Source organism: Pollicipes pollicipes, unplaced genomic scaffold, assembly GCF_011947565.3.
Source record: "Pollicipes pollicipes isolate AB1234 unplaced genomic scaffold, Ppol_2.1 Scaffold_4740;HRSCAF=5597_pilon_pilon_pilon, whole genome shotgun sequence".
Taxonomy (NCBI): domain Eukaryota; kingdom Metazoa; phylum Arthropoda; class Thecostraca; order Pollicipedomorpha; family Pollicipedidae; genus Pollicipes; species Pollicipes pollicipes.
In genome coordinates this window covers 539,258-609,822 of record NW_023596545.1, presented here as the reverse complement: position 1 = coordinate 609,822, position 70,565 = coordinate 539,258, and the positions used below count along the sequence as shown (strand labels likewise).

The window sequence follows — 70,565 nt, the reverse complement described above, 5'->3', positions numbered from 1 at the left end:
CTAGGACCTTTTTCTGCTTCCGTCATACAGGCACAGGATTTGGGAATTGTTCATGGGTGGGCCGATGAAGCGAACATGGTGCATCCGGTTGATCTGTCTCGCGAAATGCGGGCGACGATCCTGCTTCAAATAAGCGGCGACCAAAAGGTCATTCAACTGTGCCATCCCTCTGCCGATACGTGAAAGCCTGTTTTCTTTTACCCCATATTCCGAATGATACCAGCATCTGACCTTTGGTTATCACCGTTCCTTACACAGCTCTGTTAACCACGTTTGCCTCGTCCGAAGCGTGAACTGATCGCAAGTGTTCCAAATTACAGGCACGTGCTGTCATGTCCACCCTGTTTAACATTTCAGCATGCACTATCTCCAGCGCTGTGTTGTGACCGTTTTCAGCACTTCACGCTACGATGTGCCATGTCTAACCACGAGACATGAGTGTGTTCGCACCTCGTGTGGCCGCACGTGTACATACGCTCACATGAGGGGTGTCAGTCGGTGGTGGTCGGGTTCTGTCGTGGCGTCGGTCAGCCGCCGCCGTTCGCTCGGCTGCACTGGCTGGACCAAGGGCGGCGCCATGGTGTTCCGGCTCTTAGCGCGCTTCGAGATATATTCCTTTGGCGTGACTTACGTCTGTCATCCATGTGACGCCTGGAATGCAACATATTAACCGTGAAAACAGATCTTTGGGCGCTCGGCCGGCGAGCCTGAACACAGTGGCGCCGCCCTGGTGCTGTAGCGTCATATTGCACGTGATGACTGACGTTGTATTCCAGGAACTACTGACCTTGTGTATATGCGCCGCTGTCTGTAGCTGTTGACGAGGAACGAACGGGTTGCTGTAACGTGCAGGGTGTAGTGGCAGAAACTACTCACTGTGTAGAGACGCCGTAACCGCTCTCAGCAGTCCATGTGTCGAGCGCTGACGCATTCGCCAGCGACGTTCTGAAGCCCGGCCAGTCAGCTTAAGGCTACCTGCCCCCCCCCCCCCCCTCGTCTCAGCCGTTCTGAACACCGGCCGTCCAATCTGTGCTCTTGCGCTGAGCCCTGGCCGGGCCGGCGCCGCCGGCGACTGCGACGGCCGGGCCCACAGACCACTAACCGGGCGGCGCGGCCGGCTGTGCCTCCCAGGCGGCGGGCGCGAGGCGCATCTGCACATGCCGGGCGTGGCCGACCTGGTGATGGCGCAGCGGCGGCGCGCGCTCGAGCGCCAGCGCCAGCGCTACGTGTCGGCGCCGTCGTCAGGCTCGCCGGCGCTGGGGGCCGACGAGGCGGCACTGGGCCCCATCTCGGAGGAGTCGCTGAGAACCGAGGATCGCGAGCTGCTGCCGCGCCTGGCGCCGCAGCCGCAGCCGCGCGCTCGGCCCCGCTCCTCCGGCGCCGACGACAACAACGAGGAAAGCCGGGTGTAGGGTCGCGCCGCCGCCGCCGACTCCCGCGGCGCCGCGTGTCGCTGCCGACGGCGTGTGGCGGCCGTCCCGTCTCTCCCGACACGCCATCCGACGCGCTCCGGTCTGGACGTGCGGTGTGGGTAAGAGGGTGGCACGCTCAGTACCGCAACGGCAGGAAGAGGTGCGCGGTCGCTGGTCAGAGCAGACGGAGGACGGGAAGCGTAGGAGGTCGGCCGACCACGTGCCCCTGGCTGGGTTACCAGTCGGAGGGGATGTCTCTGGAGGTTCGGTCGGACACGACCCGATCGCTAGTTCTGTGATGACACGTTCTGGGACTGCTTACGGAAGGGCCTCGGCTTCGCTTTTGTTACTCTCCAACCTGCGCGGCGAATGGCTGATTCTGTGTGCACTCTGCCTGGTCCGGTTTTGGAGGTGATCCTGGTTTTTCGCACGCTTGTATTCTCGTCTATTGATGAACGTCGTCCAGGATTTGTTCTCTGGTATCCCATGCGGCTGATTTCTCGCGACATAATTCGTTTCTTTGGCACATGACCTCGACTTCCGTCGTGTCCCCGTATGCCACTCATGCCGCCCGCTGTTCAGTACGCTCCGTCATGATCGAGCTTGGCCACGGTCCCGCGCTGCGCCCGGGCTCTTCGCGGTCGCCTGAAGCACCTATCACTCCGTCCCGGCGGGGGTGCCGCGGTGCCTTGTGCTGCCCGTGCGCCGCCCGCGTCGGCCAGGGCTGCTTGCCAGGTCCCGACGGCCGCGGCGGCGTGCGTGCGCGACGCGCGGGGCTCACCGCTGTGCCCGAGGCGGCGGGCCGCGGCGCCGAGCACCGGCCGGTCCGGCCGCTGCGCCCGGGGCAACCAACGGCGCCTGGTCGCCGCGCCCGCGACTTTGGGCCGTCGGTCTGGGGCTGCGCAGCGGCTGCCTCCGTTTATTCACGTCGTCCTCTGGCGGTGCACCATGGCTGCATCTCCTCCGTGGCTGGCGATGCTCTCAACAATGTACTTTTGTTACGATTTAGCTGTTAGTGGCGGACTCTGTCGGCTGAGCACGGGTCGGGTGTTGCCGTTGCCCCACGGGCCGTTGCCGTTGCCCCTCGGCTCGGGTCGTCTCGTGTTGCCGTCTGGTGGCCTGCCGCGCAGGATCGCCATTTTGTACCATCTGTTGATGCGCCGCTCACAAGGCACAAGTCGCTCGTGTGCCACAAGCGTCGCGTGTGCGTGACGTCACGTGCGGCACGTGACAGCGAGTCCGACTGTCGGTTGATGTGTAGGCTCGGCGGCCGAGGCGGCGGTGTAGCGGCCTCCGCCGGTCTGTTGGTGTCTTTGTACTGGTGTTACCGTGGTGCGCGCGCGATAGAGTCTTGCTTGCCACAGACGGGGACATTTGCATTTGGTGCATTGTGTGCTCCGTCTTGTTATCGTGTGCTGCGTGTGCGTGCTGCAGCCTTTCTTCCGAGTGGGCTGATTGGATGGGTGCTTGTTGCGACGGCAGGCGAGAAAAGTGCAACCCGATAAAAATATAGCACATGCAAATATACCATGGTGTAATCAGAATTGTCCGCTTCTAACGGATGAAGACGGTTTCTGGGCAGGCTCTGCTGTCCTTCGGATGACTCGGAGAAAGTCGGCAGAAAGTGTTGAGTGCAGGGTAGGTGGAGCCACACGGGCGCCGACTGTGTACGGCTGGGCGCCGCCGGGAGCCGCTCCCCAGGCAGCCGCCTTCCTGCTGACGTGGTGACGTTGGAGGGGTGCGGTCGGAACCGCCGCCAGACAAGCCAACCGAACATGCACGTGGCAGGGTGCACGCACATTACGGAGAAATAACGACACGCACCGTCAAAAACGTCATATTTTCACGGAGGAGCATTCCCGCCGGCTCCCCATGTTATCTGTCATATGCCTCCTCGGGGTGAGTGGGACGCCGGTGCGGCCTCCAACTGATGCACGACAGCAGTCGACTGAGCTCTGCCGCGGCCCGGTTTGCAAACCGCTGTCCTCCTCCGGATCTCGAGGGAGACAATGAGACCGTTCGTCCTGCCTGGCGCTGCAGCTGAGGATCTGGCGGGCGGCGGCCAGGCCTCAGCGGCGCGGCCGGCCCGGCCCGATTCAGCGGCCCAGCTGTCCAGCCAGCCTCAGCGGTCCAGCCGGCCCGGCCAGCCTCAGTGGCGCAGCCGACCCGGCCAGCCTCAGTGGCGCAGGCGGCCCAGCCAGCATCAGTGGCGCAGCCCGTCCGGCCAGCCTCATCAGCGCAGGTCGTGATGGCGATATCTAGCGGAACGAGATGACGCCTGGCTTAAAACTGATCTGATGCTATCACACGTAGATGATGAGAGATGGTGTCTGTCGTGAGAACGAGTCGTGTGGTGAGGTGGTGATGTATTGACGAATGACCCGCCCATCCAGAGCGTGTTTTCTTACATGCACCTGCTCTGTCGTGAAATGTGACGAAAGCTGTGACCTTGCGGCGTTTGACATATGACCGCTAATCCGAACCCCATGGTGTGGGAAGCTCGATAATTCTAAGTACCTGGAAATAACGGCGCGCGGTACATTATCTACCCGTTTTTATAGTGAGACAGTTAATCAGTCTTATCAACTCCAAATAATCAGGTTCGTTCTTTTCAATAAGTGTTTGTTCAAGTTTTGAAGTAGGTACGTGAGTCTGGGAACACCGGAGCGCAGTGGGCACCAATAGCGCACTAAAGAACCCGTTAATATCAACCAAACGTGTATCATCTATTATGCCCTTTATATAACATACTGTACTATGCATATCATCTCGTTTATTATGCACTTTGCTTTCCTTGATATCGAAGCTCTGTTCCAAACTTTTTGGGAGCTCGCGGTTTGCATGCGTGCCACTTCCATTACAGCGTCCAAAGTCCCAATCAACGAATGCCAATCACAATGTTTTGTAAGCAGTAGGGTCTAGTGGATCAGCTAGGTGTGCACCTGTTTAGCAGAGGGGGGGGGGGGAGGGGGCGCCACTATTTAGTCTCAGCTGCCGAGTGCGTCGTATATCCTTCATCAAGACAACAACAGTCCGTGATATGCACTGAGATTTGGCAAGAGCCAAACCTCCGCATGCAATTGCTCTGAGGCATTTAACAAGAACCTAGATTTAGCCTGAAATACGGCCAGAGATACAGCAACAACCTGGGACTGTGCGAAGGACCCAGCAAGCGTCAAGACCCGGTGTATTATGATATAAAGGAAACCGAAATGCACAAGCATTTTGCTTGTCATTAGTGTCATGTCCTAATGTCTATCCTCACGTTGAGCTTGAGCGGATTTAGCAGTAAAGTATCTGTTGCAGAATATTAGGTAGCTGCTGGGTAACTTTCGGCTTTTACTTTAAGTCCCCATAGAAGGTCATAACTGATTTTCGGAAAATCAAGTTGTGCACAGAGTGAAATTTGTAGGAGGGAAACAAGGGGTTATCAACCAATTGTTTGTATGCTGCTGCAACTGTCAAGGAACCAATGGAAACCAGAGTGCAGGCTCTGCAGTGTTTGTGGAAAAAAACAAAGGGAGCCGGGAACCAGTGTCGGGCGTTCGCGAGAACCATCGATGAGAGCTAGGAGCCAAGGTCTGATGGTTGCGAAAGGACCGCTGGGATTCCGGAACCGGGTTTGGTGGTTATTATCGTGAAGAGCCAGTGAGAACCAGGAACCACGATTTGGAAACCGCGCATATGTTTGTGACGAAGACAGTCGGTGTTCGTAATGCCATGGCCCATCAAAATAACTACGCATTTGTCTGAAATGCATCTCGAATGTTGGAAACGGACGTGACCAAGAAATCTCATGTTGAACAACAGTAACATACAACAGATAAGGCTCATCAAGACAATACACAATCGCAAGTCACACGAGTCGATAACACAAACACAACTGGCAGGTTGCGAACTGTCGGTATTGTTGTAATATTGTTGCAACTGTTAATATTGTACTGAATGTTATTGTTGAAAACGGCGAGAAAATGCCCGGATCGCTTCGGCGAAGCGTTTCAAAACAACGTCTGGCTCCCAGCCTCCAGCCAAAATCCTCCGCTGGGCGGGCCTGGTGGCCGGGGCAGCTTACAAGAGCTTGCGCCAACCCGCGGTGGTATGTCACGCCCCTGACATCTTGCAGCTGCAGGTTATTAATGGAGGCTTCGCCAGCAGCGGCAACATCAACGGACTGCTGGCAGCGGATGGGCGCCGCGCTGCTTCGGGAGGCTGCAGCTGGCCCAGCCGCACGTTATCATGGATCTGAAGATGGAGCTTTCACCCAGCGGCAGCGGACGGCGGGCGGTCGGTCGCGTCCCCCTGGAATGCATGCGACGAAAAAGATGGCGGACGCCGCATCCAGGCTCCGACCACACCAGGGGTGTTAGACTTTCTTCGCAGAGAGCTGAGAGACCTTCACTTCACTGGCTCTGTTTCGCGCAGTGAAGGAATGTCTGAGCGCTATTGTTTTGGCGCTATTTGCGCTATTGTTTTGGCGCTACTCGCGCTATTGTTTTGGCGCTACTTGACCGTCAAGCTGGACTGAATTACCCCGAGTTATAATCCTTGTCTCTTAATCCTTGAGTTAAGTATATATAAGTATAATCCTTGAGTGTCTCCTGCAAATGGGCACTTAATAATAATAGAAGCCTAACTGAATGGCAAAACGGAACATTTCACGTCTTATCCCACTTCTTGCGCCTCCGTCTGTTTATCTTGGTCTCATTCATGCACACCAGCACGACACGATGCTCAATCCATGCATGCGATACGCGTTTTAAGAGCTCCTGTTTCAGCCACGCCGACCAGTTGTAATGTTTTATTGCCTACCGTGTCATAAAACAGGCCTGCGGTTTCCGTCATGACCCTGTTCGAATGCCAATAATTCATGGCATGATTCAAATTGCCATAATTTTATGATCGTCCGGTTCTAGATCAGTGGAACAGCTTGCGTGAGCTGAGCCAATCTGGCCCACGCGTGTCAGCAAAGCCGCGCGTGGACTCTGTGAATGGCCCAACAGACGCGGAGCTCCGGAGAAATCTGACCGTGGAATGGCACCGCAGGCGCTGCCAGCCGGGCCGCCGGCGACGGACACGGTCAGCACGTCTGATTGTCCCGACGTCCGACGTTCTGCGAGCGTTCCCCGCGCCTCGACGTCGGGCTGCCGCTCTCTCCCCTGGGTGCGTGCTCGACGTCTGCGTCCCTCATGTGCGCGGCGGCCAGCTGGGTAGATCACGGGGTCCCTCACGTGAGATTTCGTCCCTCACGTGCGCGGCGGCCAGCTGGGTAGATCACGGGGCCCCCTCACGTGAGATTACGTCCCTCACGTGCGCGGCGGCTAGCTGGGTAGATCACGGCCCCTCCCCCCTCACGTGAGATTACGTCCCTCACGTGCGCGGCGGCCAGTTGGGTTGACCGCGGGACCCCCTCACGTGGGATTACGTCCCTCACGTGCGCGGCGGCTAGCTTGGTAGATCCTGGCCCCCTGACGTTAGATTACGTCCCTCACGTGCGCGGCGGCTAGCTGGGTAGATCACAGCCCCCCCCCCCTCCCCCACGTGAAATTACGCTCCCGGCGGTAGTCAGAGCGGCAGCCCGTCTGCCGTCGGTCAGCCATCTGGCCAGTACAGCGGTCTGGGGGAGTCTGGACGGGCGGAGGCTGGACGGTACCACAGTTTGTGAGAGTCTGGACGGGCGGAGGCTGGACGGTGCAGCGGTCTGCGGGAGTCTGGACGGGCGGAGACTGGACGGTGCAGCGGTCTGCGGGAGTCTGGACGGACGGAGACTGGACGGTGCAGCGGTCTGCGAGAGTCTGGACGGGCGGAGGCTGGACGGTGCAGCGGTCTGCGCGAGTCTGGACGGGCGGGGACTGGACGGTGCAGCGGTCTGCGAGAGTCTGGACGGGCGGGGACTGGACGGTGCAGCGGTCTGCGGGAGTCTGGACGGGCGGAGGCTGAAGGCCAGGCCCGGTGGCGGAGCAGCCTAACCGCCGCGGCTCCGCACCAGCGCGGCGAACCCCAGGTGAGCACTGCTCCACACGCCAAGGACTGTTTTCCTTCGGCCCTTGTCGCGGGCTTCTGCTGTGGCGCCTGTCATGCGATAGGCGGTGATGTAGAGCGAGCGTGACTCTAGCGGCTTCGCAGTTATCTATCACCCCACCTCTGCATAACAACAAATGATCTAAGTCCTTCAGAGCTGAGCTAGACAGTGCGATGGTGACGGAGGGTCGCGTTCTGGGCCTGCCAACGCGTCTGAAAACAAGAAGGAATGCGGTGGCGACATTTGATGAAGGATATGGGAACGCGCATCACAGCACGATCGTCAACGATGCATAATTCACGCCGATTTCCATTTTACACAACAGCAACTGGAGGTTGAACCGCGTGACTCGATCTGCGTAACCTCACCAGTTGGGTATTTCCAGCCATCGGTTTCAGAACATACGAATTTTCTTATATCCAGGACGCGTGCAAGCAGTTCCATGATTCTAAACCACCGCATTGCTGCATTCTGGGTAGCAATACTATGACGTCATCATAAGACCAGTCAGATTGCACCAACGCTATGGCGTGAAGACGCTGGCCTTGGCTGGCTGGTATAGGCATAAATATCTTCATATATCTTCATACAAGAACATAATATCTTCATACAAGAACCACAACAACCTGGGGTGGAAATGAGATACGGCCGGCCAGGGGGGTTCAAAGCACCCTGGGACGCGCATTGAGAAGTTCGATTGCACATCCTGTAGCCTTAGGGGAAGCGTTGGCAGGGTGGATGAAGGGTTGGCCTGCCCTTATGTGGGTAATGAGTGAAGAACCATGGGATGCTTGCATACATCGCGCGCCATTTCAGTTCAAGATAGCAGATCTTCCTGTAAAATGGGGCGGTCTCTGGCAAGTTTTGCAATTTATGCCAGCCAGAGAGTTCTGGGCCAATACCTCAGCTCGGAAATAGTCTTGGAGATGCATTAGGGCGGACGGGGCATTATTCTCTGCCCACTTTACCTCCCCCCCCCCCATTATGGATCTGCCCGTTATCCAACACTTAAGGAGATGATAGCACAGCAATAGCGAAATTCTGGGCACCTGCCCCCGTCACATTACCCTCTTTTCAAATTCCACTCCATATATGTGCTGTAGTACGTAGATATATGGCAATCACTGCCCATAAATGCGTTTAATGTCAAAATTTCATAAGATATTTATTTATTTACATATCAATACTTCTTTTACACGATATTACTTCTACCGTAAAAAATTAAAGCGACATGAGTGTACACGACAAAACTTATGCACAACATCAGTGCTACACGACAAAACTTGTACTTCAAAACTGTAAACTCGCCATTACTTGTACTGCAAGACATATAGTCATTCTCCTACTGAAAATAATTATACGCGGCCTTGGTGCCAAACAACAAAACTATTACTTCAAAAACTTATGCCCGTCATTACCTCTAAAGCAAAAACCTATACTGCCATTGCCTACACACGGTAATTCTTCTACTACAAAGACTGATACGCGACATAAGTGCTGCAACAAAGATTTGTGGCCAAGTCTGCTATAGGAGTAATGACTGGTACATGTTTTTGCAGCATACGTTTTGTCGTGTAATACTTGTGGGGTCGGTTCATTGATTATTATCTTGCCGGGACATCATGGGATATCGTGATGAATCAAACCTGTGATTGTATGGCGGCAGACAGCTGAGTGACAGATCAGTACATTACCACTGTCGTGTGTGAGTTTTTCAGCTGAAGTATGTGGCGTGTAAGTAAAGGCGTAGAAGTTTTTGCAGTAGATGTAAGGAGGTGCATAAGTTTTTGAAGCAGAATTTTATCGTGCATAATTCACGTCGTGTGTAAGTTTTCGCCGTAAAGTAATGTGGCGTATAAATGAGGTCTGTACAAGCTTTTAAAGCAGAAGTAATGGCGTATCTAACTGACGCAGCACTCTTTCGGTAGGAGTTCTGCCGTAACATTAATGTTATAAAACCGCAAAAACGGTGCACCGAGAAGGCGACAAACAGAGCTTGCGCATGACAGTGACCATGAACGATACGCCGTCGTCGTCTTATTCAGAAAATCTGTCCATGGGTCCCTGTCAGCGTAATCACCAACCGTCACGTTATCGATAGTGTTATCTTGCCGTGACATATGATATCGCGATGAATCATACCTGTGCTTGTATGGCGGCAGACGCCTGACTGACAGACCAGTGCGTTGCCAACAAGATAGGCATCCGGCAAGGCCGCGTGCCACCAATACAAATAGGTTTGTTTCCATTCGTGGCTTGGCATCCTGGGTCCCGTCACTTGAGCGGTGGTAGGCGTAAATAAATGAACCGGAAAACCATATGCACCGTGGCATGTTTTGTCATGCATGTTTTCATGCATGTTTTGAGGGTGTCCCAACCAACGTCTTGCGCCAAAAATATATTGCTTTGTTAAAAAGATAGGGATAAGGTACGAATTCCCCGTAAGTTGTATAACAACAAGAGTAGAACAAACGTAGTTCATTTTCAACCAGTGACTATGCCAAACCAAAACGACGGCAGCGCCCGGGGTCTCTATTCTCCAATACAAGCACGGCCGATTCTCAATCGGTTTGGTAATAACTCCCATGTTTTGGAGTGCTGTGGGCGTCCTAATGATTGATCGCCTCACAAGTCATCGGAACCTGAGTGGAGAATAACGGTCTGAAAGTTTTAGGCCGCTGTCTGAGAACACGAGGACTGAGCTTCACAAAGGTAAATAAAAAACAGCGCAAAAAAACAGAGAATAGAAGTCCACAGCCTTGCTCCACCCTAAGACGCTAGCATCGAGTGCACGGTCAGTACACGCGGGGTATCCAGAAGAGGGTTGTGCAGCTATAGACCACGTCGTCCTGGTTACCAGTATCGGGTCGGCTGATGATGTCTGCAGTACGCTGTGTCACGTGCTTGTATCCGTGAAAAACATGCCACAAATGGGAACCTGTGTTCAGTATTTTGCTTCCTAAATTTTTGGGACGAAGTGCAGATGCAGTGGTTGTTCTGACTATTGTTCTCGCCGGGGGTACGTTTTCACACAACACTTTTACCGGTGCTTTCCTCTGCCGTCCTGTATGGGTCAGTGGTCCTGATGAGGGGTGCTTGGCTTACAACCAGGGACGGGGCCACCAATTCTTTATAAGGCGTACGAGCTCGTAAGGCCATCATGACACTTGACTAACAAAGAACTGGGTGAGAGGTCATGTGTTTAATGACGGGTTCTCGTAAATGATCAATGCAATGTGCATTCCTCATATTACCTGTGCTACACCATCGTAACACACAGGGGTGCTACACCATCGTAACACACAGGGGTGCTACACCATCGTAACACACAGGGGTGCTACACCATCGTAACACACAGGGGTGCTACACCATCGTAACACACAGGGGTGCTACACCATCGTAACACACAGGGGTGCTACACCATCGTAACACACAGAGGTGCTACACCATCGTAACACACAGGGGTGCTACACCATCGTAACACACAGGGGCGCGGGGGCCAAGAATGGGGCAATGCACGGACCGATAACTTTCAGAAAATTTGGCATCGGCTCTGTGGGCACTGACTGGAAAGAGATAATCAAGCTTGTGAGTTTAGCAATGTCAAGCAGCCACTGCGCTGCGTGAGATGCACTGCGTAGAGGTGCGTGAGATGCTGCAGGCGGTATGGACAAAAAAAAAAACAGTCCCGAGCCGGGCTCAGCCTCGCCTGGGCAGCCCGGCTTTGAGTAGCCAGACCCCAGCTGGCGCTCTGTCAGGACCCAGCTGGCGCTCTGCCAGAACCCAGCTGGCACTCTGTCAGAACCCAGCTGGCGCCGTGTCAGAGCCCAGCTGGTGCCTTGTCAGAGCTCTGCTGACGCCGTGTCAGAGTCCAGCTGGCGCTTTGTCAGAACTCAGCTGGCACTCTGTCAGAACCCAGCTGGCGCCGTGTCAGAGCCCAGCTGATGCGATGTCAGAGCTCTGCTGGCGCCGTGTCAGAGCCCAGCTGGCGCTGTGTCAGAGCCCAGCTGGCGCCGTGTCAGAACACATTTGGCCCGTGTCAGAGCACGCCTTGCGCCCTTGTCGGGACCATCGTGTACCCCGCTCTGCTGCGCGGGTTTCTTTCTGGGCCCATCCCTGGTACGGACTTGTGCTCAGCTGGTGTACAGCACTCGCACCAGGTGGGGCCAGGCAGGGTCCCAGCTGGAGCCCAGCGCCTGCCCAGGCTACACCGACGCCCTGATATTTGCCCGACATGTGGCCAGCTGGTGCCCAGCTAGGCCGCGGCGGGACGGCCTGGCTGCGGTCAGGCCGCGGCCCATCAAAACAATGTTGCAATGGCCATCTGGGGCCATGCTGGGCATCCTGTTACTGCCCACCCAGTCTGCCCATCTGGGGCCCGGCCGGGGCCACGATGAAATGCTGGCTGTGATGGACAACTGTCCGTTGCCTCATGCTAGTGGAAAAACCTGCTCGCAGTTTCGTAGCTTCTTCTCAGCAGGGATATCAGTATCTAGACCAGCTGGCCATGTCATACATCAGTGCCTAAACCTGTGTATGCACACCGGCAAAAAATTCGCAGGGTGATAACCAATGTATTTTATCCCCAGCTACGCTATGGCCTGAACGCTCGGATCCAAAGCTTTTCGGATCCAAGGCACGTAGCCAAAAATCCACTTACTGGGTCAACTGTGAAAGTGGTGAATGGTAAAAGTTGGGAATAGACTCCATTGGTGAGTGTTTATGCAGGCATTATTTCTGCAAGAAGAGTGTTCGGGTATGGGGACGAACAATCCCTTCCTGTCCGACGATAGAGGGACGCGTCCCCCGACCCCACCCCCGTGGCGCCGCCCTTTCCAACCACGTACCTGGCAGCTTTGGGGTTCGAATCCGCGGCCTCATGTAGGCTTTGCCCCATTCACTAGACCGCTGAAGAAGGCTTTCCTCTGTCACGAGCACGATTTCTGTCATGAGTGTGGTTCCTCTGTCATGAGTGTCTTAGTGTGTCAATCACGAGATGACGTGTTCGAAATCTGAAACTGCCGTGACATTTCGAGACTGCCTTACACCCTCAGGTCATTTGCATGACCGACTAGCCTCGGCGGCGACCGGGGAAATGACTGACCGAAGCGTGGCGTGCAAAATGGCACCGATGAAGTGCACAATGATCTGAATGATTATTTCATCCTTGTCCAGAGCAAGGTCTGGGCTACCTATTTAATTACGCAATGCCGCGCACTCCTTGGCTGCATTCAAAGACAACCCCGCCTCACCCGGCGCCTGATCTGATCTGTAGCCATATCTGACGACTTTTTGCCTCCCTTATGTAAGCCACCTGGGCACGAGTTGGCCCTGCTGTGGCCGTCGGGATTTGCTGGGTACAGGACCCGAGCTCTTGCAACTCACACCCGCCTCGTGCGCTGCACCAGCGGCAGCCCGCTCGGCGTGCAGAGAAAAGAAAAAGCAACTGAAACACCGCTAATTCAAGTGGGGTGCCCCGAGGCGTGGCTTCCCGTTCTTGCGCGTGCACAGTGTGCTCACGTTGGCATGTGTTGAGACGTTCACAACGATGGGTATCATGTAAATTGCGTCAGCGGCTTGCGTCAGGTATGGGCGTTTGACGACGAGATCTAAGGATGTTGCCGACAATTCGCCTGGCGATACCGTGCGGCAGGGCGGCTGCCTTTGCCCATGTTTTCCATGCATTCTGAATTAAAGCACGCTACAGACGGCATTTCAGCGGGCTTTTTGCTGCTCTTTGCCGTGCCTTCGTTTTAAATTCATAACTTGGGAAAGTCCAAAAAGAACTCATTAGAAGCTGAGCCTTTCACACATGGCCACTAGTTTCAACAGAAGGAAATTGGTTTGCCACGTGCAGCGGTAAAATGTTTCGGTTCTTGCGTGCCCGCTCTTCTGTTCGCAACATCGCACACAGTCACTCGTACTCTCACCTGCCTCGTACGGAATGCGCGTGAACAGCACGCCCACGGAAAACACAGCCGCGCCTGCGCTTTTTTGGCAAGGGTATCGTGATGGTATCGATGGTTCGGAGGCGGGCCAGGCTGCGAGATCTTTGATGCGCTTTTGAGGCGCGACACGTCCGCTCGTGGGGAGGTTCGCAGCCCGTGTTTGGAAACGGAGTGACTTATTGCTGAGAGGCGAAGAACCCACGCGACGCCCTGGGTTCACGGCCCACGGCCCCTGTTGCTCGCTGTAAAGACAACACCAAACCTGCCTGTGCCGTTACACCACTTCTAGTGCCATTATACCGCCAGTGGTGGGTTAGTTGTTAGGGGACCTATGGCCGCGTTGCTGAGCGATCGTACAGCGCTCATAACTGCCACAATGCAGAGTAAGTCTGGACATCATACAATTCCCCAGATCTATTTCACTACACGTCCCCCAAACAAACCTCTTACGACACCATCTGACATTCTAGGGTTGGACGTACGACAGATAGCGGTAAATGAAACACAATGCCCACGACGACTGGCTGATGTCTGGGTGATTTGATGCAGACTAGTGCCGGCGATGCCCGGACGGCCTGGCCTCTTCACCCACGTCCTGACCGAACACCATCCAACCACTTCAGCCTAAGTCGCGATGGCTTGATGAGACACGAGGGCAGTTGTACCGCTCGCATCAACTCACCTTAGCATCGCCAGGTCACTACAGTTTGACATAGTCGCTGTTAGCGTACATTGAAATGGAATGCATAGGCTATCTTTGTCGCATGAAATGCAATGCCATGCATTTATTTTCGCTACAAAGTCCGGGCACTATAAAAGCTACCGCACTGGTCATGAAACACGCTTCTATTTTTAATCATCAACGTCGGAACGTGGCAGTTTTCAATCATTGTCGAAAAGGCACTGCAGCATGAACGACTTAACTCCATCAGCTAAAGAACACGTTTCATATTCTACACAATCAACGGTACAGACAGTATATGGTGATAAGATGATAATAAAATATTTACTTTAAACGTCAGATGCTGTGAATGAACTATTTTTTTGGCGCCTCAAAGATGAACAGCAGTGTGTCAGCTAATTGTAGAAACATCCGCATAACTTTGTTGGAAACCTGTAACATATCTTTAAAATATCTATAACCAGTTTTATTTCGCCCAACCAACACCATTCCATCTGGGATTGAGTGCGGGAGCTCGTGGGTTACGGATACCCACCCCGGCGGAAAGCGCGCTGTTGTGCTCGCTGTGGTGCCGCCCGAGCCCGCCTGATGAGGGGGCGGGGCGGGGGTGGCGGTGGCGGCGGGTGCATGCCGTGGGCCCGGCGGCCGGGCGCCGGCCGGCGGAGGCTGCCGGCTCCGGCGCCACAGTTGGCTGCAGCCGGCGGCCGTCCGCAGAGCGCCCCCCAGCCGGCTGCCGCCGCCAGACCGCGCGCCGCCGGTCAGTCCTCACCACAGCAGGCCGGTGCGCACAGCTCCAGCCGCCGCTCCGCGCCAGTCACACATCAGTGCCCACCGTTTAGCCTTCTCCAGCCTGAGATTGTAAGTCCCTGTCCTTAAGTCCCTGTGTTGTAAGTCCCTATCTGGCACTGTTCCACTCTCACTTATCTTCGATCGGTTCTCATCTCCTCTGCGATCAGTCCTCGCCGATCAGTCGTCCCCCAGCTAGTCCTCATCGATCGATTCTCCCCACTTCACATCCTCTTCAGTCAGTCATCACCTTCCGGTCCCGCAATAATTCCTCACGAGTGCGTCCTTTTCAGCCGGTCCTCGCCACTGTTCCTCAGCCCATCTCAGCGACAAGCAGCGCGAGTGTGAGGAGCGGCACCGGGCGGCCCGGCGCGGCGGTCTCGCCGGTCTGCGGTCCTCCCGCGCGGTGTCCAGCTGGTCCTCACCCCTCCGCCGGACGTGCCGCCCGCGCTCGCCGAACCCTCGCCGCCGCGCCGCTTCCCAGACTCGGACCGGCGCCCGGCCGAGGCCGGCCCGCCCGCGGAGCGCGGGCTGGTGCAGCGAGAGCACCAGTCCAGCGGTGCGCCACCAGTGGTGCGCCGACCGACAGGCAGCCGGGGACCGCGTCACCATCGGCCGGTGAGTGGCGGCGGAGGTGCGGTGTCTGCCGTCGCGCCCGACGCGACGTTGTCGGGACAGCCGGGACTCAGCGTCACCCGACAGCGTACTGGTGCTGACCCACCTGGGCTTTCTGGCCCGGTCGGTTGGCTGTGCGGTTGCTTGTTATTGATGACGTGCCTTGTTTTTCGGGGCCGTCAGCCTCTCTTCCCCGTGGAACGCTTCGTGCCGTGTTCTCGCAACGGCCGGTCTCTCTGAGAGAGTAGAGCGACCGCCAGCCACGAGTCGCCCCGCCCTCCAGCCGCCTCGGCTGAGAGAGGCGTCCGACACCCGCGCACGTTCCGTCGGACGGCGGCAAGTCTCGGCAGTGGAGGAAGCCCAGGATGGCTGCAATACTGCCCACCTCTTACCTTTCCCTTTGACCAAAACAGCTTCGATGGTGAAAATAGCCAATGATCTTTCCAGGCCAAAAAGCTCTAACCTAGCAAATAAGAATGAAAAGCTGTGCGGGAATGCCAGAATGAGATATGAGTGTTTGGTGTGGTATCGGTACTTGAATTTGTGTGTAGGTAGAGTCAAATGATCTGTTCGATTTTTGGAATGTTTAGCTTAATTGCCAGCAGCTAGGCGCGTGCATGTCTGGAGAAACTTGCAAAAATGTTCGAACGGGTTGCTGACTGGGAGGCTATCTGGCAAAAACATCTGAAGGCTATCTGGTCTGAAGCCATTGCCGAACGTCATCACAGGAAATCCTTACTTGTCCGCCATAGTGTAGACAGGGCAACTTCTTTCGGGACTGTGCTCATGATTTATTTCTGGGACATATGCAGAAAACTGAAACCTTTCTTCCCTGAGCCCCACACAAGGCCAGGTAAGACCTGAATGCCGTCATGTTACTAAGCGGTGCTATTTTCCACCTGAGCCCTACGTGAGTGCAGCATATCGCTGGTGCATGTGCCAGGACTGCGGCGTAGCTCGCTGTCTGTGGGACTCGAACCCGGTGTCAGCGGACCAAGAGTGCTCGTTCTAACCGGCCAAAGTGACGTCAGAGGTGAACACTAAATGGATCGAAAATCGACATTCACCGTCTGTGGCGCTGTGAGCGGCGCCCGTGGCGGCGGCGGTGACACCCGAGTCGCGGCCTTCCGACGCTCGCCGCTCTCCCGCACAAACTCGAATCGTGACGAGGGCGGCGGCCCGACGCAGCCCGGCCGTCCGCCGCGGGAGTGACCTGCAGATCCTGAGCCTGGCGCAGCCCAGAGCGGTGTGGCCCACGATCTTATCACGGCGCCACTTTCACGGGGCTATCAGCTGAGGATCGGCGTAAGGCTGGGCATGGGTACAGTCTGACCTTGTTCACGCCGGGACAAGTTAAGCTCCATTGCTCATTGGCGTCGCGAACTTTGACTGATATTTTTACGCAATCCGACTTCTTACGTCAGACTGCTACTATACAACAGCTTAATCATGTTACGCAAGCCAATGCTCTTACGTATTTACCGAAAAGTCATGCCGATTCAGCGACAGTGCCTTATCACCGATGTATCGGTTGTATCGGTTCGGCCCAGGGGGCGCTGCCATGAACACGGAGACAGGCATGGCAAATTGGCCAGCAAATTCCGATGTATAACTTGGCAGCGCGCGGGGGAGGGGTAGCGTTCCTGCCGACTTTGGTCGTTAGGAACAATGTCCCCGCACCCAGCTGGGAGATAACGTGATGTATCGAGCGCCTTCAGTCTGGGAGGGCGGGTCTCGCGCATCCATAACCGCCGAGCTGTTGTTACGCGGAATCTGAGGTCGAGCGATCTGGCATATCTAGCGGTGTTTTATCTATGCCGCTTTCCGAAACTCTGGCGCTTTAGGCAGGCTGATCGGCAGATGCTGCGATGACCTCTGCTTGTGGCAATTGTGGTGTGTGCTCGCATGTTTAGTCGAATGACTTGCACGTGTCAAAAGTCGTGGCCCGAAACGAGGACTCCGTGCCTGTGACATTGATGCATTTTCGATATCAGGTACATCATAATGCCAGGGCGTGACTTTGCATACACAGCTGACCAGAATCCCAATGCCGATTAGGCGATAAGCAGGCGGTGGAGCCAGTCCCAGCATAGCGCTAAACTCCCTTGAAATGATGTCTCTTGTAATTGCAGAGAAGTATCACGCTCAGATGGAACAGGCAAGTGTGCAGGCACACGGAGAACAATGCATCAAAAAGCTGCACGACTACATGCCAAAAGACGAGCCAAAATCCCCGCACCACACATCGCGTTTCACATTCGAATGTAACGCTCATCGTTTTGTCACGTTAAAAAACCTGAGGCTTAACATCCAGGCCCTGCACCGCGTCCGTCTGTTGTAACCATCTATATAAAAGCTATGCTCTGTGGTTCGTTGCCCAGTGTTACCAAACCACATCATGACACGGCTCATTTCAAGGCAGTTGCGAAGTCAGTTTTCTAAAGTCTTGCCACTTCAGGTGTCACGTGTGGATACCATGTTGTCTATAAAGTTCGACATAGTGATTTGTTTGTTTTCTGCCACCCGGCCGCTCATGGACAATAAAACAAGTTAGCATAGATATTTCCATCGTCGCGAAAGTCTCTTAAAGCAAAACGTTAACACGCACGAAAATGTCTCGTGAGCCCCGCACTGTCCATTCAAAGCGAAATGCGAACGACGGGCGGACGATATTAGCCTGTTCATCATCATAAATGAGATGAGCTGCGCTCGTTAATGTCTGGAGCAAGGTGGTTAATGGCTAGAAGAAACTTGCAGCCATCACGCAAGCAAACGGCAAATCTCAAGTATAGCCATGGCACTTTGATGAAGTGTGAGGGGCACAACGGGTAATGGCCCTATCGGAGCGTCAGCTGTCGCCCCTGCCCCGACGATCACGTGGGATGTGTGGCCAGGGTGATAGGGGGTGCCGACGTGGTCAGGGTGATAGGGGTGCCGACGTGGCCAGGGTGATAGGGGTGCCGACGTGGACAGGGTGATAGGGGTGCCGACGTGGCCAGGGTGATAGGGGTGCCGACGTGGTCAGGGTGATAGGGATGCCGACGTGGCCAGGGTGATAGGGGTGCCGACGTGGCCAGGGTGATAGGGGTGCCGACGTGGCCAGGGTGATAGGGGTGCCGATGTGGCCACGGTGATAGGGGTGCCGATGTGGCCAGGGTGATAGGGGTACCGACGTGGTCAGGGTGATAGGGGTACCGACGTGGTCAGGGTGATAGGGGTGCCGACGTGGTCAGGATGATAGGGGTGCCGACGTGGTCAGGATGATAGGGGTGCCGATGTGGCCAAGGTGATAGGGGTGCCGATGTGGCCAGGGTGATAGGGGTACCGACGTGGTCAGGGTGATAGGGGTACCGACGTGGTCAGGGTGATAGGGGTGCCGACGTGGTCAGGTTGATAGGGGTGCCGACGTGGTCAGGGTGATAGGGGTGCCGATGTGGCCAGGGTGATAGGGGTACCGACGTGGCCAGGGTGATAGGGGTGCCGACGTGGTCAGGATGATAGGGGTGCCGACGTGGTCAGGCTGATAGGGGTGCCGACTTGGTCAGGATGATAGGGGTGCGGACGTGGTCAGGGTGATAGGGGTGCCGACTTGGTCAGGGTGATAGGGGTACCGATGTGGCCAGGGTGATAGGGGTACCGACGTGGCCAGGGTGATAGGGGTACCGACGTGGTCAGGGTGATAGGGGTGCCGACGTGGTCAGGGTGGCGGTTGCTTGAATGGTGCCTCCGGGTAAATGTCCCCCAAATGACATTCGGCTTGCCCGCGACAAACGTGTGTAAAGCTGTTCGCTCCAGACGCTACGCATGCATGGCTCGGTGATGCTGGGCAATGCACACAAACCACAGCGTAAAGAAAGTAGCTATATTTGTGCGTTGTATTTAGGTAGCACGTAAATTTTATTTTGTGTTAGTATTTGTCGCTATTATAGGTGTCTAGTGTGTGTATGCAGCAGCAGCGATGATGGTAAACACAGGCCGTCACAATTAGGTTCACATCATTGCCTCGCAGGCTGCATCGCCATCAAGACCGCAGTGATTTAGTTTCACAGTTCCACGCGGACATTCAGAGTGCTTCAGAATGAATGAATGCTTCATGAATTGAATGAATGAATGACATTGAATGACTTCATGACTTCATGAATGACATTCAGAATGCTTCAGAATGCTTCAGAATGCTACCTCGATGCACCGCGGCCTGGAGCACCTTCAGGAGCGCACAAGCACCTCGGTCAGAGGCCCCTGGCCGGCGTGTAGCGGACCGCCGTGCCCCCGAGGGACCGGCGTATGCCGGTCGGCTCGTGGCCAGGGTCGGCCGGCCGTCAGTGGCCGTTGAATGGCAGTCTTGACCTCGACCGACACCTGGCCAGCCGGCGGCCGGGCCGGTGTCGAGTGTCGGCCTCTCGCACCGCCGCCCGTCCCTCTGCGCCGCCCACGCCTGTGAGGGCGGCTCCCTCCTCGGGCGGCGCAGCTTTCACTCGGAGGAGACGGCGCGCGACCGGCGCCCGCTGGGCAGCGGGGTTCTGAGGGCCCGGGGCTGCTGGTGGTCAGCGCTGGCCGGGCGGTCGTAGCTCCGGCGCCCGCTGGGCAGCGGGGGTCTGAGGGCCTGGGGCTGCTGGTGGTCAGTGCTGGCCGGGCGATCGTAGCCGCCAGCCGCGCACACCGCGTCAGCACGTGCGATTACGTGCAACAACAGTCAGTAGCCGACTCATGATCCTAGATTCATGGTTTTCCGGAACAGAGCAAATCTGTAGTGTCTCGGGTTCACTGCCGCTGGAACGATTTTCAGGAACGTAGTGGACGTGTAGCAAATCCCTCATTAACAAACCCTGGCGCGCTATTCAGACAGTTTTCTGCTACGGAACTTGTATGTGAGCAATATCTATGAACAAACATAAGTGCGGTTGTTATAACAAAATTAGAGGCACCCAAAGGCAAGCATGAGCAATAATTGAGAACAAATGCCAATGATGTTGTTGAGTACCGAATCATCCGTTAAGAAGTAACCGGGGGGTCTTTCCTGTCAATGTGGGGAGAACAGATTTCATTTACATCCATGTTATAAATGGAAAGCTTCTAATGGACGAGCGTGATTTCTGAGCTTTCCAATTTGCAGCTGGTGCCAAGATAACACCATTTCCGAGAACATTGGTGTAAATGTGATGCCATCTGCACGAATACCCCACCACAAACCTGCCGTAAAACTAGAAGCACTCTTTCAGTTTTATCTTATACCGTGTTCATCATCCGTTGGAGATCTCTGTAAAATCGGATCGATGTTTGGTTTGCTGTTCAGTCATTTCCCGCGGTGCAAGACATTTGTATGTCAAGGATCATGCCAGTGACATGATAGGATGATATTGACAAGGCGCGCCTCAGCCCTCCACCGGCCAGAGGCGAAGAAAATGGGTTGCAACATTGCGAAATCCCTTTGCAATTCGGTTTTAGACTTGTGCGTGAAGTTCCCTTCAATTTTTGAACTATGGATCACGTTGAAGGCAACGGTGAAAGTTATTCTTCTTCAAGCGATCCCATCAAAATTGCATGTATCTTTCAACAAAGGGAACCATTGTGTAGTTTGGAGCTCTTTTATCTCGAAAAGCGTGATCAGGTACTTTATTCTGGTGGTTAAAGAAACACAGTACCAGCTTAATCCAACAGCGTGTTCTAAACACCTGACACTATCTTCAGTTCATTACATCCAGATTGTCATTTTGCAGCATTTAGCTTTTCATTATCACAGCCTGCATTCACCCAACTTCATTTCCTGCCCGGAATGGGGGACTCATCAAATGACAGCGACTCACGTCCAGCTGGATTGCCATATCCGTCTGGTACTAACGGGCGGCGCTGAGCGAGCAAGAGAGCTCCGGGAGTTTTGGAATGGCCAGTCACATCTGAAGACTCTCCTCTCAGAAGCATATGTCGTCACTCGCTGATGGAGGGATATGGACATGGGCTGCAATCCATCTTTGCGAGGAAGGTATTGCATTCCCGTTGACATGAAATGGACGGGAATGGGGTTTAAGCCTTTCGAAAGGACTTAACCGATCACGTCGTCGGATCATTTGCCGTGTCCAGCAGAGCACCGGTAGGGCACCGGTAGAGAGCCGGCGGAGCACTGGTAGAGCACCGGTAGAGCACCGGCTGAGCACTGGCAGAGCACCGGCAGCGCACCGGCAGCGCACCGGTAGAGCACCGGCAGAGCACTGGCAGAGCACCAACAGCGCATGGCCTCGGGTCACACTGACTGCAGTTTGGCAGACGGACAACCCGATCCGCTAAAAAATGGATAGTGCCTTTTCCATTCACTGAACACGAATGAAACCGTCACTCGCTCAGGAATGTGATTGAATGTTCTCTGGCAGGCCAAGAGGCCTGAGTAGTGATGGACTCTTCATTCTCCGTAAACGTCCTTTTTGTTACGTGTTTGTCACAAGAGCATACATTGCTCTCTGAAAAGACGCCGTTAATATGTTTGTGAACAGGTCGTTAAGTTGCGACTTTGAAGTATAGCCAACTTATTCTTACGTAAGCAGGAGATAACATGCTAAATCCCGAACCTTATCATTGCACGTGAGTGCACCATCACATGTCTTCCTGCATGCTTAGTTTGACGTCACTGGGTCCTTATGTTTCCACGTGGCCACCCGCACGTGCATTTGATGCCGCTGTGACAGCACCTCTGGCGTCACATAACAGATTTACATGAACGCCGTCGCGTTCGCTTAAAAGCGGGCTTGCCATGCAGCTATCCTGACCACAAACTGCGCCGCGTCGCCGCCTGAGAACGGCCGGACCGGGGAGAGCTCGCGGCTCCGGCCGAGGCACGTCGGGCGCGCTCCCGAGAGGAGGGGCCGACGCGTGTCACGCTCAGCCCGTGTGGCAGTGCCGCTCGGCGGGGACGCGGGGGTAATGGCGGCAGGGAGCCGAGCGTGTACCGGCGGTTATGCCTCGCATGGCCGGGTAAGACTGGCATGGCGGCACACTGGGCTAGCTGGACCGAGAAAGGCCATTGGGGTGCAGAGTGACTGATCGCGCACTGGTTATTTAGCACCACAGTAAAAAGAAAAAAATATTCAGAAGGCGCTCTCGTGGTTGAGTTAAGTCAAGCTTAACAACATCCAGGTTTTTTAAAGTGTCACTTAACCTCAGTCCAAAGCTTCCTTAAGAATTTGTTTGATGTCAGCCCCAATACGCTGTATATGGTTACGACTTACATACTGCGAAGTTTTATAATGAGAAATATCTTAACCACGACAATGACGCTTTCCAAGACAGCTTTAACGAAACAATGAATAACTGTGTGCGGTGTTGATAAAGGAGTGTGTGATGAGTTCGCTGTCTTGTTTGCTAAGTGAAGATTTACGGTTCGATTCCTGCGTGCTATCTCCGCTTTCGAGCTCCGCGGTTCCGCAGATCTACTCGCAGAAAAGAAACGTGCCTCCGTGGTCGGTCTCTGGTTAGAAGCTTAACGGGACCGAACGGCTGGTTTTTGTCAACAGCTGTAGTCGACCCCTTACGCCACGCAGCCCCGATGAATGACATTCACGACGTTCGTTCGGCGACAAACAGCTGCTAATTGCCAAGCGTCTGATCGGCGTCCGATTTCGCGTGAAGAGAGACGGTGGCGACGGCTTTCATCGGGCACTTGCCGACGTCATGCTGGGATTGGCGCCATCGGAGAGGCGGCATTCCCGCGGCTCAAGCAGACGTTTACGACGCGGACGAAGCACCCACCTCGTGAGAGCATCGGCGACCACCTCCGCCTGGTCTGGCGGCTCGCCTGCTCGTCCCTCCCCCCCCCCCCCCCCCCCCCCGGGAGCATTCCTCACCTCCTCGCCGCTGACACTGCTCGTCCCTGCATCGGAGCCCAGCGCTCCGTTTCCCGGCCGCTGACGTCACGCGTGACCAGCCGGCGCGGAGGTGCGCCTCTGCGCAACAGCTGGTGCTCAGCCCTGCATCGGCGGCGCCGTGCCATGCCCAGCTCTGCGCCAGCAACGATGACCTGACTCCCGACACCGGTGTCATCGCCCCGGCCGCCGACACCGGCGACATTGACCCGACGTCGGTGGCGCTGTGCCGACTCCTGACGCCGGCGGCGCCGGTGTCGTTACCGTGCGTTCGGCGGCGGTTTGTGCCGTGGCGGGCGACCGGCGCGGCTAGAAAGTGCGCCTGACGCCTGCCGGGCCAGCGCGGGGGGCCGGCGACCACGCTCAGCGCCGGCCGCCGCCGCAGACAGCGGGCCCACGCACCGTGACGGCTGGCAGCGGTGCAGGTGACGTCACAAGACCTGAGCCGTCAGCGGATCTCGCCCGTGGTGATCGGCGCGTCTGGTGATAGCTGCCCGGTGCGCCAGCTCTGGCGCGTGCTCTGGCGGCTGCCCGGTGTATTAGCTCTGGCGTCTGGTCAGGCAGCTGCCCGGTGTGCCAGCCCTGGCGCGTGCTCTGGCGGCTGCCCGGTGTATCAGCTCCGGCGCCTGGTCGGGCAGCTGCCCGGTGCGCCAGCCCTGGCGCGTGCTCTGGCGACTGCCCGGTGTATCAGCTCCGGGGCATGGTCGGGCAGCTGCCCGGTGCGCCAGCCCTGGCGCGTGCTCTGGCAGCTGCCCGGTGTATCAGCTCTGGCGTCTGGTCGGGCAGCCGCCCGTGCGCCAGCCCTGGCGCCTGCTCTGGCGGCCGGGCAGTCCAGATGGGTTTCGCGCGGCTCTGACGCCGAATAGCGGCCGGGCCGAGTGGCCGCGGCTTGTCGTCGGCTTTACTCTGAAGGTTCCATTAGGTAGTGTACTCCTCACGACTGCACCCACGCTAGATAAGCTCATAACTACATGAACTACGAGAAATTCAGGGCTGCAACGAACGCCGGGCCGCTTTCGTTTTTCCAGCAGCTTGGGAGACAGCAGCCTTTTTCCTCAACAGATACATTCAACTGCAGTTACATTGGAAAGCATTGCAGTTGCTAAGGGCGAAGACGGATGTTACATTTGGTTTGCGCTCGAAGGTATGCAAGCTGTGCAAAAACGACCTTGAATTATTTTGTTCTAGCGAATATTACCGGCCTCATTCATTCTACCGCTACCTCGCTGGTCGAGCAAATAACCTGTGGGCCGATATGGATGGCCGACTTTTTATTGGATTGCCACAAAAACCAGGCCTAGATAAGAGCTGAGCTGGCGAGAAATGTAGCCCAGCTATTTTAAAGTTATCATTTGATGGGATATGCTGAGATCAGTGTCAGGCTCATCCTAATCTGACCACTCGACCCACAAACATAACAGTCTGAAGTGGGACCTTTGGCACAGACATGAACTGACTGATTTATATCACGCGGCAGTGTGACCATGACTCTGAGTCACTTCCAAACTGGGCCAATGGCGCATTGTACAAGAGCAAATATTAACTGTGATACCACTCATGGTACCTGGTTTTTAGATCAGATCGATATGTTACACTTGACCACGTCAGCTAATAGCCGTTTAGTATGTCAAGGGTGTGCACTCTAACGTGGAGCGACTGTTACACGAGCGTGCCAGACGGTGTGGAACAAATGACGAGTGTGTATGCTTCATTTCGGGCAAGTTGATGACGGGCGCAAGTGGATAACTGGCACGATCCGTTGCCACGCGAGAGACAGCAACGCTGCATCGGAGCGCAACCTCGCAGGTGTTCGCAGAGTGCGGCGATCTCGAATGCATGTCAGGCTCGGGGAAATTGCCTCAAAGGTTTCTGAGACCGGCACCGCTAGGAGATAGGTACCGTTGTGGCCGCTGATTCACGGCTGCACAAACTCGCACCGCCAGCTCCATTCGCAGGAGTGGGGTCGCAAGTGGAGGGAAGTGGGGGCGGCGGATATTTGATGCGTTGCCTGTAGCTAGACAGCTGTTTTCATCCTTGGAGATCACAACTTTTGGTACGACCGTGGGCCTGACCAATGTCAATATGCATACGGTGAGCTCCGTAGGAACGTTAGGTAACATTGCTTATGATGGCCCACTCAGTGAGTATGTTAAACAAAAGCCTACTCACTCCAGTAAAGCAAAAGCCAAGCAAACAAAAGCTTACAAAAGCCAACTCACAACATGCTAATTAAAAGCTGATGTCTTATTTGTCTGTAGCCTCATGGCAGTGGTAATTTGGCCACCCCACACAGCGGATTACACAGGGGTAATTTGGCCACTCCACACAGTGGATGCTTCAACCCTGGACAGAGTGCTCGAGCAAGCTGTGGTCCATAATGCGTGACCCGGAACAGTCTCTCAGGAGCCTGGGAGTTGTGACGCGGCACCTGGCGCGGAGCGTGCACCAGGATTTCAAGCTACCGGAGCCCCTAAGTTCGTTAGAACGCCTCACCAAAACACCCAGACGCAAGCTGTTGATTACCCAAACGCGGAGGGGCTGGTTCAAGTAGCCTTAAGCGCTCGCTGACTGGCCCTGACTGGGAAAGCCTGCCGTCGGTGGCAGCGGCCGTGCTTAAGGTCAGATGACGTGGTAGTGACGTCATGCAAAGGTCAGGTGACGTGTAGCACTACGGTACACGTAAAGATTTCATCACAAAACTCTGCCGTTGACCTAGAATGTCACGATCGGCTGCCAAGCCCAAGGATCGCGCAACAAGCACTGCTAAGCGCCGGCTCTGGTGCCGGAAATCCGTCCATTCAAAAGAATCGAGGTAAACCTGTAAAAAATAGAACCGGATAGATATGACACGAAGCGAGAAGGCTCCAGCATCAGATCTGAGGCGGTCAGCTTCTGAGCATTATGAACTTCTGAAAATGTATGACGGGTAGCAAGGGCGTATCCAACATCCAATCTTGGCCGCAAACTTATGTCACGGTTTTTGTTCTGATAAGAGGCTCGCGGAGGGGAAGATATTCGCGTTATTTTGAACGCTGGTGTGTTAACCGTGACCCTCCCCCGCCCCACCGCAGCATCCGTCCGTGACGCGGCGGTACATTCCCGATCTGCTGTGGTCGTAGCGTGTGCACCCCTGACCTCCGTGTGGGAATGCCTCCCAAGGCGCCGGTGTTACACCTTCGTTTTCCTTGGAACCGTCACTGGGTTGGAACAACTGACCACAAACAATCAGCTGTTTTGTAACGGAGCGGCGAAGGAAGCGACACGCCTGAACGAAGCCCCTTGTTATCATGCATGGCCGATGGGCACCAGGCAGTTCTGAGGCCCGCTTTGAACTCCAACAGATGGTCTGCGTAATGATTGTGGCCGTGCACACCTACTCAGGCTCGTCAAGTGGCCAGTCACACTTCATGGTCACTGTATCTGGGATGGACCACCGGCGCTGCAAACACACGTGATTGTACAATGACCAGTCAACGCGTTTCACTGGTCGACACGCAAGTGATGCGCTCACCACTGTCTTTGCACCGCTGCTCATCGGCTTAGCTCACGTGTAACTCAGCCGCCTCCGAATGTATTCGCATGCGCGTCGCACACGCTTTCCCGCGGACAGCTGCAACGTTGAAGCTGTCCGCGGGAGGCCGTTTTAATATCATAGCCTAAACGGTACGACTGGCACGCTCCAAGGACGTCACCGCAGACAGCCTTTCACATTTTTCATGCATCGCATCCTTTATCACCCAGTGGTTACGCGCACCACCCTGCCTTGGCCAGCCGCCGGCCTCCGCTTCGGGACACTGTTGCTCGTCCACGGCTCTAAGCGCTCGCCCGAGGGGGGGGGGGGGCAGTACCGCTGTCTGCAGGCTGCGTGCCTCGTCCACGGCTCTGCGCTCTCACGCGGGGGGGGGGGGGGCAGTACCGCTGTCTGCAGGCTGCGTGCCTCGTCCACGGCTCTGCGCTCTCACGCGGGGGGGGGGGGGGGAGGCAGTACCACTGTCTGCAGGCTGCGTGTCTCATCCACGGCTCTGCGCGCTCGCGCGGACGGGGGCAGTACCGCTGTCCGCAGGCTGCATGCCTCGCGGGCGCATACGGACACGGCTAACGGTCTGCTCGGGGCTTTAGCGACGGCCCGGTATTTACACGCAGCGGAGATGTTCCACCACGCCTCTCTGTTTTGGCTCCGGTGTTGGCAGCTCCGCGGCACCCTCCCTGCAGATGTGGTAATGCGACTTTCCCGCGCAAACACGCGCCCATCACCACGCGCCGCTCTTGACGTAACGCGTGTGTGGACCCGCTCGGCCGCTGCTCCTGAGGACAGGTCTCAGTCGGCCCGCGCGGCCGAGTGCCTCTCATCAGGCCTCCTCGGACGCGGCGCCGTCCGCTCAAGGGCCGCGCCGAGTGGAGCCTCTGGCGGCGGCGGCAGCGGCACCACTTGGGCGTGTGGTCGGGGCCCGCCGCCTGGCCAAACCGCACGTCATGCCCCGCCCCGAATCTCGGTCGAATGAGGTCAGGCAGCCATGCGTCCCGTGCTTGACAGGACGCAGTGACGTGTTTAGACTCTGTTGTTGGAGGTCTTGCAACATAATAGCCGTCCAGATGGCGGTGGATGGCTTGGATGGCAACCTCACAAATTTGTCGGCTCGTTACGGAAACCGACCATTAATTCAAATTACGAGAACGCGGCTGGTTTCTGTATCAGAGCGGCCTCTGCAAAACTTCGATATTAAAAAGGGGCACATTAAGACAAAAAACACGCGCCGTGGAAAGTGAGAAGGCTTTCCTTCTGACGCCAGTGGCTTGGCTGAAGGCCACCCTGGCCACAGTTGGCGGGGCCGGAAGGAAGGATGTCGGACATGCAGGAGCGCCCACAGCACGACCTTGCCCGACCACCCGGCCAACGGGACGAGCGTGCCGACCGCCGATAACGCTGGTGTGCAGCGGGCGGCACGCCGGCCAGCACAGCTGGCTGGACGGGCACTGCCTCCCAGATCTCCGCACACATCAGGTGTCCGACCACTGCCTCCCAGATCTCCGCACACATCAGGTGCCCGACCACTGCCTCCCAGATCTCCGCACACATCAGGTGCCCGACCACTGCCTCCCAGATCTCCGCACACATCAGGTGCCCGACCACTGCCTCCCAGATCTCCGCACACATCAGGTGCCCGACCACTGCCTCCCAGATCTCCGCACACATCAGGTGCCCGACCACTGCCTCCCAGATCTCCGCACACATCAGGTGCCCGACCACGGCCTCCCAAATCTCCGCAAACATCAGGTGCCCGACCACTGCCTCCCAGATCTCCGCACACATCGGGCGCCCGATGATCGAATACGCGCTAGTGGCAGCGAGAAGACCAGTGGGAAACTCATCGTTTAGACTTGTTCGCCTTTTCAGGAAATTTCACTGATCTCCGCGGTGGATTTTTGACTACGCGTACTGAGAATGAACTGAGAACGCCGTCGCAATAGTTATCAATCTCAAAAGGTGGATGCCAACTCAAGTTGCTTGGTTGAAGGCCACATAGTTCTGACATCCGGCTTGGGATGACATTATCCGGGATCTTACACGGTGAGCTGTCTTGTGATTTCGTACTTATGCCCAGTGTTTATGGTTAACGTGCTCTTTCCGTCATCATATTGGCATTTTCCCGCGTTTTTACAACAGCGTATTTGCGGTCAGACGAAGTTTGATTGGAGTGGTGATGTCAGGTTGTAAAGAATCCTACTGAAGTGCAATCACCGCAATGCAAGTTAAGCTAGAGATCCCTGAGACCAGACAATCATCATGTGTTGCCGCTGTGCGATTGTACTGGGTTATCAGTCAGTGCTGTGAACGAAGTAATATACGTTCTCAATGTTTTCGTGCCGACCACACCAGCAGAAAATAGCCTCAGTGTCTCCCTACTCCATAAGTGATCAAGGTGAAATGAAGATGTCTTCCCATCTGGGAAGACGTCTGGGAAAGATTATGGGGGTCCTACGGTAAAAATTAAGACACCTGCACCTAATAAAGATTCATCACTTCAGCAAGTCTACGGGACCTACGTCGAGAATGCCATTCCATTCTCGACACGACGTTGGCGCTAAATAAGTAATGCGCATTGACATAGTGCCTTGATGGTTTAAGGACAAACAAAGTTTAAGGGAATCGCTTTTATTTGATGGATAATTGCACACAAGGTTATGCATGGGTGGTATCATTGCCTTTCATTTACCTCCAAACGTAGCTGTTTCATCTCCACCAATGTCCTCAAACCTCCGTGATAGCTGAGGTATGCGGAAGGCCTCGCCAAGTCGCCTGAGCGCTGGATCCGACACAAACCGGCCAAGTCGCTGGTTTGGCTGCATCCCCCTACAGGAAAAATTGAAATCGATTTCGTACTCGCTATCAGTCTATCATCATGTGTTTTCATTGACTGCTTCCCAAATTAACCGTTCCCTGTTGCATAACAAGCACCATCCTGATGCCGTCTTGGGATTACCCACGGCGGCTAGTGGAAACTCCTAGAGCGTCTTGCCTGTCAGCGACCCTCCGTTCAATTAACTATGGTATTTACCAGATGATAGCAGACACGGTCACGTCATGGGTTTCTCCTGCCGGATTATCTGCCGCGCGTCATCGATATCTTGCCCCAAGTCAATACACACCTAAATGCCCTTCACGTTGCCGCGTGTTTTGTTATTGTCGCGGCATGTCAGGAGAGCGAGAGACGTGTCAGGCAAGTGGCTAACATTTTCATCAGAGGCGGGGTCAAATCGCCTCCGAATTCCGACGAATTTGAATAAATTCCTGCAAAATTGCCAAGTAACCAGTGTAAGCGCTTGACTTCGGGACCATAACCACATATTCCCTCTTGACTACATCATTGGGGCTTTACGTCGCACTCAGATGCTGAGACTATATGTTGTCGGCTGCCGCTCACCCTGGTAATACGGGCGAGCACCGCAGGGACCTTCTTGACTACGTTACTGGAACATGTCATTAGTGCATTGCATTACGCAGTTTCTCAGGGAGGTCAAGCAGCTTCTCAAAGGTCTCCTCGAAGGGAGTGGTCGAGTGGTGTCGACAAAACCTCTCAGCGAGCGACGCTAATCGTGCGCGACGGACCTAGCGCGATGCGACGGAGGCCGCCCAGTTTCGAGAGATAACAACAAACGAGCCCGGATCTGCGCGACGGCGTGCTGAGTTCTGTGACAGGCCAATCAGCTGTCTTCAGGTCGGCTCGTGCGTGTCTGCGACGCCGCGGGACGGGAGGGGGGGGGGAGGGGGGGGGGGCGGACCGTCACCGTCTGCCCTCGGTTTACTCGGCCATCATGAACCAGGATGCATCACATTTACTCAGCGATGACGGCCGCGTGAGCCTGCACACATCTGTTTAGCCAAGAGTCAAATTTAAGCTGTCCGAAAACAATGGCTTTCATACAGGGCTAGGCCATGTTTCGCACGACACCTGACTGATACTCAGACGTAATTTTTGCTGTGAAATTCCGAAATTTAAAATGCAGGCTTCTGTCGTTTGGAGTAAAGCCTCATCCAAGGAATGCAAGCTCCTGTCGCTTGGAGTAAAGCCTCATCCAAGGAATGGTGCTGAGCTTGGATTACGTATAAACGTGCGTCAGAGATTAGGTGATGCAATGAATAACATATATTTGAACATACGCTGGTCGAAAAGATTATACGACCTTCGACTGCCCTGGCGCGTACCACCAGCGCTGATATACTTTGGGGGTGGGTTGCAAAAGGACAATGCAAAAAGGTGTAAGGATTCCCTCTTTTCTATCCAGAGGAGAGCAAAGATTGTCAGATTGAAACCAATGAAATGTAGCATGATCTTTTCACGGAACCTGACGTTGTCCGAGCTAACCACGGCTGCATGTGCTGTAAGAGAGCCAGCTTCTAATTGGGTTGTGGATACAGACACCAGGGCTGACTTAGACACACCCTAAACACCCAGACCTCAGGTCAGCTGCAACTCTTCAAGCTCGGCTGAATGCTACTCTGAATGGGACAAAAAAACCTGGAAAACACAGCCGGCTGTCGTCATCAAGACTCCTTCTTCTCAGTCGCATCCTCGGTGATTTTCGCGCATCTCGGCTCCTGAAGTACACCACTAAGTCCTCCATCACTTCTCTGTGGTCGTGCATGTCCGTGTCCAGCTCCGGGGCGGTCAGCAACTGCAGGGCTTTAAGTGCCCATCCTCCACTGGCCGGGGAGTACAGTCGGACGACCAAACTAGTTCGCCGAGCTGCAGCAGCAGTCAGGGCAGTCCAGTCTGTCCTGTCGAACCCGGTTCAGTCCATCCAGTCCACTCATTCTGACTTTATTCCAGTCCGTTCCAGCCCAACTCCAGTCCAATCTATACCGTCCATCACCAGTCCAGTTCATTCCTGTCTGTCTGCCTTCAGTCCAGACCGGCTCTATTCTAATATATCCCGTCTACCGTCAGTTCACTCCAGTCTGTTTCCATCCCGGTTCAGCCCGACTCTGGCTCACTCCGTCCGACTCCGCTGCAGTCGGCCTCCGCCCGCCGCCGGTTCTCACCCTCCCGACAGTGCCGCCCCCTCCCCCCTCCCTCCAGCCCTGACGGCTCTGCCGGGCGGGCCGGCCGCCTGGGATCGTACCCGGACCTGGCGCGTCGACAGCGGCCGCTGCCGCCGCCGCCGGCGCCGTCGCCCGTCCCTGCGCGGCTTACCGACGGCGACGGCGCCGGATTAGCTGGCGGGATGTGCGACCGGTCCGACCGGTTTGCGCCTTTTCCCCGGGCAGCAGATGAGAGGTGGAGGAGGGGGAGGAGGGCGCCCGCTGCCGGCGGCACTCTACAGCACCCCTCCCCTCCCGTCGCCGGTGGTTGACCCCCGGCCGGCCGATGCCAGGAAGTCACGGGGCGCGTGTGTGCCGCGGGATAAGGGCCGGTCACGTGGGCTATTGAGATTAAAGAAGCTGCGCTGACCGGCTGTCCGCAGAACACTTGCGTGTGCTGCTGCGAGGAGAGCGGAAGCCGGCTACTGCGGTGGTTCGGGCCGCGACGAAGCTATTCCGGAGCTTTCCTCATTTCGTCTTCGGTGGGAGGTGCGATGGAGATTATCGCCGCGGAGTTGTTATGCGTGACAGATAGCTAACGATTCGAAAGTGTCCGAACCGGTGATTTTCCCACTGGGTATTAACTAGCATCATCCTGTCAAAGACTGCTCATCTTCACATTGCTAACACGCAAATTAAAATTGATAACCGTGGAGCTTTCTTCCACCGAAATGGTAGAGGAGGATCTAGCCTTAACATATAATCCTGGAAAGACAATGGTGCAACGGTGACTAGGTTTTCCCAGACTTCACAGTTTCCGTAATCTTTCGTGCCGTAAAATGCATTTGTGCCGAGGCGTAAAGATGGTGATGATTAGGGTCTTGGGTGCGCCAACCATTGTGGTCATTTACGCTCATATGCCGAAACGGCTGAGATGAGGTGGTTGCACGCACACCATATTTGGTAAGGAGCAATGCACTCCCTAACCACCACGCGGGTGCCGACAGAAGAATGCTCTTTCCTGCCACAACACTTTCATCTGTCGGCCACATTTAATGCCATAACCGTGCCGGTGCGTCTTACTCGGTGGCTTAGTCGGCGCGGCTGGGGGCGTCACTGCCTGTGATCCGCGTCTCGGCACAGAGCCATCAAGCCGTTCCGAAAAGACCGGAGCACGCACGTGTGGCCAAAACCCGCGTCCGGCCGGTTTATAGGCTCAGCTGAGCTGAGCTGAGGTAAAGTGAGCTGATGTGAACTGAGCTGAGCTGAGCTGAGCTCACCACCAGCGCTGACCCGAGCGCCTGTTCTGACCATGATGACGACGCTGATTCCGCCCCCCTTTTTTGACTGTGCCGATGCCGCCGCCGCAGCTGACCGCGCCGGGCGGTGCCCCGCAGGACAGCACTGACGATGTCCGCCGCCCGCCGGTGCCGACCGCTGCGGCTGCTGACGCCGCTGCTGCTCGCCTGCCTGCTGCCGGCCGTCGGCGGCCTCAGCCACAGCCAGTTCTGGGCGGCGCAGATTCGGAAGAGGTCCGCTAACCTCGACACGCACCAGGCCAGCACAGGTACGAGCCGGCGTGGCCGCGGCGGCCGCCGCCCGGAGCGCGCCCGGCGCACGTGAGCGCGGCCGCTGCAGCTGCTGGGCAACCGTCGTTACGGAGGAGACCATGCACGAGATCAGAGGTGTAGTTTCACAAAATAACTATTTAGGGGGGGGGGGCTAAACGGTAAAATTGACTCGACTTACCCTCAAAATATGCCAAAAGATGTTTCCCACATTTGGCCCAATTTTATAGATATCATGTATAGACGCTCATAAGACACCAAACATCACAAAAGATCATTGAATCATATCAAAAGGAATTGCAGGTCATCTAGGCCGTTGGGCTAAAATTCCAGTTTTAACACGCCGCTAAACTATCCAACTTCGTGCAGTTCCTTCTCGACTTAGGGTGCAAAATCACTGGCCAATATTGGTTGAAGACATATTTTATTCAGCCATCATCCCGTATAATTCTTATGATCATTGGTGCGTACATTTCTTACAGTTCTTAATGAGAAGTACATTGACTTCGTCGCAGCAATGGCGCCCGCGGGCCGTGGTGTCGCGTCTCTTGGATACTCGGACGTTCACTATCGTAATTATAAAAAAGTCGAAGGCACGAGCGCGAATGCACCTGTTTTATTATTATCCACGACAACTGCTGCCGTAAGGAAGACGACTTATGTACAATGCTTTTTCTTACATATGGCACCTATCTTTTACTATACCTATCGGGCAGCCCGTTTGCTTTGCTTCCTGAAGGGAAGGCAGGGACGGCTAACTTCCAACCGCAGTGTACAAGAGTGAGGGAAGGAAATACATGAACGTCACAATTAACCGTTCTGTCACGACAGCATCAGCTGTGCGAATCCCCACCTTTTTACCAGGTACATGCACACCGTCCACATCTACCGCGACGCGCCGATGAGCCCATGCGGTGATGGCGCTCCCGTTCAGGGAAGGCATTCCACAAGCGTGATCCGAGGATCCTGAATATCATCGCTACGTCATGACGTCACTGAGGAACCTTGCAAATAACGTCCGATCTCCGCTGATGTGGCAATCTGGGCCGGTCCTCAGACAGACGCCTGAAACCTTCGCAGAAGTTTGCAAGCGTCGCAGCATCAGCACCAGTCCGAAAGACTGTATCTGTTTCGGTATCTTACTGGACCACAGTATAAGCTTGACCAATGCACTGATCAACAGTGTCGGTCCTGCCAAAGTGTGTGAGCTGTTGGCAGCGTGGACCAGCAGACCCGCCGTGCTGCAATGCGGAGACACCCCCACAAAAGCCTCTTGTTTTTGTCGCCGTCGGACCAGTTTTCGCCTATAGGTCTCGTCGGTAGTTTTTGCCGCCCTCCTGATACCTTGATCTTGATGCCAATCGGCCACCGTCATCAAAGTGCCAGCCGTCTGGGAACGATCAGCGGTCGAATGACCAGCACTAACGACCGTCAAAATCGGGGTCTCTTCTCGACACGGCAGCCCTAGCGTGACCGGTCCTACGGCCGGAAGCCGGCAGGCGGATAGTGTGCTGTGTACTGAAGGATGCTCAGCTTATCGCCGCCATAACTTCAGAACATGCACAGGAGTTATTAATGATAAAAACGTGGTGACAGGTAGTGTGAAGTGGTGCATTTGACTTGGGTTACCTACCTATAGTGTATGGATATGTCTATGTCATGTCTACGATATATATATATATATATATATATATATATATATATATATATATATATATATGTATGTATATCGTACTCTCTCTCTCTCTCTCTCTCTCTCTCTCTCTCTCTCTCTCTCTCTCTCTCTCTCTCTCTCTCTCTCTCTCTCTCTCTCTCTCTCTCTCTCTCTCTCTCTCTCTCTCTCTCTCTCTCTCTCTCTCTCTCTCTCTCTCTCTCTCTCTCTCTCCCTCTTTGCAGACATGCTCACTTTTGCTTATTGACTTATTGACTGCTGTCGTTATAGGTTAGCAAGAGTACATACGTGCTTCCACCAGCTTAAAAGGGAGGCAGCTTTTACCATTTTTGAGTAACTGCATGCACGGTTCCGACATTTCTCCTGATCTGTTTTACGTTTCTTTTGCCATCGGCTCGCTATTTGCATCGCAATAATTCCGCAAATTTGTGACTGTAACAACTGCCCTTTGAGCTGTACAGCCGTTGTTGCAACCAGAGTTTCACCATGGATGTTGAGCTGGGGAAGGCAGAATTTTTCAACAGGCTTCCAGGCCAGATGGAGCCTTTCCACAGGGGCGCCTGCTGGTCAGTGGCGTTTATAAGGGGTCACCAGAGGCACGTGTCTCCTTATTGAATAGTTAAATGCAATAGAATCGATGTGGAAAGATATCGAAAATGAAAATTAGAGAAAGACCCTTGAAAAATATATAAATTGGAAGCGCCCGATGTTTTGAATGATGACTACCGTCCTCCAATGCAAAATCATGCAAGCATCCTGCTCCTGGGCGACACGTCCCCATTTGTGTATCCTTAGTTTAGACGGGAAAGGCGCGAGCGAATTTACCCGGTAGCCTATTTTAACACATCAAAACTAACCCCAAAGCTTGTTAGTACAAAAAGTGCTGCGTTTGTAGACATCAGCATGCTGCTCATTAGACACGTTTAAGCATAAAAGACAGCATAATTTTGTGAGAAGTTATTGTGGTTGTTGCTTACTGAATAGCGATATGTTTGATCACTGTGAGTAGATGATATCAAAGCAGCGTTTGTATCCTCAGTGCCAGGGTAGACAAAACAATGCAATTATCACTACGCATAACATGTTTCTGCGATTGCCAATGGATCCAAGGCCTTGACATCAACTGGTGTATGTCCTTGTTTTTCACATCAATAAATTCCAACAACATAGCCTGCTTTAACTTTGACATCGATTTATAGTTGTCTCTTAACTGAACGGCATACTCTTAATTGAACAGAAATCGCCACCACTGTGGTATGCAAATTCGCTGCAACATAATACGTTGAGCACGTCCCCATGTCTCCGACCGAGACCTATTTGGCCAACGCCCCATGTGTGGCCATCCCTTTCACATCGTCTTGTTGCATGCAAGCCTGATGAATATCCATGCAGCGTGAAGTTATGCAGCTAGGGTTAGCGCCAGACACCGGTCGGTGGGGTCCTATCGGCGATACTGTTGCCTGCCTTCTTACAATGTCCATCTGTTTGGCGGCCTCGTCAGCTTGGCAAGTGGCGCGCATCTGTGGTCTGCGGCGTTGTAGAAAACACCGGTCGGCGCCGTCTCGAGTAGATGCTCTTCACGACGTGAGATCCTCGTGACAAATCGTCAAGCACCGCCTGCCAACACGTGCCATCATTTCATCTTTCACCATCTGGTTTACTGCAGATGTCATAGGAGTAGCGAACAAAATTTAGTGCATCGTGGTGGGATTTTGTTAAGTTGGCCGACAAAGTCGCATTCTCAGCCATTTCTTTTCATGCGATGTTAAGTTTTCCCGAAGTTCGGAAGTTCGGGGTAGAGAAAGATAAACATTCACCTCCATGCCGTCATAAATCGCACCCCTGACTCATTCTGAGCGATGGAAACACAACAGCGTTATTAAATAAAGACATCATATTATATACTTTCCGTGAAAAGGTGCGTCTGCTTGTACATCTTCCGTCTGTCTCCGTTTGATTGCTCATCGTTGTGCAGGTTAAACAGAGGGCAGAAAGACCCTGTAATTTTCATACCATGCATGTAAGAGCGTAAGGAGTGCACATGCGTGTTAACAGCTGGGTCGCAATATTATTTGATGACGCGCAAAAAATTACAGCCAGCGGCACACTGAACTTGATTTAAGTGAACATTTTTTAGTTGTACCTGCTGCATGGGACGCGTTGAAGTAAGAGGCGCATTTGGAGCCACCGCAAAATTGGGAGGGCATGACCGTGTTGGCTTATGCCACCAATGCGTAGGTGTGCAAGGGAACTTTGCGGTTGTTGTTTGGGCGCACACATTTGCCCCAAAATCGCCAGACACCATCAAATTATCTGCAGTCTCATACTGATAGGTAAGTAGTGACTAGTATGGGCGATGCTTTGAACTGACCGTGCCACGCTGTGCTTAAAAAAGGTAGCTGGACAGCGCATCAGACCACAAGCAAAGGAAGCAGGCATGGATGCTGAAAGCGAAGGCAAGAAGCACATGAAAACCTGCCTCCATTCTCTCCCCGTCCCCGCTTTCCCCTACCTTCGGAAAAAACCGCAGTAACAGGTGCTGTATGCGTGCCACAAGAGTGGTCAGCTGCATCCCACGTCCACGAAACCGAACGTAAACATAATAACGCTGTGGGGGAAGAGCCGGGGAACAAATCGCCTTGTCTCAAAAACCTCTCAGAGAATTCATCATCACCGGAAGCGATGTGGTCGAAAGCCGGCAGGTTCTACGGCAAAAGGGCATGTCTCAATTACAACTGGATGTTTCTTGCATGATGCCATGCTCCTGATCCACGGTAACATACAATTTGCGTTGACCCGCCAGCTGGATTCTTCGCATTTTTCGCGTCCGTTTTATCTTGCTTGCGGTCGCAGTTGTTCATGAAATTGAACCAATCGAAATGGAATCCAGCAGTGCTGTCACAAGCATCACAAACATCTGTTGGTCATGCCATTGCCCAAATTTCGGCCTGTACCTACACCAATCAAATCCCATCTTACAGAGACGGTCACATGTAAATATGATCCAAAACATGCGATATCATTTTAAGGTTGCAATGCATTTTGCGTACCTGACTGTCTGTCTATTCTGTTCTGTTTGAATTGTGTGACTTCGCAAAGGCGGCTCCTCGCTCTTTTTTTTTGTTCTCTTATTTTTTTATTAAAGAACGACTGACTCGCCTAAGAATGCTTGGCCGCATGCACCATGCGTGAACCCACCGCGACGCCGATATCTACCTAAGTTGTCTGAAAGACCTGGTCGGACGTGAGCTGCCGGCAAAACCAGGTTTTCAATGGGGGTTGGGGGTTGGAGGGGGGGGGGGGGCTGACAGTCACTGGTAGGGATCATCCCCCACCTCTCAGTCAACATATTGAAACAGGCCCTGGAATGCTTTCGCAAACTTGTCAACCGAATAAAACCACTAGCTTAGAAACAGGTAGGCAAAGCACACAAGTCACTACCATCCTGGTCAATAAATCAAGCAACCATCTGAATGAACAAATGCATTAAGCCTATTATTCTAGGATTATTACGATGCCTGTTCGGAGTTTTCTAAGTTTTTGTGAGCGGCGGGAGTTGGAAAGAAGTGCTTACTCTTAGCTAAGACTAGCGGACCTCTCTCTGAATTTCGTCAACGTCTGCGCAGCCCATACCTGAAATAAATCTCGAGTATAAGTTAGAGTAAGCTGCTGAAATGGTGATGTGAGTTGGAAACCACCACCAGCCAAGAGCAGGGTGCCTGCTTGCTAACGATGGTAGCAAAATCAGTACCACCATCTTTGACCGATGAAAATAGGCCTCGTTCAAATGTCCTTCACGCATGCATGCGTTTCTAGCATGCTCAGACACACACTGAAATATGGTCGCTACTGCCTCGCTATCATCGCGCCGTATATGGCGACACAATAAGAAAGAGCGCAGCAGCTCTGCATTGCACGTGATGTGCAATGCACGCCGCCGGCGCCGAAATGCGAGGCCTTCCGCCGGCTGTCGGCGCTTCCCTCCCCCACCGTCTGCCCTCCCCCATCTCGGGACTGGCAGGATGTCCGGTGGCGGGCCGTTTGATAGCGTCAGAGGCCGTTCATCGCGGCCTGAGGTCACGCACGTGGTCCATGAGGCGGGGGCGGGGAGGGGCTGACGGAAAGAGGCGGCGATAACCCCCCACGCTGTATCCTGAAGGTACTCCGGGCGGAAGTTGTGAGGCTAGCTGGTTTGTGGAGGATCGACATGCAGGTATAAAGCGAATAAGAGAGGTGTGTCTTCTTCGCTGCTCAGTCCAAGGACAACGCGCCTCTTCTCGCAGCAGTTGTCAAAACCATGCCGCATGATTCAGCGCTAGAAACGCGTTACTTTTTAGCCATTTAGTGTCACTTAAAAGTATTTATGGCAGTGGAATTAGTCATCACAGTAGTTATCTTTAATGTATGAGTGCTACGGAAAATCACACATCTTCCTCGGTCATCGTTAGAGAAAGGTTTCTTAAAACCATCTGAAAAACAAGCAAAATGAAGCAATGAGTACGTAAAACACTTCATCTAAGTACTCAGCCCGCGCACTTACGGGGAAAGAGGTATCACCAGATCCGGATTATAAGGAAAGGGCTATCATCAGATCCGGATTTCATCAAATGCTCGAGGAGAGGAGAAAGCCCGATCAAAATGCTTCCAGACGACTTTTCCGTGATACATTTTACACAGACTTGCGAAAATCACCGTCGCCAGTTGATGATTACGCTTAGAACGGGGAATACACCCCCAGCCAGCCTCGGCCAAGCCCGGCGGCGCCGTCCCGCCGCCAGACAGCTGGAGGCTGGCCGGGGTCGGCAGGCCGCCGGCGCGTCGCCACGTGCGTCACCCGCCGGCTGACCGGCCTCAGCGCGCAGGCATTAAGCCAATCCAGGGGCACGTGCCATCTCTTTTTTCACACATTGCATCTGTCAGTCGGCGCTGCCTGTCAGGCAGCGCCGACAGCCAGCGACGGGGCGTGTTATCAGTATCCGCGACAATAGCTCAGTTTGTGAGAGCACGTGCCTCACCGATCACCCGGCCGTGGCGTGGTGGTTTGATTCGCTTTAGCCACGCGGTATTTACTCCAGGCTAGAAAGATCTGCGGCGGTGGCAGCGGCCGCGCTAGGAGTCGAGTGACACCAGAAGGCGGAGTGGACTGGACCGAGCAGTGCAGCTCGGCAAAACCCTGCCGTTGATCTTCATACCACGATCGGATAGTGGGGTCAGGTGTCACGGGACAAGTACTGCTCAGCGACTGCGCTGATCCTAGAAATCAATCAAATCCAGATATTCCGGCAGTATTACGGCCATGGAAGCCACACAAGTCATCGGGAAGCTGGAAACCAAGGCGGCAGAAGTCACGGTCTGGGCTGTGTGGAGTGAGGACAGAGCGCCGTAATCTGACGAGGGAGAGGACGCCGATCGGTGGAAACGGAAGACGAAACGAGCAAAGACGGACCTCCAGAAGCGGAGTTGTTCTTTCGCCAGGACCACCCCAGCTTCGGGCTGCGTGAGAGACTAACAGAAAGTGCCGCTGGTTGTCATCGAGACAATCTGGCACGTGAAGATGGGAGAACAACAACATCCTACCAGGGGTCTCTGTCCACAGATTACACGTTGGATCAGGACCAGGACGCATTTGCATTGGCCTTGGAGCCCCTTGCAGTGCTTTAGGAAGTATTCCGCAGCCAAGGTTTCAATTGATTACATCCTAGAATGCAGCTTTCGTGAATACCACTGGCACATGTTGATCTGGATATTGACCTAACCGTCGTCTGTATGCTCACGTCTTGTCACCGGAAAACGGCTGCAGGCTCTCGATCTAAACTGAAGGAAATGGCACGGATAAACGGCTCTGAGTCATATCAACCTACGATCCGGTCGTTGTCCGCAACAGGTCATACACGGGACTGGCGATCTCGCAATGTGCCAAGGTTTCTGCGCGCCATATTTCAGGCGATTATGACGACTAACAAGCGACATGCGAGTCGGATGAGCCGAGCCCACCATTTCGCATAAGTTACGGTGGCCCAGCTGCGCATGGCTCGTGCACACGTCTCTGTGCATGTGACGGACGCAAAGTGGTATGTTTTTAGAGGGTTACTTTCGATTTGTCACCTCTTTGTTGCAGGTTGTGAAATTCGTGAGAAAGCGGTAACCATGATCAGCTTGACACCCAGTTAACACGCGCTCGGGTGGGGGTCGAACTGACCCTCCAAAGGTTTTTCCGGAATGGTTTCCGAACGGCGCGGCATAGCCAAGCCAAATTCTGCATAGTTGTAGACAATTGAATACCGGGTCGTCTGGCTTCAACCATTTAAATGTACCCTGTAAGGTCGCTAACCTATGGCAGGTCAAAGTTAGGCCATGGTTTCAACGAAGCCAATTTCTAGGGAATCCTGCAATCTAATCCAACAACGGAGCGCCAGGCTAGTACTAGAAATTGTGGAGGCCTACATCGCTGTGGCAATGCCCGCTCCCCTGGCTGCCACCGTCTTCGTTGAGAGTCTGCTGCACGCACCAGTGTTCATTAGGCCAAGTGTCCTGCCAGGTGGCTGCCGTGCGTGACGCGGGCGTTCCACCATCATGTACGTAGTGCACGGGATGTGCAATCGCGGTACAACCCGGCTGATTCACAGTCGAGTGTGTTCGAGTGGAGGCATTGCCTGCGGGAGGCTTGTTATCATTAGATAAAACTATGTAAACTCGTTCTGAAGGGTCCTGTACACGGCCCTCACAATGAGCCTCCGAGGTTGACTCAGACACTCGGGACACTGTTGTGTAAACCGCTCCATGCTTTAGAATCGGGCTATCTCGGTTGAAAACCCCACGCCACGGCCAAATGTTCCACCGAAAACAAATGCAATTGTTTTGTTGTGTGAGCCATCCTGTATCTCTCGTGTTCTTCAGGGAGGATCATGTTTTAAAATATCTTTACTGAAATGATGCTCAAAGATTGATCTGCTGTTTTAACCATAGGTCTCCCAGCGTGCGACTCTTTTAAAGCGTAGATCCCCCAGCCTAGGGCTCTGTTTAAGCATAGATCCCCCAGCGTGCGACTCTGTTTGCAAACATCACCGAAGAGCACGCTGCCGGGTCTGAAGGCCAGTCCTGTCTTGTCGCCGGGGAAATTATGGCCGCCCTCGGCCGGCACGTGCGCCCGGTACAGTGGACGGCTAGTGACAGCCGCCTCCCCCCCCCCCCCCCCCCGAGATCGCCGCCCGGTATGCAGGGGAGACTCCGTCCGCCCGTCCAACACCTTATAGCTCACCGGGCGCCGTTACAGCGTTAGTAAACACATAAACTTGACCAGGACAGCGCATAAAGAGAGAGAGATAGGCGGTGACATTGTCATTTGTGGCATCGGTGAAGAACGTATCACGTGGTCGATAAGGAAGCAGGTAAACAAGGCGTGATAGACGCCTGCACAGGACAATTTGTAAGGCAAATACAGGTGAGGTCACTATTCGAAGCCAACAAACCTGAGTCGGCTAGTATGTATGTAGTATGCATGTCATACCAGGAAGGAAGTCTCCATTCACTTGGGAGGCTGTGTTAGTCAACGTACAAGGAAATGCTATCGGAATCTAGTTAAATACAGACATAGCCTTCTCTGGGCATGAATTAAATAGTCCACGCCCTGGGATTTTGACCCGAGCCCGTCTGAGCACGTGCCATACTCCCCCTGCTGACAACAGCACCGAGGGCAGCCACGTCGCGTGCGACCAAATGGGAGCATGTCGTGTCCTCGAACCCTCACAGTTCAATTTGATCAGGTCCATACGATTCCAGATGAACTCGAACCGCGAGCGTTATAACCCTCACTGCTAGATAACAGAGCGAGGGAGTGAAGGGAGGGCAGGAGGGATGGGCGAGGGCAGGTCCCAGCAGTGGGTGGTCAGACTTCCCTCAAGCCGATCGTAAAGCCTTGTATTGACCAAATGTAATGCACTGACCAAGGCTTTTGCTCGCGCTCTCAGTAGTAGATTCAGCGATGCGAAAAGCTTCGCAGGAACCGAATGTATGAACTCCAAAACGGCCTATCTATCTGCTGTGTCAATGCGCCGGCCAGGTGAGACACCCGTCCCTCTGACCGTGCCAGAAACCGTGCACGGCTCCGCGACCTGGTTACACGGCTCCGTGACCTGGCCAGAGACCGTACACGGCTCGGTGACGACCATCTGTACAGTGCGCTGTAACTGATGTGCTGATCTGCCGACAGAGACGCCGCCGGACCACGTGACCTACCATGGGTCGGGCCACGGCCTGGAGCCGGACGTGGATCTCAACGGCACGGGCCTCACCATAACGGAGGACCACACACATGGGTGAGCCAGGCGGCCGCACCCCTGCCGGGCGACAGGTCATGGGGACAGGCGGTATTGACAGGCAAGGCCGGTCGACAGATCAGCTAGCTGACAGGTCAGCTGGCTGACAGGTCAGTTGGCTGGCATGTCAACTGGCTGACAGGCGAGCTGGTTGACGGGTCAGCTGGTTGACAGGCCAGGCCGGCTGACAGGTCAAATGGTTGACAGGTCAGCTGGCTGGCGGGTCCGGCCGGTTGACAGGTCAGCTGGTTGACAGGTCAGCTGGTTGACAAGTCGGGCTGGCTTGTGTCAGATGGTGGGACGGGTCGGGTCGACAGATGGAGTGCGCAGGCCACGTTGACGGGTCAGTTGACGGGTCGGTCAGCAGCTGGAATCGTCAGATCGTCCTGCCTGATGAACGCCCGCTCTCAAGTTCTTGTCTAGTCAACTGCCCTTCTCAAATTCGCGATAATGAATAGGCAGTAGAGGGTAAAGAGCACCAGCTCCATCCCTCCGTCTTACACCGGCACTATGTGTAGTGAACCGTGGATTCGCCATTCCCCATGTCTCTGGCGCCGCGGGATCCTTTTCCCCTCCGCTCGTTGCAAGATGCCTAAAGGAGGTCATCTAGTACTCCGAAAGTTAAGCAGGGTAGGAATAAGCAGATTACAGTCTGGGCTCGCTGAATAACTATGCATTAATACTCAGCCCCTAACACCACACGGAGCATTTCACAAGTCACACGACAGCAGCATAGCCAGGATTTACGTAAGGATAAGGACAGAAGACGGGACCTCCGTCAGCAGCTACGTAGGCTGAAACGACTGGAAAGACCACGGCAAGCAGAGAAGGGGAGGGAGGGAGGGAGAGAGGGAGGGAGGAGTGGCTCGGACATATGCTCGGTTTCATAACGGTGACATCTTCGCAAGCTCTCGCTGGGGGCATCCGGGTCCGTGAGCGCCCGGCACCACTCTCACCCGTCCGCGTCGCTCCGCCCCAGGAGCCTACACCGAGAGCAGAGCAAGGCGCACGACGACATGTACGAGTACTGCGTGGAACGCGAGCCGCTCGACCACACTCACGGCATACACGTGGCGTCGTGGCGCTGGGACGAGGTGCGGCCCTACTACGCCATCACCATGTTCATCATGATCGCCGGCCTCGCCAAGCTAGGTGGGCTGCGTGACGTCACGCGTCGGTCGCCGGGAGGGGGCGTCGCCGTCGAGCCCGCGGGCCTGGCGATTGCGGCGCACGTGCCGGCGGCGGAGTGCACCGCCGGAGCGTGCGCACGGAGGCAAAAACACAGGTCTTCTCACTCTTTATTCTAGATGGAAAAAACTGTGATACCTGAAAATTGCGTTGTAAGTATACGATACCGGTCAGTGGCCGAACTGCCGGTCGCGCAGCGCTGTCTTCCGCGGTCTGGCCGTAAGCCATTTAACGAATACCGCGTCGCATTGCTGGTGCCTGACGTGGGCTCTCCCAAGGTCTATATTGAATCAAAAACTCGAGACGTGTGCCGCAGCAAACAGATCGAACAACCGTCGCAAAGCCAGCGAAAGGGTCGGGTGGAGATGCCGCACCTTTTCAGGTGTGCAACTAACGATTATCGAGCATTTCTTTAGGATCTATTGCTTGTTGAAGGATGACAGGATAACAAATATAGATATATTGATATTTTGGGTCACACCTTTGCCTAAACAGTGCACGAACGACCTTTTCATCAATGATGAATAAGGCCAGTGGACTTGGTCTCATATATTTGTAATGCTACTCACAGCTGCATTGTACAATTTACATAGGCAAATAATTGTGCAACGGACCAAATCCCCTAATAGCGAGCACTGCGCAGCTACAGGTGGAAGCAATGCCTGTTGTCCCAGTGCCACCTATGCTCTCCAGATGTCGTCGGTCGATTCGTTAGGTATGCTTCGTAGAGACGCTGATGCATGCTCTGTTCCAGCTTTCCATCACGCTCACTTCCTGTCGTCACGCGTACCAGAGTCATGGTGAGTTTGATAGCTTTGCATGTCTTTATCGCAAGGGTTAGCATTGTTAGGTATCGAGCCCGCATGCACGCTTGTCCGGCTATGACGGCATTGTGCATGTTCATTTTCATGCTTGCATTTTGACACTGCACAGTTACGCCACTTCCTTGGTTCAAGCTCACTGCACGATGAGTGCGACACTGGGAGTACGCGCACCGTCTGTGACTGTGGGTCCACACACAATACCTCAATGTGTCAAGCAGATTCAGCATTCATGAATGAGGATGAATAGCAGAGCTAGCCCGGCTCGGCGGCCGAGCCGTGCTAATTTAGCCGGCGCGTTTCTACCATCGGTCATGCCAAACACGTTCGCAAAGCCGACGGCCGGCCAATCGCAGCATCAAGGGGGCGCTCGAACCTATTTGATGGCCACGGTCCCGCCGTAAAATAGCATTATCCGCCCTGTGTCGCTGCACGGACCTCCGCGCGCGCATCGGTCGTTGGTTACCCACGCCCCGTGCCTGACGACCATCGCTGATCCCTTCCCAGCGAAAGGTCCGCAGCTGAGGGCCTATGCCTCTCTGGTGGTGGTAGGATGTTATATCCGTGCTGTGAATTCTGTACAAGAAGTTCGTGCGTACTTCTGTGACAATGTCGACGTTGTCCACGCCTTCCCAGAAACTCATGCAGCATGCCCGCGTCACTTCAGTGCAGCGCACGTCACGCATGCAAACTAGCGCCTGTGAGTGACGTTATCATTGTGAGCGCCGCACCCGCCGCGCCCTAGTATGGCTGCGACACAGTTACGAGGCGACGCAACTGTTCCCCGAGCTGCTCTCGCTGAAGCGGTGCGACTGTACAGCAACTGGCGCCGTGACTTTGGACAGCGGAAGCTCACCGTAACACCCTGTAGATGTAGTTTCTGTGTAGTTGCCCATGTGCCCTGTAGTTGGCGTGCCTCGTCGCGCCCCTGTCTCCCGCTGCTGAGTGCACGGCTCCGTGTCCGTCTGTTGCAGTCTTCTGATCCTGCTCGGCATCACCATGGGCTTGCTGACGTACCACTTCAGACACCTGTGAGTCAGACCACCACTGCTTAACACTGCTCCTATCGCCGCCACGGCGTTGCTACGTACATCAAGAATCGGTGGCTGGTCCGTGTGACCGCGCCGGGCTTGCCATGAGCCGCCGTTTTTGCGCGAGCGTTGCTTGTCTCTCCGCCACCGCGCTTCGTCGCTTCCCAGCCGGCCGGGTCTAACCTAGAGACGTAACTTTCGCCAAAATAGGGGCCCGCAGCCCAGTCCGCCCCGCCAGCTAGTGATCCAGCCCGTGAAAGCCCACCCCGTGCAGCTAGTGATCTAGCCCGTGAAAGCCCACCCCGCAGCTAGTGATCTAGCCCGTGAAAGCCCACCCCGCGCAGCTAGTGATCCAGCCCGTGAAAGCCCACCCCGCAGCTAGTGATCCAGCCCGTGAAAGCCTACCCCGCACAGCTAGTGATCCGGCCCGAGAAAGCCCACCTCGCGCAGCTATTGATCCGGCCCGTAAAAACGCGCCGCGCTACAACGCTGGCACACCATGAAAGGAAATGCTTCACATTTGCAGATATTGAAGCAAGGCTGCCCGCAGTGCACCGTCTTGGCTGGAAGCCGTTCTGATGAGGCAAAGAAAAGTGATTGGATTCGAGATGTACCCTGATCGGACCATTTATCATGCATTTAAATCATTTTGATTCCCATCTGGTCAAAGCGATAGGTCAAAACTAGAGGGATCAGAATGAGGCGAGGCTTGAGAATGGGTATGAAAGTACCAAAGCGCCAAGTGGGAGGAAAGCGTCTTCCAACCAAATATTGTTATAAGCTGAAAGAAGATTTGTAGCCCTAGCTTCAGATGAGTTTTCGGAGAAAGGATATGGTAGTTGACCAGCGCCCACGATATTATTTCCACACGCGCTCATGGCAAGACGGCTCAAAACATGTGAAACGTGAGATGTTTCAAAACGTGCACAAGGCGCATTATAGGCATCGGCGCTGCCGCTGTCAGTCACATGTCGAGAGGGTGTCGTTCAGTAATGTAGACGTGTGCCTTGTGAATTGTTCCCGGGATGAAAATGGCACGTAGTTGGGTTGGCGGGTTGAAACTTGGCGGGTTGAAAAGCAGCATCTCTAGTCTGACCTGTCTGGCCCGGGCGCCGGCAGGGTGCACGAGGAGCACTTCCCTGACATCGAGCTGCCGTCCGGCGCCAAAATCGGTGCTTGCCAGACAGAGCGCAGCGCCTTCCTGCCCAACTTCAACTCGAACCTCTTCTTCCTGGTGCTGCTGCCGCCGTGAGTATGGACGGCGACGGTGCGACGGTGCGATGGTGCGCCGTGTTCCGGCGTGACGGTGCACCATCGCGCCGATCAGAGCACACCCTCCAGCAACGGCAGACAAAGCATGCGGCTTAGCTTGAAGCCAAATGTCGCGTCGAACCGCTGGAAATCGTTATCGGGATGATTTGTGCTGTTTTCTTAGCAGCCCACACACCGTGAGTCTGTGGCAAGAGAGGTTTATTCTTTACAGATAAATCTGTTCGTTGTCACGTCGCTTGTCACAAACACAATACCTTACAGCAGACCACGAAACCAGAGGAACCATCAGGTCCGGCATTTCACCTAATAACACATTCTGCCCAAAGCGCTTCAATTCCGTATCGTCGCGGGATAATGCGCCCACACCCCTCCCTCCCGCCACGTCGGCACCGCCTGTAACGGTGTCGACGATTGCAGCATCATCCTGGAGGCGGCGTACTCGCTGCACGACCGCACGTTCGCCGACAACCTGGGCACGATCCTGCTCTACGCGGTGGTGGTGAGTGGTGCCTGGCGTCCCTGCTGCGGGACGCTGCGAGGCGGTGGGCCGGGGTCGGGGCCGGGGCCGGGGCCGGGGCCGGGGCTGGGGCCGGGGCTGGGGTCGGGGCGGACTCAGCGGCTGTACACAACTGCATAATCAGCCTCCGTAGCCGCCGCAATGCACAGCTGCCTTTGCGGTGGTGAGAGGGGGGGGGGGGGGGCACAGGCGATGGCTTTGCTGTCTGGGGCTCAGCACACTTGGTTGGTGACCGCGAGAAGCAAGTCGTTACACAGGCGGTTAGGTTTTATGCCTCGGAGGATTAGGTGTCCTTTCACACCCAAATTTTTTTTGTAACCGCCAACAGCCTTTGGTGGCCACAAGACATGCGCTTCGGTCGGCACGTGACATGTCTGACGCTGGCGACAGGACCAGCCACACGGGGACGGCGTGTCACGTGACACGATGGGGACGGCGTGGACGACGACGTGCCCTTGTGGAATGTTTCAGAACAGTTATGCTGCATCCTTCTCCGATTGGCTTTCAGAGCTATACAGTTAACATGTTATTCATAACACGGAAGTGTCGCGCGATGACCAATGTTGTGGCTGATGCCATAGGATCTATCAAATTAGCTGTGTACGCCAGACGGTTCATCAGAAAGCCTTTTCTGATTCCTCTTGTTCCGTCATATCGCGTCCTGCCCTTCTCTGATTTAACAATTCTCGCTGAGTCCTCCCGGCTGCTTACCTTGCTGAGAGCATGTCGCGGACTCACTACCCGTCGGCTCCACAGCCAGTCCGGCTGCGAGTCCACCAGAGTACCCGTACACACCGCGGTGTAGGGTGCTAGAGTACCCGCACACATCCCGACGTGGGGTTCTAGAGTACCCGTACACACCCCGGTGTAGGGTGCTAGAGTACCCGCACACACCCCGACGTGGGGTTCTAGAGTACCCGTACACACCCCGACGTGGGGTTCTAGAGTACCGGTACACACCCCGACGTGGGGTGCTAGAGTACCCGCACACACCCCGACGTGGGGTCCTAGAGTACCCGCACACACCCCGACGTGGGGTCCTAGAGTACCCATACACACCCCGACGTGGGGTCCTAGAGTACCCGTAGACACCCCAACGTGGGGTCCTAGAGTACCCATACACACCCCGGCGTTGGGTCCTAGAGTATCCGTACACACCCCGGCGTTGGGTCCTAGAGTATCCGTACACACCCCGGCGTTGGGTCCTAGAGTATCCGTACACACCCCGGCGTTGGGTCCTAGAGTACCCATACACACTCCAACGCGTGGTCCTAGAGTACCCGTACACACCCCGGTATAGGGTCCTAGAGTACCCGTACACACCCCGACGTGGGGTCCTAGAGTACCCGTACACACCCAGGTGTAGAGTCCTAGAGTACCCGTACACACCCCGGCGTTGGGTCCTAGAGTATCCGTACACACCCCGGCGTTGGGTCCTAGAGTATCCGTACACACCCCGGCGTTGGGTCCTAGAGTATCCGTACACACCCCGGCGTTGGGTCTCAGAGTACCCGTACACACCCCAACGCGTGGTCCTAGAGTATCCGTACACACCCCGGCGTTGGGTCCTAGAGCACCCGTACATACCCCAGCGTGGCGTCCTAGAGTACCCGTACACACCCCGGCGTTGGGTCCTGGAGTACCCGTACACACCCCGGCGTTGGGTCCTAGAGTACCCGTACACACCCCAACGCGTGGTCCTAGAGTATCCGTACACACCCCGGCGTTGGGTCCTAGAGTACCCGTACACACCCAGGCGTAGGGCCCGGTGTGGAGTCAGATTCGGTGGCGGTGACGTGCACACACCCCGGCGTGGGGTCCTAGAGTACCCGTACACACCCCGGCGTTGGGTCCTAGATTGTCCGTACACACCCAGGCGTGGGGCCCGGTGTGGAGTCAGATTCGGTGGCGGTGACGCGCACACACCCCGGCGTGGGGTCCTAGAGTACCCGTACACACCCAGGCGTTGGGTCCTAGAGTACCCGTACACACTCAGGTGTGGGGCCACCGTGTGGAGTCAGACCCGGCAGCGGCGACCCACTACGGCCGCGGTAATGTCCGCCTAGCGCTCCAATAAAAACGGTGTAACGACGCGCCTCTCGCTCCCTTTTTAGAATTGCCCTGTAAGAAAACATGTCAAAAGATCAATCAACGAGCACTTCGCCGTAACAAATCGTGATGGCAAATTGGTTCACTCCGCTCTGTCTTCATATAACGGGTCAATTTACACCAACCGCTGATAAATGCGATCAAGAAGCGGATGATGGTTTCTTGACCCAAACGGACGCACACCGCTGGCAGCGTGCACCAGCGTATCACATCCTTCCCCACCTCATGTAACGCGCTCGGGGACCACGAACCGGGCCCGTGCTGCTGATCCTCCCAGAGTCAGCGCCTGGCGCCGCCACTGTTGTGACTGGCGCGTGCCGCCCTCACTGCGTGAGTGAGCCTGTCAACAGATGGCGCTGGGAGAGACGCGCCGATTCAGCGTCACGTTTTGCTGATTGCAACGACCTTGGCGCGAGTGGAGAAGGTTTTCCGGCGGTCCTCCCGACCGCTAAAGAACAGTCTGAGCCTCCGTCACCGTGGGCTTGTTACAGGCTCGAGCTATTGTTAGCTGACACTAGGGCGGCATACTTTTCTGAGCAAACAGGTCGCTGGCCAGTACAGCACAATGGTTGCAGATAGACAGGCATTGGACATTTTTACATTCTTTCTATCTCTCTCCTTAATTTTTGAAGAAAACTCAATCATATATAGCCTGAAACTTGGATGTCACGTGCAAGGTACATCGTTTTGAGTTTTTGTGTGTAACTGTGGCAAAGTGGATATATTTATGTGAATATTGCTGAGAAACCTCTTGTAAGGAGCCACGTGGAGTTAAATGGCGTCGGTCTACTCCTCCCGCTGCGCTGTCGCCGTCAGTTTCGAGACGCTGAACGAACCCTCGGCGACTGGCACTGTCGACATTGGGTGTGTGCTGACCCACCAACCCGTCATGTAACGATGTCCATTTAAAGGACCGCAGGGCACGCAGGCTCAGCCCGTCAGCGGGCAAACACGGCACGATGACACTGACAGATAGCCATAGGCCGCTGAAGAGATTTCGCACAATAAAGCTCCTCCTGCTGAATAATTCACACATTGTAGCAAGGGTGTGCGTAAACTTGTTCAGATTTCTCGGAGCTATTTTCCAAGTCAGGCCGTTGGTTTCGTGCGTTGGCGCCGTGCGCTTTGGCGCAGTAATTCCTCACAATCACCAAACCGGCCGATGAGTCAGCCGTGTCGAATGCGGATGAGCGCCGCCATTGAGAAAGATGCTCCTGCGAACTGTGACCGACCAATCCAGCACGAGTGACATGTGCGCTGGTCATGCATCGCGGATAGGTTATCAACGTCCTCCGCTCGCTTTTGACTTATGCTTGGCTTTCTCAACCATCGTTTTCGCGTTACAGGGCACGCTGTTCAACATGTTCACCATCGGACCTCTCCTGTACGGCCTGGCCAAGCTGGGTGCCATGGGCTCCAGCATGTTCCCGGCCTACGCCAACTACGACATCGCCAACATCAGGTCAGTGGCGCCGGCACCGAGGGCCACCGAGGCTATACTACGCTGAGGTGTCTGCGGAGCCGAACCCCCGGGTCCTGACCGGGTGCCGGTGGCTACGCCAACACGATACCTATGATGGCTTTGTAATGGCTGCTGGCTGTCATTTAGCGCATTCTCGGCCTCCATCAAAGAGCGCATTGACGTCATGTCCCGTCATGCCTGCTTTGTACGTTTTGACCTAAAACCGTTGGGTTCCGGATTCCTGTCCTCCATTGTTTACAGTGCTTGCGGTTTAATCTGTTTCTTCAGGGCTTCAGCAGTGCCACGTGTATCAAATGAATGTTCGCCTCTTTAAAAAAAAAACAGGCATGCATTATGCATGTAAATTATTAGACATTACGTCGGCGCATCCGTAGCGTTTGTAGTGTGTAAATTGCCCAGGTCATTATGAAAATGTTATCACTACTGGGACATTCTGATTCTGGAAACAATAAGATTGTAAAAATGTGTTCGAGTGGCTGCTAACACCACCTTATGGGCCTTCGACACCATTTATTTTTCGCCGCCAGCCTTCTCCTGCCAAAATGCATTCTTGGTTTACATGATATTTGCCCTCTGGAATAGAGCAATGGCTAATAACTATGCTTGTGATAGAAGCCGTTTGTGGCAAAAAAAAAAAATCATTGGGGAAGGTAATACAGGTAGTGTAAGCAACGCCGTTGCTCAGCGCAAAACACACTCAGCGCCACAGCCAACCGAGGCGGTATTCACCACTGCGGCAATGCAGTCGCCGTCCCAATTCCGTGGCGCCGCAGTAGGTCACCCCGTACCGCACCGCCCCCTCACCAGCCGGTACATTTGTCTGCCGTGTCGCCGCTAGCCCCCTGCCGAGGGCCGGCCGGCCGTCACGGTCACCAGCGGCTCGCAGCGGGGCCACTGTGGCCGGCCAGCCCGCGCGGCCGCGGCCAGCGCTCAAGGGATTAGGCGGGTCCGCGTGCTGGCCAAGCCACGAGCCGCCGCCGCCGCCGCCGGCCGCCGCCGGGGCCTTAAGCCGGCGACCGCCTCACCACCAGCCGGGCACTGGCTGTACTGAGCCCTGCCGCTCGTACCGCTGCCCTGGGAACCACGTGCGGAGGTGTTCGGAGGGACATGGCTGGCAGGGCGGGTGGTTCGTAAGCGGATTACGCTGCGGCACCTAGCGCACCGATCTACGCAAATACATCGGCCGCTTTAAAAAAAAAAAATGATGGTGCGAAGAAGCCGGGACCCAGAGGCACACAAGCTCATGCGTGCAAACAATCGAATATTTCACCAGCTCCTGTAGCTGGGGTCAGACGAATGGCTCGCATGTCGCTGGTCATCAAGGGCGTTTGAGCCAAGACAGGTCAGCACCAAACCCAGACAGCGCACAGAGGAGATGCTTAGTCTAATTGGGCTTCAAAGAGCACTAGAATTTTAGTTGTTTTGCTCAGAGCATATGGGGAGATGCTTTTGGCAATTGCTTACAATTGCTGGCTGCGCAATCTAACGAGTCATCAAAACAGGTGATGCATGCAGAGAAAGAAAATGCATGGGTTGGAGGAATTTGGATGGATTTATGTGTCTTTAACAGCACCGTGAAAAATCAGTGGCGACAGCTTTCTGTTTTGTCTTTGCTATATGTCTTTGACAGCTCTGTTAAAACTATCCTTCTCCCGTGATAACGGACTACACATTCTAATGGCCGCCTCAATTACTCCGGATTCCCAGAGCTTGCATTATCCAGCATTAATACATAATCAATATGCAGGCTACACCGCTAATTTCGTTTGGCTGAGAGGCGTCCCTGGCGCCACTGCGGCGTTTGCTTCGGAAGCGTTTCTGGCGCCACTGCGACGGGCCGAGTGTGGGCCTCGAGTGCCTTCGGACATTCTGTGCTGAATGCCTGTGAACATCTCCTAGATAATGGAACAAGCTTAACACTCCCATGGCGGTGATGTGTTGTGTGAGCCGAGCATGCTTACAGTCGCGGTCCGTGGTTCAGGTGCTACGCATGCTTACAGTCGCGGTCCGTGGCCCAGGTGCTACGCCTGCTTACAATCGCGGTCCGTGGCTCAGGTGCCACGCCTGCTTACAATCGCGGTCCGTGGCTCAGGTGCTACGCCTGCTTACAGTCGCGGTCCGTGGTTCAGGTGCTACGCCTGCTTACAGTCGCGGTCCGTGGCCCAGGTGCTACGCCTGCTTACAGTTGCGGTCCGTGGCCCAGGTGCTACGCCTGCTTACAATCGCGGTCCGTGGTTCAGGTGCTACGCCTGCTTACAGTCGCGGTCCGTGGCTCAGGCGCTACGCCTGCTTACAGTCGCGGTCCGTGGTTCAGGTGCTTCGTCTCCTGCAGCAACTGACTGCTCAACCCTTTGAGCTTCTTTGCCAATTCGAGTGACGTCAGTAAGCTACCAAAGCCACCCACGTATTCAGTAAGCTGTCTCGTTTATGAGGACTGGCCACCTGCTGGGTGCACCGGGCAACACGCGATGTATCCCCACAAGCTGCTCCACGCATTCAGATTCCTTTAGCTCTCACGCGTCTTGGGTTTTACGTCTTTTGCAATGAGGATGCAAACAGTAACGCCGTGGCTTGCTGCCGCAGTTTGGTGCAGATGCTGACCTTCTCGTCGCTGATCGTGGCGGTGGATCCTGTGGCCGTGCTGGCCATCTTCCAGGAGGTCGGCGTCAACAAGGACCTCTACTTCCTCGTGTTCGGGGAGAGTCTGCTGAACGGTCAGTGGCAGGAGACGGCGAAATATCGACACTATAACATCATGACTTGTGTTGCCATTGGAAAAGTGGATGATGCTGGGAAATGTAGATCATAATACTATTCTAGGAACAAAAGACTTGTGTCGAATGTTTTCATAAGCCCATGCTTGTGGTTGTCCATCTGGAACAGATGTGGTCATTTTCTGTTCGAGTAATACATCGCATCTCCTTTGAGCGAGAACACTACAATCTCAACAATTATGAGTATCGCATGTGCCGACGACCACCGCGCAAGCGTAATGCTCCCTTACTAATAAATGGCAAGCCTTCTTTCATACGTCTAATTTATGTCCAGATTACACTTTTATACAACACGTGAAATTCGTCTTCGATGGTGGTTAAGGAAAGATTCTCGATGCGACTTATTTCAAAATTAGTTTTTGTGAAGGAGACCAGCTAGCGGAGCTATGCTGGTGATACAGGCGCAGAGAACAGCATCGATCCCGCGGCTGGAGCTGCAGCAGCCTTGTTACTGCCTGTCCACAGACGCTGTCACGGTGGTGCTCTACAACGCGATGGTGGCATTCGCCGGTCAGGATGGCGAGGTCATCACCTACGACCAGCTACTGCTAGCCGTGGCCGCCTTTTTCTGCGTGTCGCTGGGCGGCCTGACCATCGGCATCATCTTCGGCGTGCTCACCGCCATCATCACCAAGCACACGTCCGAGCTCCCCGGTGAGACGACCGGCCTCACACGCAGTCCGATGTCGTGCCTGGCCGGAGGCTCAGGCAAGCGGGACGCGTAAGAGGCCCCGGCCGCTGGCGCGAGGACCGTCTCGTTGACACGCAGCCTCCCCTCCCCCCCCCCTCCCTGAATTCTAGCGAGGCACGGCGCAATTTTTCGCATGATCTTCGCGATCAGCTGATGACAGGACTTATTGGCCTACGCCAAAGACTTCGCCGAGGCCTGTTAACCTTAAAAGAGTTGGTACGATGCAGATTCATCCCGGTCCCACTAACCGGCCTCATTCGTCCAAATTACAGTAAAATTCCGTTTGTAATAATACCCACGCGCATGCCACGGACGAGGTAACCGCACAGACACGCTCACGCGCTCCACTCTCTCAGCGTAGTACGACATTGATGACAACACTGCTGACGACATTGAGCGATGCATTCACATTGCGTTAGCCTTGACCGTCACGTCCTGCCGGCGTCCGGCCAAAAAAGTATGACCTTCTGAGGATGTGAACCTGCTGGCAAGTCACGTGACATTGTACGCCCGGGGACGCCGGACTTTCGGCGACAGACCACCGGACGTGTGTGGTGACCGGATGACCGGACGTGCGTGGTGACAGACCATCGGACGTGTGTGGTGACCAGAGTGTGTGGTGACGGTGTGAGCGACAGAGATGCCGCATCGTAAAGCGCAGCGGTGGTTCTATGACAGATTCATAGAGGACAGGCTCACTCCGAAGGGCTTAGGCTAGTGAAAAAGCCACGGCATTTGTGGCACCGCCTATCGGGTCGCGCCTCCGATGCTCAGCACGGCCTCTAAGTCCCGGGCATCTGGCACTAACTAGCCCGGCCGATGACGTCAGCCTGCAGACCGCACCCGGCTGCCGCACACTTTGGGTTCCTAGACCCATGACCGGCTGAAGGCCATTCCTGTGCAGTGGCTTTCGGCTGCTAGACGCGGAGGGTAACCGTTGGGGAACACACGCGAGACGAGTCCTCTGCATCTCATCCGATTTCATGCTGGTTGGCCTAACAACATGTTTACTTTTGCTTCAATGATAAAATGCTCCTCCGGCAGGCAAGCTGTCCGCGAGGTTGTCGAAGCAAAACGCTTGGCTTAAAGAAACAAAAACGCAGCCTTCACGGCTAATACATCTTGCCTGCCACTGGCATCGCACCAGAGGGGCGTCAAACCACTCCTGCTGTCAGGGCGAGCCAGGGTCACCGGGGTCATGTCGTACCTGTCGACCAGTCGACATTGAAGGGGAGGGCGCCCAAATACGGTTACGGACGTCACTGGCCAGCGTCGTGACGGTCGTGGCGTCAACTGTGACGCAGACCTCAAGCCACCTACGTCAGCTCCGTCTGCCCTCGCAGAACACGTGACGCAGCTGTGGGGCCAGGTTGCTGGTGATGTTGAGCCAGCAGACTTGAGCACCAGAGACTGGGTGTCACCTGTGTGAGAGTCGGTCACGGGGGCCGAACCGTGTGGCGGATAACCAATGGGACGACGCACGGTGAACTGAAGCGGAGCGAACAGTATGAACGGACGTGACCTTAACGCCATTGCCCAGTCGCTAGCCGTGGACAGCGGCATGCGCCGCTGCAAGGGCTTTACTGGCATACAATACTCGCTGAAGGAGTGTTTTGTCGCTCCGTGACGCAATGGGTGGAGGACGTGACGCGTGACAGAAGGCTCCCTGCGGAGCATGCCTACAGTGGGCCCTTATCAGGTCACGCGTGGCTGAAAGGTCGTGGTGGGAGGTGGGTGGACCTGCACCCATCTGACGGCCTTCCCCACTCCTGGTTGTCGGAAATCACTGCAGTCAGCAGAGAACCAAGTCCGCATGGTTGCCAAGGATACAGGATGATTTTCCGTCAGATTACGTGCTGCAGCCATGTCGAGCGTAAGGGATTACGTCGTTGAGTGCTGTTGTTTTTCAGTGGTGGAGCCGCTATCTCTGCTGGCACTGTCGTACCTGGCCTACCTCTCAGCGGAGCTGGTCCACTTCTCCGGCATCATAGCCACTGTCGGCTGTGGAGTGGTGCAAGCACACTATGCCACCAAGAACATCTCCAAGAACTCATACATTACCATCAAGTATTTCGTCAGCATGGCTAGGTGCACACTACTTTTTTATATCTAATTCTAGCAATATGCTTTTGCTTAGCAGATATCAGAAACATTAAAGCGTGTTTAAAACTGAGCAGCGCAAGTCGGGAGCTGCTTCGCTTGAACTGAGGATGCTCAAGTGAAATCCATATCCGTTGCCACAAAAGGCGTCGCTTCACGGCGTGCCCAACGGGCCGAAAAGAGTAGCTGTACGGTCAGCATCACCGTCTGAGCCCCGTCTACGCCGGCAGCTCCACCAGCGACACCATCATCTTCATGTTCCTGGGGATGGTGCTCATCAGTGACGACCACCGCTGGCACACGGGCTTCTGCCTCTGGACCCTGGTGCTGTGCCTCGTCTTCCGATTCATTGGTTAGTTTGTGTCGCGTCTTCCAATTCGTCGGTAGGTCTGTGCCGCGTCTTCCGATTCGTCGGTGGATTTGTGACGTGTTTTCCGGTTCGTCGGAAGTTCCGCGCTCCGGTTCCGCGCGACGCTGCAGTGTCGCTGAGTGCACTGGCTATAATATTGCTCTCTCACTGCTTCCGAGCCGTCTCTGATGTCTCTGCTGGCCGCTGAGAACCGCACCTGCTCTCTTTGTACCGCGCCTTTGTGCCTCTGACCGTCGTATATGTCTTCGGTTTAGTCGGGTAGGGAGACGATATCTCAGTGGCCTGTTTGGATATATATATATATATATATATATATATATATATATATATATATATATACTTGCATGTGTGTGCGTGCGTTACTTCACCGTCTTGAAATAATGAAACACACATATCACGCACCAACTCCCCTTTGGTCGTCTTGTTGCTTGCAACTACACGAACTAATTTATAATTTCGAACACACATTCCCATTGAATGGCTAACTCAACGTTTCTGAAGAGGCCTGAAGCTCCTGCGAGACTTTGTAGCTACTTGTATGACATCGTCGAAACGTGTTGTGACACTGGCTGTCGTCCGGCAGGCGTGTACCTCCTCACAGCGCTGGCGAACCGAAACCGGATGAACCGCATCGGTCGGAAGGAGCAGTTCATCATGGCGTACGGAGGCCTGCGCGGCGCCGTCGGCTTCTCGCTGGTGGTCATGCTGGGCGATGACGTCATAGACAAGGAGACGGCCCAGGTGTTCGTCACCTGCACACTCTTCATCGTCCTCTTCACCGTGTTCGTGCAGGTGCGGTGCGGTTGAAGGGGTGTGCGTAGTTGTATATGGCTTCCGGACTGGACCCGCTGATTGGTCGCAGCGATCCGTTGAACCGCCGCGGCTCTGCGCGTGTTGTGCCGGAACCCGGGCTAACTGTGGCGTCCGCTGCTGTCAGGGGTCTACCATCAAAGTTCTCGTCAACATATTCCGCATCAAACTGGACGAGAACGAGGAGAAAACCTTGGCAGAGGAGATTGTAACGTCTTCGCTTGACCACATTGCCGAGGGCATTGAAGAAATTGTCGGCTTTGGAGGCTTGAATCGATTGAAGGTGAGAGGCGAAATGGCATCGCGAGTAGCTTGATTTATTTGAAAGTGGATGCGTTATCGGAATGGCCAGACTCGGTGCTTTAGTGGTTGTTGAAGGGATTGTGTTTGACAGCATCTTTGCGCGAAACTGACTGCAATCCCAAACCACTGTGCGTAATGTTGATTTATAATCTACTTCCTGATGCTTTGATTTAATTCGCTGTTGCGTAATTCCAACTTGTGCTTACTTGTGTTGCTTTACAAAACCGATTTTGACATGCTTTCATGAAACCTGCGTTGACTAGCGGGCCAGCACCAAGACAGACCGTTTGGCTTCATGCACAACTCCGCCTGCCTAGCTCTAAACCGATATCAAAACAATCCGCGCAAATAGTTTCAGCCACACGTCACATACCTGACGCGCCAGCTATGGTGGTGGGACGGTGTCGTTCGATGCTGGATGCGCACTCGGGCAATACAAAGCCAAGCAAGCCCCACGAGGGAAGCCTCGCGAGAAGCTCATTTCACGTCGCGGATTTCCGACGCGTTTCACGCGGCATTTATCGGCGGCAGGAGCGGCTGGAAACGTTTGACGAGAACTACCTGACGCCGTGGCTGGTGCACACGGCACCAATGTCGGCTCTGGCGCGGCTCTACGACAAGCTGGTGCTGGACGAACACTACGCCAACTTGTACGGCCCGGCCGCCGTGCTGGAGACGCAGAAGGACTACGACACCAACTCCGTAGTGTCCTCGCTGCCTGCGTACCCCTCGCTTGGCCACAGAGACGTGAGAATTGGTGTGACGGGGTGTCTGTCGACCCCGCCCTGGACTGTGTACTGTTGCAGGCTTTGGGCTGGTGCAACAGGAATCTTATTGGGGCATGCAGCCTACCTCTTCTATCCGAGGAGGAACTTAGCTATTGATGTAATTAAGCCAACGTTAAGCTCGCGATTGGTCGAGGAATGGTTGAGGTGGGACTTAAACCTCCCGTCAACGCGCCTCAGCCCCAGTTGTGCGGCGTGTGTTCTGCCGGCTGAGCACCTCTCCTGACGCGTCCCATCCCCGCCTCCCTCAGCGAGCGGGCTCTATTTTGCCGGAGGATCTGCCTCTGGAGATCGAGCCCGGCTGGATGAGGCGCAAGTCCATGTTGAGCTCGCACAACGTCAACATCGCCCGCCGGCTGTCGTCTGCCGCCAACCTGCCGCTGCCAGAGGACGAGCTAGTGAGTCACGGGTCACGGTCAGACGAGGAGCTGGCGAGTCACGGGTCACGGTCAGACGAGGAGCTGGTGAGTCACGGGTCACGGTCAGACGAGCAGCTGGCGAGTCACGGGTCACGGTCAGACGAGCAGCTGGTGAGTCACGGGTCACGGTCAGACGAGCAGCTGGCGAGTCATGAGTCCACCGCCGCCCGAGGACTAACTGGAGGTGCTCGTCCAATGCGCACTGTTCATGCCTCAAAGCCTGTTTATGTGACCTGGCCGACTTCTGCATGTGACCCAGCCAACCCCTGTATACATGCCACTCGGCTGACCTCTCCGCCGCGCGCGGCGCCGGCAGAACTGGCTGCGTCGGATCTCGACCGCCTCGCCGGAGCTGCCGATGGCGCGCCCGTCGCTGAGCGACGCCCGCCGGCCGTCGCTGCTGCCGCACGACGGGCGCCGCTCCTCGACGCTGCCCTCCGACGGCAGGCTGGGCGCGCTGGCGCCGCCGGCCGCGCACACCGGCCGGCGCACCTCTATCGTCGACGGGCTCAAGACCAGCCTGGCGCGACGGCTCTCCGTGTTCGGCGCCACCGTGCAAGACCAGAAGTACGGGGGCTTGGTGGCGGACGGACGGGACGGGGTGGGGTGGCGCGCCGTGTTTTGTGTGGGTGGTTTGTGCGTGTGTTGATGTTACGTCCGTCTGCAGTTATGCCTGTCGACGAAGTCTGAACTCAAGGTATGACCGTCCTAGTGAGAACGATGCACAGAGTGGTGGTAATCTGAACTAAATGTATAACTGTTCTAATGAGAACGATGCACAGAGTGGTGGTAATCTGAACTCAAGGTATGACCGTCCTAGTGAGAACGATGCACAGAGTGGTGGTAATCTGAACTAAATGTATAACTGTTCTAATGAGAACGATGCACAGAGCGGCGGTAATCACTCGTCAACATTCCCGTATCCATCTTTTGCTCCCAATGCTTGAATAATGGACCATGCACAGCCTATATTTTAACCGTAGCCACTCGCCAATCGGCATGGCTCCACCTTTGCGCTAGAAGTGGAGCCTCCTGCTCGTGACCACCCCTGAGAGGCTCAGGGCACGCCTTCTGGAGGCCGTCAGGCTGCCCACCACTGACCGCCGCACCCTCGCCACCCACACAGAGATCATGATGAGGAGGTGGGCGGGCGGCGCGACTCTGTCTTCCTGCGGCCGACATCACCGCAGAGCGACGCCCAGCTGTTGCGACACGCCATTCGAGACAACCCCTTCAACAAGGTGAGGACGGCTGGCACGTGCCGGAAACGCCACCCACCACCGGAAACATCGGGCTCGCCAATACCCGAGTGGCTGCGGCGGATGTTAGAGGAGCTGACAGGTCGAGTGCATGAGCCTGACGCGCTACCGCTGCTCTAGGAAAAGTGCCCTTTGCCTTGACATTACCGTTATGCAAAAGCTCGGTAGACTTTAAAACGGTCTCAGCAAGCTGCATGAGCCCACTTTCCGTGATGAGCGTGAATATTACGACATTGTCGCCGTGGCGACGGTAGACACCACAGACTACACCAGTGGGACGAAATCTAACCAGTCGTGAGAAGATCCGCCTGGAACTACAAAGCTAATTACGTGGCAGCTTGTCAGCTGGGCTGTCGCGGCGTGTCTAGCGGCGTGTGAGGCGCACGGGGACTCACCGAACGACCGACAGGCGCGCGCCAGACGGCTCCCTCACCTTCTGCTGTCTCTGTGGAGACCAAACAATCATTAGCTTATCTCCGAGGTGCTCCACGCTGCAGCTCAGCCCACGCCATGGGCACGGCGGTGTCTCGCACTGACTGACCGCTGGCGCCGCGTGCTGTCATTAACGTCGCAGTGTCATTGGCAACGGCGTAGTGTCACTGCTGGATGTCGTTGCCGTGCCGGGCTGCGCTGACCCCGCCCCCCCCCCCCCTCCCCTTGCCCCGCCCGCAGCTACACTTCCGCTACAACCCGAACCTGATCGACGAGGAGGACCAAGAGATGGAGTCGCACCTGCGGCGGCGGCGCATGAACGCGCGCCGCATGTCCCAGATGGTGATGCTGCCGCCGACGGCGCAGACCATGCTGGCCGGGCTGGCCGAGCAGGGCGAGAGCTCCGCGCAGGATTCGCCGCTCTCGCGGGCGAGCACGCGCCGTCAGTCGCACCGCATCCGCCGCTCGCTGAAGGAGACGCCGCCGGCGCGCAGCCGCAGCAACTCACTCCAGGTGAACGGTGGCGGAGGGTGGGGTGGGTCATGGGACATGGCGCAGCGGGGGCCGTGCACCTTGACGGTCATGTGCGCGGGAGTGTCGTCTGCGCGTGTCTCTTAGTGATTCAGTATCATCGCATGAAGGCTTGTAACGCGGCATTGTGCTCAACACAAAGCGTTAAGTGTTGTTACATGGAGGGGAGTGAAAGGCGCTTCATTCTCTGGCTGAATGAAGATCGTTGAGGAAACTTGTGGCCATCTGGGCTGGGTGCACCACTCCGTGGTGGCCACTGGCACCTGGTGAGGGAGGAGGACTCATCCTGACACGGGATACCATGCCGTTTCATGATAAGACACGTCACACATCCACGATTACATAATGCAGATGAGAATGACCGTGACTCGTGGTACTGAAATATCTTGCAGTTGGGTTCATACTGTGAGGGACAAACATTACATGCAACGGTAATATTTGTGTTCTCACGAATCCATGACAAGGTTTTTTCCACAAAATTTCTTGTGAAACGCTACGGGGTTGTAGATTTGGGGGCCGGAAATTATGCCAAGTAACCCCACGCCTCTCCGCAGCCCTCGCATCTTCAGAACGGTAACCAGCCGCCAGCCTTCGGAACGACCGCCCACAAGGTGCGCTCCGCCTGCCGTTCAGGCTCGTGACAGGCAGCAGCGCTCACTGCCGCCTTCGGCACGTCGGCTGCCAGTCAGCCGGCTTGCTCTGGTGGCTTACATATGTTAATGGGCCGCTTACGTGTGTGCGCAGCCAGACAAGATAGGCGCCGTCAATGTCCGGTCAGCACCGAGCTAGTCTCTGCATTTTGACGCCGGCGTTGTTACTGTTATCGCAGGATCTCGAGGTCTTTGTGCCTCCGTGTACGTCGGTGCCGTGTTTGACCGTACGCAGAGCTGCATGCATTATAGCCGGCACGAGCGCGGCGTTCAGCTGGCCAAGTCTGAGTGGAGAAACCCATCCTTGTGATGTTAGCAATGGAAATTTACCCGGTGTCGCATGTGTTAATAATACCTGCTTAGTGGCCACGGCGCCACCCGTGCTGGTTCCAAGCAATGAGCAATGTAATTGTTTTCCAAGCAGCGGAGGGGCGAGCATGGCCATTTTCGGTTATTTCTGTCCAGTCAGCGTCTATGAGGCCAACGCTAGATTCTCAGAAAGATAGGAGGGGGGGGGGGGGGGGGCTCAGCCCCTCTGGCCGCTTAGCTCCTGCGCCCCTGTCCCGGGCCGTCTGCGCTGGCCTGTGACCACCTGGGATGACTTTTGACTGCGCCTGCTGAACCCTGACCGCCCGTGCTGACCCCTGACCGCCCGTGCTGAATCCTGTCCGCGGTGCCGGCAGGCCTGGGTGGCCCCGTCGTTTGGCGGCGGCTCCTCATCGGCAGAGCCGGCGCGCGACGCTGAGCGCGGCGGCCACACCAACCCCACATTCGTCATCACCGAGGAGTCGGACTTCGAGTCGGAGACGGCCACGCCGCCGGTCTCGGAGGTGTCGTCGGGCCGGCGGACGGGCGCCTCCAGCCCGCGGCGCTCCTCCGCCGAATCTCGCGGCTCGCCGGCCGCGCACGACCGTCGCCGCGCGCCAGCATCGACGCATATGTCGCCAGCCACGTCACCGGTGGCGCACTACCGGCGCAGGTCCCCGCGCGGGTCGCCCGGGTCGACGAGGGCGTCGCGGGCGCCGCGGGACCGCTCCCGGTCGCCGCAGGGGTCGCAGGGATCGCCGCAGACGCCGCGGACGCCGCAGGAGGAGCGCCAGGCGCCGGGGCTGCGCGGCGCGCAGGGCAGCGGTCGGAGCTCGCCAGATTCGACCGTCTCGGCGCCGCTGCCGCTGCGACCGGTGCCGACCATCTCGGTCACGGCGGACGAAGAGGAGCCGGCGTCGTCGGCCGTGACGGAGGAGAGTCCGCCCGACGACACGCCAGAGGTCTGCGTCAGTAAACTCTGAGGTGGGTCAGACGCGGCAGCCGGCGAACTGTGGCGCGGCGAACAGCCGCGCCAAAACGGCGCCAGATTCGTGACACTCGTGGATGAGTGACGCGGTGGCGTGACGCCCACTTAGGCGCAATAGCCGAGGCGGCGGGGCACCAACACCAACTCCATCGACTCGGCAGTTCCTATGCAGTCTGACGAGCTTGACGGCCACGAAACTAGCGGCGGAGGTAGGAGGTGAGAATGGTACTCACACTCCCTCCACTGCTGAAGCTCAGTGTTGCCCGTCGCAGACCACGAGCTGGAAGTTTTCAAAGGAGAAGACCCGCATCCACTACGGCCTATTGCTCAAGCACATGACACCGGCAAGCTGGAGCCGCGTGCCTGACTGCCACGCCGGCTCCTCCGTGCCGGTGAGGAATGGATACGCTTCGGACTTTCCCGATGACACCGAGGCAAGAGCACTCTCCGCTCTGCAGCGTCACGCAGCCGGGACTGTCGCCTTCCGGGAGACGCCGTTCCCAGGCAGTGGTGGTAGAGCGGCGCCGGCCGCTGGCGCCGGCCTGCGGCGCGGTCCACTGTAGTCGTACACCTCGTGGTCTGGTCCGGTATGGCCTGGTCCGGTATGGCCTGGTCCGGTATGGTCTGGTCCGGTATGGCCTGGTCCGGTATGGCCTGGTCCGGTATGGTCTGGTCCTGTATGACCTGGTCCTGTATGGCCTGGTCCTTTATGGCCTGGTCCGGTATGGCTCGATCTAGTATGGCCTGGTCCGGTATGGAGTGGTTTGGTATGGCTTGGTCCGATATAACCTGGTCCGGTGTGGCGTGGTCCGGTATGGCGTGGTCCGGTATGGCGTGGTCCGGTATGGCGTGGTCCGGTATGGCATGATCCGGTATGGTCTGGTCCGGTATGGTCTGGTCCGGTATGGTCTGGTCCGGTATGGCGTGCCGTGGTTCAGCGCATACTGGCACTTGCGGTCGGCTAGGTCGCGGCCGCGCCGGCTCTGCCTCCGCCATCAGTGTTGCCTGCGAACTAGTGCTCGGCCGTTGCTGGACAAGAGGGGAAGGCGTTACGAAGGGGAGGGGGGAGGGGTGGTCTGGTTGACAATGTAGGCTGATGGTGTGTTATAACTCCGAGTGCATGACGGAAACTGTTGAACTCAGGTGCATCCCGAGTTTTGCCAAATTGGTTGTGGCGACTTTCGACTGATGCTCCGAAGTTGAGATGTGTCTGTTTTTGTAGGAGTCGCTCATTTTTAAATGTTTTACTCTGCAGTTTAAGTGTGCTTATCAGCGTCCCAGCCGCAAAGGGATTCAAGACTGTTTTTCATTCGATGCGCCGTTTCATCAGGATCAGTCGATGGTGTAGTGCTGTAGCGTGATCCCAATCCGGCCTGTTTCACTCTCGAAACGAATGTATACATGTCTGACCTTGCAGCTGTCGGGCTCGAAACGTGCGTCTAAGCCGTGTGCAATTTACGTGTCCGTGCGCTGGCAAGCTAAGCGTTTGTATCCGCCCACTCATCGATGCAAATGGCTGAATACTAATACACGGACAACTGAAGCAAGGCAGCATCGCCGCTCGTTCCTTTCTTGTGGCTCCTCTGATGACGGGAGACCATGTCTACCTGTGTCTCCACGCTCCCGGCGCCAGTCAGCGCCCCTGGCGGCCGCTCAGTGATTCGCGGCTGATCCTGGACTGATACGACATCTCCGGTGCTCCGGGCGTTCGCTGTCGGAATCACGGGACGTCCCACACCGCTGTTGCTGAGGTGGCGCCACAAGCGGCCGTCTAGGTGGCGCTGTCGGCGGGTCAAACCGCGGAGGCCGACCGTCGCCACACAACATGGGGAACTAAACCTCAAAGTTATCCGTGATTAAAACGACCGGATGATGCCGCCTCTGTTTATTTCATGTGATCGGGACCGATCAATGATCGTCTCGGGCTGAGCGCCCGGTGTGAGATCCGGCTTACTTCAGCTGAGCCAGCGCCTGGTCACCCAATCTCCACAAAGCCTGCACCGAGGGTGCGACCGGCACGCTGTCGGCGCCGCTCGGAGCCGCCGTGCGAAGCTGACGCCTCTGCTGACGCCCTGTCAGCGGGACCATCCGCTGACTGTGACCACGATGACGTCACTGGCCCGTGATGACGTCATCGGCCGGCAGGCGTGCAGCGCGCTGCTGGCCGGCCGCCAAGGGGTGCTTCGGTCGATGACCGACCCGGCCCCTGCCGCCGCCGGTCCACCCGCCGTCGGCCGCCGGAACGCGACCAGCCCACTCGTGGCTTTCGGCGCGTTGCATCAGCGGTGTCGGCGAGATGCATTGCTTGCGGTCGGCAGCGCTCTTGTGATGTGAGGTCATCGGGAGTATGAAGCGTTTTATTGGATTTGGGCTTATTGTTCCAACCTGGTGTGTGTCCTTCGGGGTTTATCGAAAAGCCCAGCTGTGCGAACAGACGTAGCGGAAGAGCTATACAGCGTTCCACACTGTGAAAAGGGGCTGCCAATGCCTCCTAGACCGAGTGAACTTTATTGATCGCATACCTCTCTCCATTCCCTCATGGGTAGACGGATTAACTGTGCCGCTTAACCATGGCGATGTAGTAAAACAAACGCAGTTACAAACTTCTGATTCTGTTGGGTGCGACCGGCTCCACAAAAGACGCTAGCTCAAAGGCATGTTCCAGTTACGTGAAAGTGACGAAACGAGATGCGTCATACCAATCTGTAAAGTGACGTAGCCAGCCAAATCACATTGATAAACAATTGGTTCGCTCAAATTCGACACGCCAGGTGACAGCACGAATGCTCGGAAACATTAAGCAGAGCTTCTGGTGCCGCCCAGGGTCTCTACCACAGTGGTTCCACCTCAGCCCTCGTTTTTCCGTTTGTTCGTTCGTTCGAATGAGAAGAACGCACTTAAACCACACGCTTCACAATGAGGGTTTTCTCGAACAATAGCTCCAGCGAGCGCATAGGGAAACCAACCTAACCCGACCACAGGCGATATGTGGCTGGTGATAGGAAGTTCTTCGCGTTCACAATGGTTCGTTCCTGGACATCGATGTAATACGGCGTTAAATGTGTGAAGCACGTACCGACGCTTATCGCCAGCTCCCCATCACGCTAAGCCTAACGCCAGTACCCACTGGTTGCAAGGACGCAGCCAGTCCTTCGTTCTAGTCATCCCATCAGGCGATCATTCGTGGCCATCCACCTGGGCTACACTGGACAACCGGCGCTTGACTCCTGTGCACGTGACGCTCAGTCTGTGCCTCGCAGCCGGCTCGCCTGCGGCTGTTGGTCTGCCGGCGGCGGCAGACGACAGGGCGCCCGAGGCGGCGGGCCTCCGCCAGCGGTTGGCCCGCTGCCAGCACGGTCTGCCGTGGCGGACCGGCTGCCCTGGCTGCGTCTGCCGCTGCCGCCCGGGGCCAGGCGGCGACCCCGCTGATCCCAGCAACAGGCTGGCCTCGGCAGTCACTGCTGGACTGCCTGGAGGGGCAGGCTGCCTGTGTTGGCAGCGGAAGCGTGACGCCTCGTTGACACTGTTCGTCTGAAGCGGGGAGGGGCAGGGGGGGGGGGGGGTACTGGCGGACCGCGGACGGGAAACCTGGCCTGCTACGTCGAAGGGGACGAGATTGTCTGTCTCCTGTGGTCCTTCGGGGACGAATGGGCGGCCTCAGGTGCTGTTTGACAAGTGGATGTCGGCGTCGGCACTTATCAGTACCGACGTTGTTGACGCATTACCCCGATCAGGGGGATTGGCGGATGCCACTAGATTCGAGTGACGTCATCTACAGCAGTTACAGACGTGCTTCCCCAGCATGCGTACACAGAGCGGTACCTAGCAACTCAAGTTCTCGGCAAATAAATCCGATATGTTTGACCACATGCCATTCCTGTGATCTTGCAGCGCATTTCCACCTGACATTACTCATCAAACGTCTAGCAAAAAAGGTTTCAGGTAGCAACAAACAGCATAAAACTGGCGTTTGCTGAATGTCCTGTGTCGTGAAAGGTGTTCTTTTCCCTGTTGACGCAAGTACATTTGCAACATTTGCGTGCACGTGCGCGCAGTATGCACTCCAGAGCGCGCACAAATTATTCTGTCCATTCCCTGTCGCGCTTGCAAATAAAAATGCTGCACACTTACATTCCCAGTGTAATATTTCGCTTGTTTGTTATCATTATGCCTCTCTCCCCCACATGACACCGCACTGCAAATGTCACGTAAACAGCACACACGTAATCGATTTTGTCATCGGGTCGGAACTTGCCAACATCCAGAGCTGGCAGCCATGGCCGCTGGCTCATCGCCGCGACGCCGCCGTCGTCCTTCGTCCGCACCATCGGCGGTGTTGGTCGGAGGGTCACGCCGACGGCCCTGTCGGCGCGTAATGGGAGGGCGGGCGCGCGCGTGCCAAGCCGCCCCGAGCCGAACGCATCGAAGCGGCGCCAATTCAGCCGCCGGCTCATAAAACAAACAGCGCCACTTCCTCGAACCGGCGGTAGGTGCGCCGTCTCGCCGCACCTCCTGTCTGGGTCTGAGCCCGGCTCTGGCTCGGTGGCGGAGCGCCGACAGAGGCGTGGTGACCCTCCGGCCGTCCCTACCAGACCGTCCGCGGTACGCGCCTACTCCGAACGTGACCCGGCTCCACTGCCAGCGGCCGCGGTGCCAGCGCCGGCGTCAACTTCGCGGAAGGCGATGCGCCCGCCACCTGTCGGTCGCACGCGGAACTCCGAGGATCGGGAAGGAGGGTGGGCTTTGCCCAGTTTCTTTGTCCTGTAAATTATGGAGAACGGAATCATGGCTAGGAACCTGATGTCACCAAGTCTGTTGTTTTTCTCCGGCAACGTGTGAGCAACCGAAAAGGACCGGAGCATTACCTGTTGTGATGGCGCAGGACCTACAAAACTCCCCAGAAGTCATGTTCAATAGCATTAACGTTTCATGCCTTCGGCACAATATAACTTTAGTAAAACCAGGCTAAAGTCAATGTCCTGAACTCGTCTGTCGAAAGCCAAGGAGACAGCTGCCAATCTGATGGACTTGTCACGAGTGCATTCTTGAACCAGTCTTAAAGTGAGGAACGCCTCCCCGCATCAAAAACAAAGACTCGGAACGTCCCGATAGTGCGTTGTCGGATGCAATACAGCTCAGTTTAATTCCGAGGCGCCCACACCTGAAGAGGACCGCGTCGCATCCCCAGATCGGCTTCCCGTACCATCAGCCACTGGCACAGAAGAAGCAACCACCCATCACAGACCAACACCAGGGCAAGCAGAGCTTCGTCTATCACAGTTACAGTGAAAAGATGAATCTTTCACGATGCTAAAAACTGTCCGTCATTCCGTTCTATCCATCCCACCAACTTATGTTTCGAAACTACGCCCAGGTATGTTAAGACCTGTCCTCTCTGTGTCACGGAATTGGATGGCCAGCAAGTGTGCCACTTTCTTTGGTGCGAGCGGTCAAACGACGCTTTTCAAGGGACAAGGACGATGCATTTGATCGGGATATCTAGCGCATATGCCGACAATGTTTCGATTGTGGCAAATTTCGGTTACATACTGCAGAGCACGACTATTTTAGATAACTGCCAGGCTTGTGAAAAGCGGCTAAGATGCGTTCTCCTGTACTTAAATGCTTGGAGAAATTGGATATCATTTGCTTACGAGACACATGGTGTGCACATCATAACTTAGCTAAATCGACTTTTGGCATGCATACGCTTTTGTTTTGATGGCTGTGATTGAGCTGAGGCAGGCAAATTCCCATCCAAAGGATTCTCCACCAAATAGAAAAAAGGGTCTTGGAGAAAGGGAGTGCATGTGATGTAACCAGATTATGTCCCAGTAAAAAGGGCAACAGTCCAGGCAACGCCGAAAGGAATGTGACGTTGACTGGAATGTGGTGTTGCCACGCGCTCTGCACTGGTTTCAACTTGCATTCCAGTGATTACTAATAGCTCCGGATCAGGCTGCTGATAGCTGATGACTAAATCACTACCGGAGACGGATCCAAGACTCCAGCGTCGGGCCAGATTGCTCGCAGTTGAACATATTTCCATCCTGTTTTTCACGCCAGATACGCATACTGAATGCATAACAGCTTCGAGTTCGAATCGACCCACAAACTGCAGCGGCAATGAACATTGCTGCGTGTCCCGCGGGAGGGAAGTCGAGCGGAAAACTCCAAGAGAAATCATCCATAAAACATTCGATCCTTGCCGGGACCAACGGTCCCTCTGCCTTTCACTGTCTCAGTTACCTTGATGGTGGCATTTTTGTGAGATCCTCTTCTTGGAAGCTGGGACTGCGCCAACGTCTGCAGCACATTCGACTGACGCAACCTCCGGG

The 70,565-nt window shown here is 55.5% G+C and overlaps 3 protein-coding genes across 3 annotated transcripts in view; all 3 read left to right on the top strand.

Moving 5' to 3' along the window:
• Positions 1-1,421, top strand: part of LOC119098832 (uncharacterized) — a 64,869-nt gene extending 63,448 nt beyond the window's left edge. Inside the window, exon 20 of the mRNA XM_037221881.1 lies at positions 1,132-1,421. Within this exon, the coding sequence (XP_037077776.1) occupies positions 1,132-1,412 (281 nt within the window). The 3' untranslated portion in view covers positions 1,413-1,421. The remainder of the gene's footprint in view (positions 1-1,131) is intronic.
• Positions 1,422-33,268: 31,847 nt separating this feature from the next.
• Positions 33,269-60,438, top strand: LOC119098831 (Na(+)/H(+) exchanger beta). Its single transcript, XM_037221880.1, has 17 exons — positions 33,269-33,400; positions 43,283-43,388; positions 44,368-44,540; positions 45,331-45,376; positions 46,372-46,428; positions 47,548-47,676; positions 48,118-48,199; positions 51,673-51,788; positions 54,393-54,523; positions 55,049-55,237; positions 57,185-57,362; positions 57,605-57,726; positions 58,328-58,536; positions 58,682-58,837; positions 59,389-59,604; positions 59,894-60,057; positions 60,378-60,438. Exons 3-17 carry the CDS (start codon positions 44,405-44,407, stop codon positions 60,436-60,438), a joined length of 1,992 nt encoding a protein of 663 aa, XP_037077775.1. The 5' UTR covers positions 33,269-33,400; positions 43,283-43,388; positions 44,368-44,404.
• A 48-nt stretch (positions 60,439-60,486) lies between these two features.
• On the top strand, positions 60,487-64,222 carry LOC119098829 (uncharacterized). Its single transcript, XM_037221878.1, has 6 exons — positions 60,487-60,628; positions 61,188-61,302; positions 61,993-62,265; positions 62,838-62,894; positions 63,617-63,892; positions 64,058-64,222. Exons 3-6 carry the CDS (start codon positions 62,041-62,043, stop codon positions 64,220-64,222), a joined length of 723 nt encoding a protein of 240 aa, XP_037077773.1. The 5' UTR covers positions 60,487-60,628; positions 61,188-61,302; positions 61,993-62,040.
• The last annotated feature ends 6,343 nt before the right edge of the window (positions 64,223-70,565 follow it).

Excerpts from the sequence above, each read along its gene's own strand:
- LOC119098829 (XM_037221878.1), top strand. The coding sequence starts at position 62,041 with ATGGAGTCGCACCTGCGGCGGCGGCGCATGAACGCGCGCCGCATGTCC. Across the intron at positions 62,895-63,616 it reads TCGGAACGACCGCCCACAAG|GCCTGGGTGGCCCCGTCGTT; the intron begins GTGCGCTCCGCC and ends CGGTGCCGGCAG. Across the intron at positions 63,893-64,057 it reads TGTCGCCAGCCACGTCACCG|GGCAGCGGTCGGAGCTCGCC; the intron begins GTGGCGCACTAC and ends CGCGGCGCGCAG.
- LOC119098831 (XM_037221880.1), top strand. The coding sequence starts at position 44,405 with ATGTACGAGTACTGCGTGGAACGCGAGCCGCTCGACCACACTCACGGC. Across the intron at positions 54,524-55,048 it reads CGGGGAGAGTCTGCTGAACG|ACGCTGTCACGGTGGTGCTC; the intron begins GTCAGTGGCAGG and ends GCCTGTCCACAG. Across the intron at positions 59,605-59,893 it reads CCTCGCTTGGCCACAGAGAC|CGAGCGGGCTCTATTTTGCC; the intron begins GTGAGAATTGGT and ends CGCCTCCCTCAG.